The sequence below is a fragment of the Anguilla anguilla genome, chromosome 2 (assembly GCF_013347855.1).
Source record: "Anguilla anguilla isolate fAngAng1 chromosome 2, fAngAng1.pri, whole genome shotgun sequence".
Taxonomy (NCBI): domain Eukaryota; kingdom Metazoa; phylum Chordata; class Actinopteri; order Anguilliformes; family Anguillidae; genus Anguilla; species Anguilla anguilla.
Genome location: NC_049202.1, coordinates 20,439,422 through 20,511,510, shown reverse-complemented (window position 1 = coordinate 20,511,510; position 72,089 = coordinate 20,439,422). Strand labels below are relative to the sequence as shown.

General features: G+C 42.3%; 2 protein-coding genes and 1 long non-coding RNA gene across 19 annotated transcripts; 2 read left to right on the top strand and 1 right to left on the bottom strand.

Moving 5' to 3' along the window:
• Positions 1-6,205: 6,205 nt before the first annotated feature.
• On the top strand, positions 6,206-25,455 carry fshr (follicle stimulating hormone receptor). Of its 2 annotated transcripts, none has more exons than XM_035405941.1 (10): positions 6,206-6,821; positions 12,231-12,302; positions 14,135-14,209; positions 15,161-15,235; positions 16,803-16,877; positions 17,437-17,517; positions 19,500-19,568; positions 20,633-20,707; positions 21,662-21,847; positions 22,639-25,455. In XM_035405941.1, exons 1-10 carry the CDS (start codon positions 6,664-6,666, stop codon positions 23,753-23,755), a joined length of 1,983 nt encoding a protein of 660 aa, XP_035261832.1. In that variant the 5' UTR covers positions 6,206-6,663; the 3' UTR covers positions 23,756-25,455. The 2 variants fall into 2 exon arrangements, with proteins under 2 accessions (XP_035261832.1, XP_035261833.1); XM_035405942.1 differs by lacking the exon at positions 6,206-6,821 and adding an exon at positions 10,772-10,886.
• Positions 25,456-41,395: 15,940 nt separating this feature from the next.
• foxn2b (forkhead box N2b) lies at positions 41,396-71,336 on the bottom strand. Of its 16 annotated transcripts, none has more exons than XM_035405922.1 (9): positions 71,130-71,334; positions 69,676-69,895; positions 68,146-68,363; positions 56,712-56,762; positions 54,496-55,136; positions 50,499-50,623; positions 49,653-49,708; positions 48,327-48,395; positions 41,396-45,210 (listed from the first exon to the last, which is right to left on the bottom strand). In XM_035405922.1, the coding sequence occupies exons 1-9, from the start codon at positions 71,236-71,238 to the stop codon at positions 44,702-44,704; spliced, it is 1,998 nt and encodes a 665-aa protein (XP_035261813.1). In that variant the 5' UTR covers positions 71,239-71,334; the 3' UTR covers positions 41,396-44,701. The 16 variants fall into 16 exon arrangements, with proteins under 16 accessions (XP_035261813.1, XP_035261816.1, XP_035261831.1 ...); XM_035405925.1 differs by having other exon boundaries at positions 69,676-69,825; positions 71,126-71,333; XM_035405940.1 differs by having other exon boundaries at positions 69,676-69,825; positions 71,130-71,245.
• Positions 70,705-71,434, top strand: LOC118221163. Its single transcript, XR_004764065.1, has 2 exons — positions 70,705-70,926; positions 71,031-71,434. It is a non-coding gene; the product is annotated as an uncharacterized LOC118221163 (long non-coding RNA).
• The last annotated feature ends 655 nt before the right edge of the window (positions 71,435-72,089 follow it).

The following is a 72,089-nucleotide window of genomic DNA, read 5'->3' as shown; positions in this document are numbered from 1 at the left end:
TTGAGCTTTTTTAAATAAAAAAAAATCCCATTTCATTGGACAGATACAACTTGAATGTAATGTATAACATGAAATCCCAACTGCACATTCTGAATAACAGAAACAGCATGGAGTTTTTGATTACGTGAAAAGAACACTTAACACATTTAATCATGCCCCTCATTCACAGACACTGCCCCAGAAGACCTCCTTCTGCATATACAACTAGTTTCAAAGAGTTTTTTTCTGGATGAATCTGTGTGGAATGTAGCATAGGATATCATAAACTTCTCATTATTTTGTGGTTGTATTTACAGCTAATTTAGCTTGGCCCAGCCAGCTGGTTTTTAGCATCACTAGCTGGAGGCATGTGGAAAAAAAGTAAAAGAATAAGCAAAAGTGAAAAGAGGTTCCCAACACAAGGAGGCTTTAAGCAATGCTCTCCGCACTACCTGTTCAGCAGTGTTAGCACGGCTGATGGCGGAACTGCCAACAGGAAGTGGTTTGCAGGAAGTGCAAGTACCCTGACCTTTTTGATCAGTGTATGGCAGTGTTGAGGAGGCAGGGGGATTGGACTCCATGCAGGGATCAGAGGTCAACTGCACTGCCAAACAGCTCTGTCCGAGGGGAGCCCGGCACTGATCTGGGAACAGCCTCAGGCTTCGGCTTCTCCCCTGAATGCTGAATTCTGGTCAGCCTGATGTAGTGATCGCAGACGGGCTCTGAGAAGAGAATTCTGGGAGAGAAGAGAGGTGGTCTGTTGCCGAGAGACACTTCCTCCTCGGAGCTGTGAGAGACCTATGCTGAGTGCAGCGTAGCTCTCTGTGGACATGTGTATACAGTATTCAGTGTGTGGGTGTGTGAATGTGCGTAAGTGCATCATGTGTATATGTGCATCTGTGTACATGAGAGTTTGCTTATTTGTATGTGTAGGTGTGTGTGTATTGTATGTGTATATGCATGTATATATCAGTGAATGCACCTGTGTGTCCGATACGTGAAGACAGTACCTTTCTCAGCAGCTTTGGCAGCGCATTACTGACACCTAGTGGTCAGAACAGATGCATGGGGTGTCCAGTCGACTGTCCGCAAAAACAAATTCACTCATTTCTCCTGAGTGGTTCAGTCACTGGGCTATCCAGGCAAGGATCTCAGGCATGGACTCTTGTTTTTTCTGGGTCTCCACATAGATCTTCAAGTTTGCTTCAAATGTTTTAAATAAAAATAACAATCACAGGGTTCTGCCTGTCTCTCACATACAGTATGATGTGTTTGAGGTCCCTCTACTCAGGATGGAAGTATAATTTTTTTTCTTTGGTCTGAGTTTACAATAAGTGGCCCTGATAGTTATGATGTAACTAGTAGATACAATGTAACTGATGTGCAAACCATTGATACTTGACTATTACTTACTTACTGCTAAATCTGTCTGTGGCTTGTATAATGTATAGAACTGTTTTTTTTGTGTGCTTCTAGGGCACCAAAGCAAAATTATGCTGGGGGGGATATGTATTGTCAGATGTACAGTCTGATGTGATAGCATGTGCGTAGAGGGGTGATTTGAGTTATGGTTTGTGGGAGTTTCGGCACACACAGTTTCTTTATAATATGGATCAGGGGGAATTTTAAAAAATGGATTCACCTAACAGTTAGGCATCCCCCTCAGCTAATATATGTCCAAGCATATGCACACATTTTGCAGTCATTCTGTTCTCTAAGTCTACATGTAAAATAAATCTTTTACTTGTGCACAATGGGAGAATAGGACAAATGCAATGGACTGAGTCTCTAAATTACTATATGCATTATGAAGGACAAAGATTCAATTAGCACTCTCTGACCCTGTCCAAAAGCTAAAAATTGCTCGTAAAGTACCCCAAAATTAAAGCCAGATCTGTGGTGTAGCCATATTTCTGCAGGTAACTATGATTGGTAGATGCCAATTAATGCGGAAGAAAATAGAAAAATACATGCACATCCAAAACGTTAATGTACATGCAAGCCCAAGATTATGACGCATTATGACGAAAACCCATTGTGTGCTGAATTTTTTGGGAGCAGTAATCACAGAGTGCGAACCATTTTTCACACAAAGAAATCACTGAGAACACAGTGCGTGTATTATAAATCACAAAACAGTGTATATGCATAATATTTACAGAATATAAGAATTGCAATATCATCATTTTTTTAAAAGCCAAGGACAAGAGGAGAAAAGGTTTACAAAAAAAAAAAAAAAACAACGACACAGAACCAGCCCTTCAATTAGGTTTTTGTGAAACACTCACTTTTTGGGTGCTGAATACAGCTTGTAACCCCATATAACATTCTAACAAGAACAACCCAGATGCTTATCTTTTAGTGAGGGGTATTTTCTGATGTTTTTTTTGTTCCTGTAATACATGTGCTTAATTGCCATTTGGTTTTACCTACACATAACCTGGAATATGGACACTAAGATCTTAATGACTCTCTGTGTGGACAGTGACAGAAGAGTAACTGTCTATTCCTTTAAAATGGCTGACACTCTATTTAGTCCACTTAATAGGGAACTGATGGACCATCTGAGACACTTTTGTTGCTTTTGGCATGACCCTTCATCATATGAAGTCTCATTAGTCTCATTGGTGTTTGTCTTTGTTTGATGAGATTGAGCTGTGGTGAGAAAGAGAAAAAAAAAGTGCGAAAGGTTATTTTTGAGGAATGTCATTCATTTCTGTTGTGACATCTCTCCCATGGCAGTAAACCCAGGAAAATTCCGACAGTATCTTTTCAGTCTTCTTCCTCCCTGTCAGAAACTGACCACAGCAATATCTCAAGGATGACGCCTTTCATGTATGCATACACGTCCTTCTTTTTTTGCACCTTTATATTTAAGTTATATTCATTCAACTTCATCTATTCAATCAAGGCTTTCATTTTTCTTCAATAGCATTTTTCTTTTTGCTATATCAAACAATTTTTCCTCCTGTATCCAGGTGAAACTGTTAGGTTGTGCCAGATCACATAGTGGAATTGCCTGAAAAGACCTGAAAGCAAGCTTTTGGTTGCAAGTTATTATTCTACACTGAAAAGTGATATCAAATCATTTGCCAAAATACAAATAAACAAATAAGTCAACAAATTAATATAAATGACAGGACACAATCATTTGTTATCCTGTGCAGATGAAACATTTCTTAAAATGCACGATGATACCCTGACACACAAAACAAAATGTTTAGGGTAAAATCCACTCAAATAGAGTATTTTTAACTAGTACAATGCATACTGTCCCTATTGTCCTTGTTAGAGTTTATTTAGAACTGATTTAACACTAGTAACTTTGCTGTGCATAAGAAACGTTCACATTCCTTCATATATGAATCGTGGTGCTAAGGTTTTGGAGAACAAGAACCGGTGTTATGATGTGAGTATCAGAATGCCTGAAGCAAAGCATTGCCTATCTTTCAGATTTTCACACAGTGACTAGGATACATGACCATTCTCAAGAGTGCCTTGACCACTAGGTGGCCCTCCTTGTTTGTTTAATTACAGCATTAAAATTCTTTACTGCAGGGTCAGGAGTGCTAGATGCTCTGTTTAAGTAACAGAGGTACTCTTACAAAGGGTATATTTATAAAGATTTAGAGTTAAAAAATAGTAGGGGGAGGGGGGTGGGGTGTTAGCGGTCATTGAGATTTTATCACTATAATCTTAGAGGTAGATGTTCTATATATCTGTTTTTTTTTTTTTTACCTTTTTTTTTTACTCCAGGTTCACACTGGAAGTGTCATAGCAAATGAGCTCCATGGAGACAGGTGATGGGATGTTAACAAGGCTGGCTATGATGAGCCAGGACCAAAACAACAGCATTGATTATTGCATCAAAGACACAAGAGGTGATTGAAGAATGCGGGTGTAGTAGAGGGAGAAGAGGTACGGTGGTGGTAGGGGGGTGGAGGGGTGCAGGCATGTGCTGTGGACAGGTGCAGGGTAGTAGCGTATGGAGATAAGCTAAATCTGGCACTCTCCTCTCCTGTCAGAGCTCCCTACATCTGCGGAATTTAGGGAGGAAAGTCACAGAGTGTGCAGACCACAGCTGCTCATCTCTCTCCCTCCCTCCCTCCCTCTCTCCCTACCTCTCTCTCTCCCTCTCTCTCTCTCTGCCCATAGTGCTTTGGTAATATGATTTTCATATTTTAAAAATTTTAAAAATATTTTTAAATATGTTTATTTTCATTATTATATTATTTTCTATATGTAGTATGTATTAATAGTCTATCTCTCTCTCTCTCTCTTTCTCTTTTTCTCTCTCTCAGTCTCTCGTTCTTTCTCGCCACCTTAAATAACCCCTGGGGCACAGATGGTCAAAACAAGCATGCATTCATGAGAGGGGGGTTCCCCAACTCCCTCCCTGTCTTTCACCTGATTCACCCCTAGAGAGCCTACTCAATCAGTTATATTTCATATTACACTTCTAAGATGCAGGAATAAGTAGTGAGTCGCATGAAGAATTTGATGAAGTGTGTGACTGTGCCTGTAGAAATCTGTCATTGCAAATATCATACATATTCATATGACTTTCAGCGGTTGAATAATACAGTAGGTCCAGCATGGGGAACTCTGATAATTAATGTCTGTAAAGAACTAGGGTCTGAGGAAATAAATATCCTGCACAGGGTTGGCCAGTAAGTATCATTATTACAAATACTTTGTTAAAGGACCAGTTGGTGGGACTATGAGAATCAATGCGCTAAGCCTCAGAAGGCACATAATTCATAGCCTGAATGTTGTAGCTCGTAGTCTTATTCCAATCACATCACCAGTCACAGATTTAGCCAATAGGTGCAGCGACAATGCACGTGAAATACAAATGAGATAGTTATTTTAAGTGATTTAGTTATGGGCATTTGGTTCCAACAGGCTAAGAATCTCAAAGCATATTGATTTTGGGATGGATGAGGTTCCATTATCAATTCAAGTATTAATTCAAATTTATATAAAATATAAAAATAGAAATCACCAAAATCCTATATAAATAATTAATTATGATAACATAGTATTATTATTATTATTATTATTATTACTATTACTATTATTATTATTATTATTATTATTATTATTCACAATAATAAAAAAAATAATAATAATAATCTGGAAAAAGACTACTTTCTGCAGCCAACACCAAGGATGGTAATTACAACCTTATTAACATCCTATAACAGTGCTAATAAATATTAATAAATGTCATTAGACAGATTATGTTATCACTAGGCTATGTGATCATTGGACTGTGTGTGTGTGTGTGTATGTGTGTGTGTGTGTGTGTAATTTGGAGACACATACTGCAACTGACGAAAGGGCTAGCTTGCTAGTTGTTTCTCCCACATTATGTATATGCTGCAACTGGTTTTATGTCATGTTCAATAACAACTAGCTAAAGCTACCATCTACCATGATAAGTAGCTAGATTAGCAATGCTCATTTAATTTATCTAAATATTATAATTATATTAACTGGCAAGGACTGACACTGCCGGCTAAATTGATAACTGTGTGACAAGCAATTGATGAATGAGTTTACTGGGGTCTGTCAAAAACACCTTTCAGCTTTTGACATAAGATATACAAAAACCCAAAGATGTGGAGAAATGACAGGCCCTCCCCATCATCTGCCACCCTATGAGCCCCATAGAATAGAATTAGCTCATTAGTGTGTGTGTGTGTGTGTGTGTGTGTGCTTATGGTGCTTTTTGTACAGTCACACACTCCTAATTATGTGAAAAACTGCAGAAGCAAAGAGCGTGATAGACATCAACATCAGCCAAACAGGGTCATAGGGGAGTGTAGCAATGAGGGTTGAAGGGTGAGAAAGAACCAGAGACAAAGAGAGGGGAGGGGGAAAGAAGGAGGAGAGAAAAGAAGAAGCGCTAGGCCCAGTTATAACATTGTGTTCCTCTGTTTCACTATCACCAGATGGCAAAGAACCCAATCACAAACGAACTGCCAAAAATGGGGGTTGTAGACGGGGAACCATACAAAGGCACAAATCAACCTCGCTTTTATTTATTTATTTTTTTTCCTTTTTTAGATCTTTCGTTCAGCTCGGTCTGAGTAGGTGCGATATCTTCCATCTTCGAGGATTAAAAGGTGTTGAAACCAGGGATGAGAGAGTCTAGCATGTGGTGGGAATAGGTGGAGAGGGGTCGAGGTGGGGGGTTGGAGGTGGTGGAGCCTGAAAGAGACAAGGGGGGAAAAAAACACAGAACAAAAAAAAAAACGCCTCCTTATCTTTAGCTCCTCTCGTCCAAGGTCTCTGACAGGTTTCGTCGGCCGCCCTCAGTCCCGGCGCCATTCCTTTGGCTCTGAGGCGCGTTTCGCCGCCAGACCCGCACCCCGGAACTTCTGCGCTGACGCCCCGAGAGCTGCCCGCCCAGGCAAGTGCGACGGAGGCGTCTTAAACAAGAGCTCGCTCAGCAGAGCTCGGAGGGATAGAAGAGGAACGGTGAACGGCGGCAGCCAAAAAACAAGTGGGTCCAACAGGAGGGGGGGGAGGGGGACACACCGTTTCTGGGTACAGGTGTGTTTGCGAGGAACGTAGAGGAGGGTGAGGGGGGCACCCAGTAGGACAATACCTGGAGATTACTGTTTCGGTGTGCCCCCCCACCACCCCCACACTTGGATCTATAACAGGACACTAGCCATGACACCTCTGTGGGTCCTCTTCCTTGGCCTGGTCTCCGGGACGTCATGCGTGGCGATGCACGTCTGTTTGGCCAACGGGACCACGCGCTCCTTCTTCTGCGTGGGAAGCAGGGTTAACCAGATGCCCGCCGTCATCCCAAAAAACACCAGCTACATGTGAGTACAAGAGTACTACGCCTAACGTTGCCACGGGAACGGTGGTTTGACCAGACAGCCCATTGCAGCTGCCTATGCCAAAGCAGATGATTGGTGTTTTATTGTGATAAATGTGTTCTTATGTTTGTTTCAAAGAATGACTGAGAGTGCTCTTGTCACTCTATGAAATGTGATGTTACATAGAGGGGTTTCACATGCACACGCACACACACACACACACATGCATGCACACACTGGGATTGTTAAACACAGTAAAAGGATACAACAAAGGATGTTGAACTTACATACACGCTGATAGAGTTGAATTAACACTGGACGTTTTACTGTGCAGGTTTTGGGTCCTCACAGAGAACAGACACACAGGTTTAGTGTCATCACAGACCACATACACACAGGTTTAGTGTCATCACAGAGGACATGCACACAGGTTTAGGGTCATCACAGAGGGCACACAGACACACAGGTTTGACGTAATCTGCAAGGTTGTCAGTGCTGATGATAGGGAGTAGAAGGGCTGGAATTAGCCTTGACCACAATGAAGTGAAACAGTGAAGTATTTCACAGCCTCCGCCTTTCAAATTTATTGCTCACATTACTACCCCACCATGTGTATTGTCCTTGATTATTTATGATTCCACTTAAAACATTTTCCATACATACACTATCATTCTGTTATTTTCATAAGCATATTAATAATATGAACATATGAATAACATATGCATAATAATATCTCTATTCATCTATAGTCCTTTGGACAGAACGTAACAGCTAGCAGCTGTAGTAATACTGTAGCGTTGTTATGTACCGTAGTACTGTAGCTCTTGAGTAATGAATGAAATAAAATAATCTCACCGATTCAATTAATTGAATTAATTGAATGTGATTCAGCTGCATTTGTTGCATCTCCAATGAGAGGACCTTACAGAAAGTTACCCTGTGACATCATACACAGCACAGTAAATACTTACTACTCACTGTGTCCCATCAGGTGTGCTGATTTAACATTCTCTGGTAATGTGATGTATGTTATGGATGGAGAAATGGCACACTATATTAAAGTTTGCGTTGGCTAGCATAAGTGTCTGTGGCAGCTTTTGTAGTGATAATAAATGTTTAACACCACGCTCATGATAGTTGTATGTTGCAACTCGGATACATTACATTACATTACAGGCATTTGGCAAACGCTCTTATCCAGAGCGAAGTACAACAAAGTGTATAAATGTAACCAGTTACAAGTGCGCTGAAAACCCTAGAGCGAAGTACAGTTCCAAGTGCAGGGAGCAACTGCATAGTTTAACTTGGACCCTGTAGGTAATCTTGTTGACACAACAAAAAGTAGTCTATACAAATAAAACAGGCAGTAGTTAAGCGAGTACCGTAACTACAATAAACTAAAAAACAGCTTACCTAGCTACATTCCTAAGCATAGATAGTCAATTGGATGCTACAGGGAGGAAGGGAGGGGTGGGGAGAGGTGCAACCTGAAGAGATGAGTCTTCATGGGATACTACCCATGATAGAAAATGCTGTTGTTAGGAGAACACCTCGCAGGACAATTAATGCTTCAGATGATCAATTTCCCAGTAGGTCCCACATGCCTGCTCTCACTTTCCCTCAAACTGTTAACAGCTATATAGTTCATTAATGAATATATAAACCAATAAATTAATTCATTAATAAATAATTAAATTAACATTTTTGGAGAGCAGGTTTATGCTACATTTTACAGAGTGCAAATCAAGCTGGTGAGCAAGCATCAGAGTCACAGGGTTGTTCCTGCTTAATGTTATTCCCTATCTCAGTCTCCTGATGAACCACAGATTGGAGATGACAAAATAGGAATAGAAATAAGAGCTTATTATGCAAATATCATGACTTGCTACTGTCCACCAGTCGAGCTTCCATCACTGTGTGTGAAATTCCAGACCTCCCAAACGCATCTGTGTTGTTTACCTTGAGCAGTGAGGGATGTGTGTGGGAGAGATTCGGGGGAAGGTGGGTGGGGGGGGGGGGTGTTCAGTTGCAGCTGGCGCTATGATTTTGGCGGAACTCCCTGAAATGGGGTTGGCTCTTCATTTTCTTTTCTTTTTTCTTCTGCGGTGCTGTTGGAACTTCTTTTGCGCCATTTTGTTTGTTTGTGTTCTGTTTCTGTGCCTTGACATGTCTCAGCGGCACAGGCAAACGGGGGTGATTGTGTTCGTGGCAGTGTGTGAAAAGCACAACCGCCCTCAGACACAGGCACACACCCGCACTCACGCACAGACACACACACACACACACACACACTTATCCAAACACATAGCAGCAGCACCTCTCTGGTGGCATTGTCTCAGACTGGTGAGTCACTAACCTGTGTCTCATCCAGGCAGCGCAGGTCCTGGGGGAACACTTGGCTACTTTCTGCTATTTAATGGAACACAGGGACTCTCAAACCTCCCACACATCTGTCGCACTCCAAATCACGCATCACAGGAACAAACAGTTCTGAGTCGGACAGAAAGTGACAGGGCTAGAAATTTTTTCTAATTTTATATGAAAGAGTTCTCTTATGAAAGGCATCCTCGAGGAGCCTACTGTAATGAGCGAAAGGAGGTGGAAAAGAGAGAGACAGAGAGAGTGAGAGTCTCTTCACTTCAGTGCCAGCAGACGAGACAGACAGACAGAGAGAGAGAGAGAGAGCGAGAGAGGGGTAAAATTAAATTGTGTCTAAAACACTGTAAAGGTTCTTGTAAATGTTATTTAACTTGGGAATTAAATGTGTGGGGAAAGACACGATAAAATAGAAATAGAGCCAGTGTTTATGCCGATTTGTGCATTCTGTCACACCTTGCACTTTTTCACAAGAGACAGCTAGCAACTTTCCACTAATTAGGTATGAACACTGGCTCCATTTCTATTGCTTGCCTGATTTTTGGTTTATGGCTCTCAGCTGTTGATTCAACAGCCTACATCAACCACATTTTGGTGGTTGTGGCATAAATTCACAGCAGGGGGTCAATTCTGTAAGATTAAAAGGAGGGACAATGGCTGAAACAAAACACGTTCTAGGTTTATTGGCTGTGTGTAATTAATATATGGGAATTATCTGTGATACGCTCTCAAAGACTAGCTGCCTTCATCCCTAGGCTAATTTAACTAAAAAGTTGGGAAGGGGCTAAGAAGTGCGGCTTCAAATGTGATGCCATGGCGGTCATTACTACATTAAATCAGCAGCGCCAGCCAGCAAAACCGCCAGCAGAGGTGGGCCCCAGCACCCGAGAACCCCGGAGACAGAGAAAAGAAGCACTTGCCCCTTGACCGTGAATCAGCCTAGTGACACCAAGGTTTTTTCTCAGGGCTCGGTCCGCTTGCTGTCTCGTTTAGCTTTTTGTCGTATAAATTGATTTTATTCCAATAACATGCAAAACAAACACTAAAAAGAAAGAAAAATGGGAAGGACAAACACCACAACAAACAGAGGGGATAAATGGAGAGAGTGAGATTCCAAAAAATAGACTGTGAGACCTGACTGCCAGCAGTGTCAGAAACACAAAACAGCATATCGCTGTAAACAACCTGCCCATAACGAGAGCTGCAAAAACCAAAAATTCTCCACAAAATAACACCCTGACTAATTTGTTTCCGGTGTATTCTGCTCCTGGACCTCTGCTCTGTTGTGGTTACTGGACTCTTCATTTTCGTAACCCACTACAAGGCGAATAATGCAAATGAATCAGTCAACTCTTTCTATCCCCTTGTCATGACAGCTTCGGAACAATTTTTTTCTTCTGGTTGTTTTCACCGGTACACAGCATTATTTATAGGTGAGAATGGGCTATTCAGCTATTATAGTCTGCCCATTATTACCAGTTTTTGAATCGTCAAACTTGGCTACTTTAGTTACAGTCCATCAGGGGAAAATATTCAATGTGCTATTGATTTCAGCAAGCCCATCTGTGAGAAAAGAAAGGAGGAAAGGAAGACAATGAGAAGGAAGAGCCAGAGAGAGAGACAGAGTGAGAGAGAGAGCCAGAGAGAGCTGATGTACCTATCAACTGCAGCTTCTCAAGACGTCCTCAGAAGGTAGTATTAAGAGTCATGGAAGGTCATTTTCACAGGACTGCTGTGAAAAACATTTCGAACAACAGTGGTTGTGTCAAATTGCTGCGATTTTACCAACTTTCCCTTGGCAATTTTGTTTCTTTCAGCTCATGTTAATCTCACAAAACTGCAAGCTGCATTTTAGTGCTGCTCTCTCTCCCAGCTGGCTGCCTGCAAGATGAACTAGTCTCATAAAAAAAGAATAATGTGTTCCCTGGGTGTTTTCAAAATCATTAAATGCACGCTTGTCTTGTCACATTGTACATGCCATTTTCAATAGAATATTTGGAGGAAAAATTATTTTAACAAAGATATTCTAACTTCATCCCTGCTTCTGTTGCAAAACCGAGGCCTTGCTTGTTCGGAGGTCTTAGCTAATCTAAATTTATGGGATGTGCTCATATAATAAGAAGAGCCACTGTATTTAGCGAGCCCAGCAGTGGGACCATGCCAATTCATTGAAGGAGCATATGTCCCTCAATTTCATGGAAAGATAGTCCATTAACTATGAAACGTGAGTATTTTAACTAAATATGAGTCAGTTTGGAGGAGTGAGTCTGGTGACACTCAGTGGGAGGCGTTTGGAAAACTCATTAGACAAGGCTAGGTAATGATACAGGGAAATACTAGAATTGAATGGTAATTGACTGTAAGTAATTCCTAGATTCCTATTCCAATATATCATCCATATGACATGTGCGGTGCGATACAGAGAGGAACTTCAGTTTTACGTAGCTAGCTGCTGTGAGCTCACTAACATTACTCTTCAGGGTTCTGTCAAGTCGGAACAAGTTGGAAGGTGAGCAGAAGGTTTGTTGTTTCTGGGGGAGGGCACTGATGGTGTGCACAAGAGCAAGGTGCTAAACCTCTTTGAGATATTAATTTGTGTCGATGTAGATATTCATTTATGCAAATTGAAATAATGCATAACAGAATGTTATGAGAGTCACCCCTTAGGGCTTCTGCTAACAGATAAAGTAATGAAGTGAAACTGATTAAAATAATTTAAGGTGACTAATCCTACCCACTCTAACATTAAAATGTAATTATCAGGCCTACATCTCCCTATAAAACCCTTGAAACATTATTACATTATAACATCTCTATATTGCTGCACACATACACACAAAGAAATGGAATAGATAATATAACACACTGTAATGAATGATCCCCTCGTGTTTGGTTGATTGATTGATTGATTGATTGATTGATCTGTCGATTCATTGGAGGGCTGGTTGATTGAGTGGTTGCGTGCTTTTTGTTTGTATAGGTGATTGTTTTCATTCCAGGTATCTCTCCTCTCTCTCCCCCTCTTTGTCTCTGCAGTGAGTTTAAGCTGACACAGCTGAGGTTAATTCCACGTGCTGCCTTCTCAGAACTGCATGAGCTTTCCCGAATGTATGTATGCCCAGGAACTGCATGACCTGCACACTTCACAGCACAGCACTGTACACTGCCTTCGAGAATCATACCCTGGCCTGTGTGCATGTCATGTTGGCACTCCTGTAAACTAGCATGGAAGGTGGATCATGCCAAGGTGTGTCTGATGACATTTCAAGAAAGAGCCCTGCCCTAAATTTGTCATTAAGAAGAAGTTTCTTTCAAAGATTAGAGATGTTGGTGTCCTGGTAAAATTCCATAAAACTAGCTCTATACTTCTAGCCATCTATGCATGCTGCCCCACACCAAATTAGCTATGCAATCCGTTGCATTCACTGCATAATTTGATTCCCCAGGTTGACATTGCAAATGGGAATTTAATTTTGCAATTCAAGTTTGTAATGATCCTCAGTTGACCTCCCTGGTTCAGTAAATGTAAAATAAATTGAGTGCATATCATGTGCGGCACAAACCAGGATCTCAAGGAGGGCACATGAGAAATGACCATACTTATGCATAATGGTACTGATAAAAATATTATTATGAATAATAATAAAGCTATCCCATTAACCGGGGCAAAGAACAGCAAGTTTCACAGCCAATACAATACCATAACAACTCTCATAGGGTCCTTCCTCTTCTCTGGGGAAATAGTACTTTGTATAAATAAGTGCTATTTAGTCTTGATTGTATGTGTTTAGTCTCTGATATGGAACATGGTGTGTTGTTCAGGTCCATAACATATAATACGTGGATCACAGAAATAGAGCAGATTGAGGTGTGGGCTATGAGAGGCTGTATCTCAATGGAGGATTGGGTGATAGGAACACACCAAGTCCTTCTTTGTGTATACTGAGCTCATTTTCATCGTGCACATTCACGAATTTGCTCATTGAAATGGCAACTGCTTTCCAGAACAAACCGTGCTTTGAGTTTTACCACACAAACACACACACGTACGCACATACGTACGCCCACACAAGCACAAACACATACACACACACAAGAACGTTATGTTGTCAGGTCCGAGAGGAAACTGTGATCCCCTTTGGCCCCTTGAGTGGTGGTATGTCTGGTTTTGGAGGTCTAGTCTGAAATCCAGCTGGTTCTTTGAGCCGCTAACATAAGGAACTGTGGAGAGTATCTTTCACTCAAACAACATGAACAAATACAGCCCTGGAAATGTCAAATTTTCAATTTCACAGTCCATGTGTATGTGTCTGTGTAAAATCTTTTGCTATTTTTTCATGAACTGCTGACACATTTGATTTCTATTCCAAACAAACAAATTGTCATTCAAAACATTTATTTGCCGAAAATAACAACTTGTCCAAATACAAAAAATACACAGTGTTGTTTTACATCAAATAATGCAAAATACGTTTATACCCAGGGGTGTAGCACAAAATTCTGGAGCCTATACATAAGCAGTCTCTGTGGGCCCCCTTCCTTTCTTGATCCATGTCTCTCACGTATCATTCCAGACTTTTTGAGGGCCCTCCCCCCATTCGGGCCCTGGGTAGTCAGTCCCACTTTTCCCCCCACTACGACGCCCTTGTTTATACCCATAAATAAATAATAAAAATAACACTGTCTTTGATTAGGAATGGTTCAACAGTCAATATTTGGTGGAGTAACCCTGATTCTTCTTCAGAAAATACAGGGTGTTCTTTTAATTATTTCCAGAGTTGTACATTACAGCCATCCAGGGTCAGGGTTGAATTACCTTGCAGGCACAGTGAGCCCAACGTTACTCAAATTTAGCTAGCCGTGGCGGCGAGTAGCATTAAGGAGATACTCACCCTGCTCTGACTCGTCTCTCCGATCCCCTCTCATCCCCCTGCTCTCAGCATGGTGTCGGAGAACGGAGCCTTGGAGGGGATTGCGGCGCACGCCTTTTCGAACCTATCAAACCTGGTCGAGATGTAAGTCTGACACACGCACTCCCCTGTCTACCTGCGATTCTGCCCAGAAACACAACAGCATATCACCCTTAATGAAAATGGATCGCCTTCATTTTGTGCTTTTCATTTAACGATCTCAAAGCACTTCACAGCGAAATCTCCTCGTTACTCCGGTCTAGCACCCAGGACGTTCACCACACAATAGTTTAAGTGGAAACTGGGTGGTGATCAGCTTGCCTGGCTGGGAAAGCCAGTTTGGGAATTTTGCCAGAACCCTGGGGGATGACCCACTTGTTGCAAAGTGCTGTGGGATCATTAATGACCACAGGACGTTGGCTTAAAGCAGGGCTGCCCTACCCTGTTCCTGGAGGTCTACAGTCCTGTGGGTTTTCACTCCAATCCTAACAAAGCACACCTCATTCAACAGCTATATCTTGTTAAGCCACTAATTACTAGAATCAGGTGTGCTAAATTAGGGTTGAAATGAAAGTGTACAGGGTGGTAGATCTCTAGGAACAGGGTTGGGCAGCCCTGATTTAAAGTATCAAATGATGGAGTCTCCAACAGCTTAGTCTCCCCATTAATGTACTGGGCCATTGAGGCTTGTTTGGTTCAGAGGAAAGACTGCCCCCTACTGGCCCTCTTTTTGCAGTAGGTCTGCCATTCCATCCCTGCTTAGCTTAAACCATTCAGCAGGAGCGTTGGGTGGGGTTTCTGTCAGCTGTCTGCTAGCAACCTTCTGGCCAATGAGTGTGCCTGAGGTTAGAAACACAATACCAGGTATAGAACAGCTGCACCACAGGCCAGCTACAGAAGAGTACATCTTCAGGGAAGGCGATTTATGTCAAAACCAGTTTCACAACAGATTGGTATTATTTTTTTAAAGAAACGAAATGCCTCTTTTTCTAGACTGTCGAGTGGGAGTAATGAATTTGAAACTGCACTTTTCTGAAATGTGTTTTCCACTTACAGAACAATCACCAAATCAAAAAACCTAGTCTTCATTGAAAAGGGCGCTTTCTGGAATCTGTCAAGATTGAAATATCTGTAAGTTTATTTTATTTTTTTATTTATATTTATTAGAATATGTATTCTGAATTCTGTGAGTGCAGTCTGTTCCAGCTCACGTGTAATGTTGCAATAATCTTTAGGGTATATTTCAGGCTCTATTTTGACTACACAAACATAATGAGTAAATGCAAGGGCAATCACTGGTGCAGGTCAAAACAAGGCTTGTCCAAACCAGTTTTGGTATTTTAAGGATGCTGATACAAGCGAAGCACGCCACACCAAGGTGCTGCTTTGTTTTGAATGCGTTGAAGGTATAGCTAAGAGGTGTCTGTGCACTGGCCAATCAAAATGCTTTGTTAATTTGCTTTAAATAAATAGTTGCCTCAAATATCCTTGTTCTCCATCCTTTGGATATGTCCTGCCTGTCTGTTCCTACTCTCCGTAGATAATCTCATTTTTGACATTTAGCCTTTTCTTTGTGAAAACAATTGTTGAATAATTTCAAAATGATAATTTATTTTGCTATTGTGGATTTAATATAGTACCATAATATTTTACCATAGTACCATCAGCATGTAGATGCCAGCACAATATATTCATCTTTTTTTTCATAATTGCCCCTGTCAAGGACTCATTATTGCCTCAGCGATAACTCCAGCTTTCTGGTGGCGGGATCTTCAGATACCGCAAAAACTGTTAAAATATCACTGCGCCAGTCTGGAGCACTTTAAAACATCTCACCCTCACCTTTTCCAGACGCTTAAGACAAGCTCTAAAAAACAGGGATGAAATACCAAACTCCGGCACAGCCTCGCCTTGGGCCCATTTACGCTGCTCCCTGATATCAGTTTGGCCTGGCAAGAACTGTGGCAGAATTAGTGAGGGGCTTTTTGCATCTTCAAAACGGAGCCCTAAGTCTAAAGATGAGTATAAGAACAGTACATGATGATGAAAAAGGCCAAACAGCCTCTCACCATTTAAGAACAAACTAGAGTATCCAGCAATACTGGACTTGAATACTCCTAGCCTCTGCCTCTACTAGATGGCCAGGCAAGCTGTTCCACAAACTGACAACTGTCAGTGTTAAGAAATACTTCTTCATATGAATATGAATATTATGTAAAGGGAGTCTTAGTTGCTCGTGTACTAAACCAATTCTCTCCTGTCATATATTGCAAAATAGAGCAACATATCTTTCCTATTGGCAGTCATAACTGTTGACAGATCTTTATGCAGTGACAGACAGCCGAGCTTCTCTCACAGTGAGAGGGATGTCTTCTCAAACTGCACATGCTGTATTCCCACTACAACAGATGCCAGAAGTCATGCTATATCACTCCATAATACAACCGGGAGAGCGAGAGACCGGGGCTGTCTTGGTGTCACTCAGAAATGTAGATCTCTGGAACTTTCTCAGTGGAAACTAAGCCTTCAGTAAATCAAAAATACAAAATCATACGCGTAGAAACTGGACATTATGGCTGGTGTTATTGAGTGTGTGTATACATACATAATACGTACACACACGTGCCTATTTGATAATGTGTTTTTGTGTTTATGTGTGTGCATGTATGTGCTGGTTTTTAATTTTGTTTGCTTTCAGGACCATTTCAAACACTGGACTGAAGTCACTGCCTGATTTCTCCAAGATTAACTCGGCAGCAAAGGACTTTCTGTTGTATGTCACACTTACCTTACTTCCCATTTAAAGTGAATAAGTGCATGACGTGCATGAACATTTGCTGATGAGGAAATGGAGTGGTTGTCTGTGTGCACTTAGGTGCACATTCATGTGCATGTGGATTTCACCTGCATGTGCATTTGTGTTTATCTCGGCACACAGGCACAGATTCCTTCATGACTCTGTGTCTCTATTTTCATGACAGTGAGCAAAGCTGTATGCTGGGAGGTATTTTATTCAAACATATTTATGTCTGGGAACTGTAACATTGGGTTCTTCTCAAGAGTTTTCCCTTAACCAAAGACTGGGGCTTGGAGCCAGGCCAGACAAGCTGCTATAACTCATAGGGGTTTGCCATGGCCCCAGTGAGATCACAGCTACACAGAATTATGGGATATCTCTAATGAAACACACAGAGAACTAGCTTCCCCTCATCTGATAACCACTGCATATGGAAGCAATGAATTCACAAATCACAAACACGTGTAAAGAAAAGAGAAAAAAAGAGTGTTTTTCAAACATTTTCTCTCCTCTACTTTCTTTTTTTTCTCTGCAGTGACCTTCAGGATAACGTGAACATGAAAGTGATTCATCCAAACGCTTTCCTGGGTCTCAGTAGTGAAACCATAAGGGAACTGTGAGTCTGGCATCGCTACCTCTGGAAGTCCCACTAGTTCCACAGCGAGAGTCTGACTTTTCCTTTAATGAAAATCTTAATATCTGCTGTATCCAATGGATATTTACAATGCTGATGAATTTGGCATTTTATTTCTCAGCAGGAGGAAACAGAAATGTTTTTTTTATTATTGTTGAAGTGTTTCATGCCAAGCCATGGCAGATAAGCACACAGAATCTGCCCAAATAAACAGAAATGACATAACTCAGCTCCATCACTATACTGCTGCTCTCTGTACTTCCCCCATATACATGTCAGGGAGAGATAGAGAGAATATTCCCTGGGGCCTCTGAAGATGGCAGCGTATTCCTCACATCAGAATGTTGCTTGTTTCCTTCATGACAATGCTGAGAAAACACCCTGACACCACCACAGCTGCTGCTGCATCTAGCAACAGCTCAGATCATTGGTGTCGCCTTGTCGTTAAGTTAAATTTTTTTCACTGAAATCAGGCTTAGATCTTAGAACAAGCCAAAGCTAGCTTCCTTATTTCTTCAGTGGCCACCATTGCCTTTCTGGGAGTTAGCCAGCTAAAATACTGTTTATTTTAGGTGACTTTCCATCAAATTTTGCAATTGGTAGGGTTGTATTTTCTCAGTTAAATGTTATTTAAAAATGAAAACATAGTGATTAATAAAACATTTACGGTTTTATATAAAAAAAATTCCACTCTTTGAAATGGTTTGGTAAACAGCCATTTTTATCATAAAAACTCCACTGACACAGAAGCTGAAAACTAGACTGATAAATGAATAAAACCCCACAGTCGAGCATGTTAAACTGTGTAAATCCAGCTGAGATTTAGGCAATGTTGATGGAAATGCTTGTGTTGCATTTTTAACGCATTGGAACTTATTTGAAAATGTCAAATAAGCTTGCAATTGAGTCTTATGCATGTTCATGGTTTCACCTTGACCTTATGCTCATGTTTTTTGTTTTCTTATATTAAAAGTGTTCATTAAGCCACATGATAAAAATGTGTACTTTTTCCAAATGTATAAACAAGAGAATCATAACATTTTCTTCTGTTGTAAACAATGACATTTATAAACAGAATAGCTGTAGGCCTGACACTGGGTGTCCATTCTGTAGTGGATTTTCTGTTCAATTTAAGAATCTCACCCCATTATATGGGCATAGTTATTGCAGATTAATTTAAAATATTAATTGCCATGCTGTTTACATACTGTACATAGCAAGGTCTCCAAAATACCTCATTCTCCTGTAGTGGGTTATGTAAGAACTTTGTTGCTTTCTTTTCTAAAAAGACTGTCTAAAACTGTCAGATGAATACTGTGAACGACAGGGAAATCTACAGATTCCTGACAACATGTTTCCAGGTTTTTCTAATTAGGCTATTTAGCTGTTTATGCTGTTGAGGAGTTGACATGTTCCAGTCAACAGAAGATTGGGTGCTTGAGTGTTTGACTGAACAAAGAGCAGACCATTTCAAAGCAACATGATTGAGTCCATTACCATATAGTCTTTGATCAATCTCTTAGGCTCCCAGAAGTTAGACTGCCATTGCAATAACAGACTGTTATTGCAGCATCAGCGCTGGATATTTCTTCACTAACAAGATACATTTGCATTTACATTTACATTTAGGCAGCTTTAGACACAGCTGCTTCCTGCCTCAGATGAGTGACTGGGCACGAAGGCCGTCCCGCTGTCTCTCTTTGCATTAATATTCATGATCAATCAGGCCTAAAACATATTATGGATCGGAACAATCGTCAGTTTCAAAGATTTTAAACAGCATCCACAGTGAGTCGGAACCTAAAAACGGTGTCACTCAAAACGAATGACTATTTTTTTAGAAAATACAAAATAGCATGCCTCTGTCTTTATTTTAGCAAGAAAAGCTTGAGTACCATATTTGTTTACTTTGCGCTCATGGCAAGTCACTCCATCTTTTTCTTTTTTTCCCTTCACACTTCCAGGAGACTCACCAAAAATGGAATAACTGAGGTGCTGAATCACGCTTTCAATGGCACCAAACTGGACAGACTGTGAGTATTGCCTTTAAATTGATCAAGTCAAATGTATGTGACACTCAGTAGCAGGCGTAAGTAGTACATGGTTTCCCAACATAATTTCCGTGATATATATCTTGATCCTGAGGAGGTTTTTAGGGCATTTTACCCTCCTGCTTTACTTGTATTGCTCAGATACCTGATTACAAGTACTTGGAAGCTACAACTGAGTCATCCCTGGGTGCTGGATTCTCTCTCTCTCTCTCTCTCTCTCTCTCTCTTCTGTCTCTCGATGCCTCATTCTCAATTTAATATAAGATGCTTTATTGCCATGAAATACCGACTGTAAATACTACAAAGCATACAAAGCATACCATCGTATGAACAGCAGGTAGTATTGTATCAACAGTAAACACAATCGTAGTGATAGTTAGGCCCAAATGTTTTGTATTTGAAGCATTTAATATACTTCACCTCATAAACTCAGTTTTCCAGATAACAACAATGATTGATTGCAATCTGTTATTAATTTAAATTAGTCTGATTGTTTTCTGGTAAGAAGTGTTGTCATGAAACAATTGTGTAATTTATGTTAGTGGTGTTAATGGCCATTTATTTAGTACCAGGAGGCTCTTTTATGATTGAGCTCTAGGTCTTAAAGTGGCATAATAACCGGCGAATACAAAATTGCAGGGATTTAAAAAATGTTTTGCTACTATATCATCAATGGATAATGGCCTAATTCTGTCCTGCATGCATTTTTGATGTTTTCCTCTGTACTTGAAAATCAACAAAATTGTACATGCAGGCTCCATAATGGATGCCTCTCATAATGTGATAGTTAGACCAAGGTAAGTGTAATTTAGGGCGTGGCCTAGCTTGGTGTTGCCTAGAAGAAAATTGAAACCTTTTTTTTTGTTGAAATTGGTTTCTGGCTGCAGTGCTCCAACAGAAAAAGCTTTTGTGGCAAATCTCTCTGTCTTGATTTGTCATTCTTCTATGTCTTTTGTTTCTTTCTGTCTCTTTGCTCTTGCCCTGCCTGACCTCTATCTGTCCCGCCACCCTTCTTGTCTCTCCCCTGCTTCCCCCGACAACTCCAGGTTGCTTATGGGGAACCAGCAGCTGAGGCAGATCCACAGTCAGGCGTTCTCAGGAGCGGAAGGCCCCGTTGTTCTGTAAGCACTAGCTACACTAAAGCTGCATTCAGTCCAACACAACAAATGTTAGAACATGTCTTACTGTAGATAATTCACTAGATGCTAAGACATTGCTCTGTGCCACCATTACATTACATTACATTACAGGCATTTAGCAGACACTCTTATCCAGAGCGACTTACATAACTTTTTACATAGCACTTTACATTGTATCCATTTATACAGCAGGATATATACTGAAGCAATGCAGGTTAAGTACCTTGCTCGAGGGTACAACGGCAGTGTCCTTACCCGGGAATCGAACCAGCGACCTTTCGGTTACAAGCGCAGTTCCTTACCCACTGTGCCACACTCCGTCCACCATTGCTGTTCATTGTTGATGACATTTGTGGGGCAGTTGCAGCAAACTTAGCTTACAGCACAACATACATGGTACCAAACAATGACTAGTTAAAGCTGCAACAACCGTGAGCTGCTTGCACTGTCATCCTGATCTGTTTGACCAACGTCAATCAATAGATGCCTATTTCCATTCCTGAAACATTTTCTTTCCAGTGTTGTTGTTTGTTGTTTATGTTGCATTTACAGTGCCAAAATAGTTTGCTATGCTGTGTTTTTTGCCATTGATGTTGACTTTATGTTTCTGAGGCATTTCTGTCACAATGTGGATGCATTTCTGATATGTGTTTTCCTTGCTGTTGCTTTTGGCTGATTTTTATATTAGCCTTGCAGAGATGTAGCTCGTTCTTTATGTTTTCATTGCTGTTGCTTGTCACCGATGCTGCGCTTGCATTAGTGAGACGACGCTGAAGCGTTGCATTTTCATCGCTGTCGTTCGTTTCTGATGTTGCTCTTGCATTACTGAGATGACGCCGGGAAACTGCGTTTTCATTGGTGACAATTCTCGCCGATATTGCGCTCGCTTTGCTGAGAAGGCGCTGAGAGATGTGCGTGGTGCTTACCGCCGCACAGGGACGTCTCGCGCACGTCCATCAGCGTCCTGCCGGAGAACATTCTGTGGAGGCTGAAGCGGCTAACAGCAGAGTCCGTGTACACCCTGAAGAAGCTGCCCAACCTGGACCTGTTCACCCAGCTGATCGAGGCCAACCTCACCTATCGGAGCCACTGCTGTGCATTCGCCAACTCCAAGAAGAACATGTGGGTGCCGTCAAAATAATGAGCCAGTGTTGATTGAACTCGGGCTTGTGTGCGTGCGTGTGTACGTGCATGCGTATTTGCATGCGTGCATGTGTGGGTGTGCTTGCCTTTGTGTATATATTTTTGTTTAGGCATGTATGGAGACATACTACATATGCACTGTATTCTTGTATACGAGTTTTATCACATCTGTTTGTGCGTGCTTATATTGAAATGGACCTAATACCTGTATAATTACACTGTAAGTTCAGTAGTAGGTAAGGTGTAACTGCTGTTTATTTTATACATTGTTGCATTACATTTACTGAGAAAAAAACCTGTTTGTGGATGTATTTGAACTGTTATTTTGCACTGCAGTCAAAAGAAGGTCCCGATATCTATGACCATAAGTACTTACTTGCTAACCAAATCAGATTTTTCTCCACCATCATAATATGAAAAAACAGGTCAAGTTCAATGTCCAAATGTTAAAATACATATTTTGCCATTTTAAGTACAAGCTAACAGTGTGTATATATACTACAGTTGCACTGTATCTTCCTCTATAGGTATGCAGGATTTGTTGCTGTGTGTGTGTTTGTGTGTATTATTGATTTGCATGTGTGTGTGTGTATTCATGCATTCATAAATCCTGCATCTGTGTGCGTGTTTGTGTCTATATGTTCATTTGTGTGCATGCACTTGCGTGTATGTGCGTGTATGTGTGCGAGTGTGTGTGTGTGTGTGTGTGTGTGTGTGCATGTGTGTGCGTATGTGTGTGTGTGTGTGTGCGTGTGTGTGTGTGTTCACAGGTCAGTGGTGCATGAGCTATGCGACAAGCCCAATATCAAGCAGGAAGAGCCCCAGTGGCACTTGGAGCACTGCACCATAGAGGTTTCCTGCCACCCCAAACCCGATGCCTTCAACCCCTGCGAGGACATCATGGGCTTCACCTACCTGCGCGTGCTCATCTGGATCATCAGCGTGCTGGCCATCGTGGGGAACTCCGTGGTCCTGCTGGTTCTGATCACCAGCCACTACAAGCTGACCGTGCCCCGCTTCCTCATGTGCCACCTGGCCTTCGCGGACCTCTGCATGGGCGTCTACCTGTTTGTCATCGCCTGCGTGGACATCCACACCAAGTCGCGCTACTACAACTACGGCATCGACTGGCAGACGGGGCCCGGGTGTGGGGCGGCGGGCTTCTTCACCGTCTTCGCCAGCGAACTGTCGGTCTACACGCTCACCATGATCACCCTGGAGCGCTGGCACACCATCACCTTCGCCATGCAGCTGGACCGGAAGTTCCGCCTCCGGCACGCATGCGCCGTCATGGCGGGCGGCTGGCTCTTTGCCTCGATGGCCGCCCTGCTGCCCACGGCCGGCGTCAGCAGCTACATGAAGGTGAGCATCTGCCTGCCCATGGACGTGGAGACGCCGGTCTCCCAGGCCTACATCATCATCCTGCTGCTCTTCAACGTGCTGGCCTTCCTGGTCATCTGCGTGTGCTACCTGAGCATCTACCTGACGGTGCGCAACCCCAGCTTCGTGTCGGCCAATGCCGACATGCGCATCGCCAAGCGCATGGCCGTGCTCATCTTCACCGACTTCCTGTGCATGGCGCCCATCTCCTTCTTCGCCATCTCAGCGGCCCTCAAGCTGCCGCTGATCACCGTGTCACACTCCAAGGTGCTCCTGGTGCTCTTCTACCCCATAAACTCCTGCTCCAACCCCTTCCTCTATGCCTTCTTCACCAAGAACTTCAAGAGGGACTTCTTCATCCTCGCCAGCCACTTCGGCTGCTTCAAGACGCAGGCGCAGATCTACCGCACCGAGATCTCCTCCGTCCAGAACGGGGCCTGGGTGCCCACCCCAAAAACCAGCGACGGCACCCTATACTCTCTGGTGCCCATCAACAACCCCCACTGACCTCTGACAGCCTTCAGTAAAACCATGGTCTTTCATTTGAACTTGTACACACTCAAGGCCCTCCCCCACCCAAAAGAAGGCCGTACAATACAGGCCTGATAACTTTGTTGGGTTCTCAATGCCTCCAACATGGATATTGTTTTCATATTATTTTTTTGGATGTGGTTTTTATACATGCTTTTTCTCCCATATTTTCACTCTAGAATATGGCATATGTACACAGCATGTCAGTGGAGATTGCTGGAACTAAAGAGACTTGCCTCAGGGAAGCATGAGCGTGAACTCTGACCCCTGACATCTGACCTCGGGAATTCTCACCTGTTTCTTAATTGAAGATTTAGCAATTCTCTGCTTTTGGAGGGGGTTGGTGGTGTGGTGAAAAAACAAGACACAAGTGCAGCAGATGGTATCATAACAAGCCAGGTTTTCTGTCTCCATGGTAACTCTTGTGAAGCAGTTTTCCAGCCATGTCTGAAGGAAAAGGAGAAATGCTGCTGTGCTATTTTACCTACTGCTGCCTCACTCCCCATGTCTAGCCCATGTGACCCCCCCACTCCCCCCACCAACCCCCCAGTTTATCTGATGCTGTTCATCTTTACGTGAAATGACAATATTTTCGCAGCACTCTTGAGTTTAAAGGCAGAACAAGTGACACAGCCTTCACCTGTCCAGATAATGAACTTTTTCTACATACCGTAAGTCTACATCAGGGATCCTTAAAATGCTTATACTATGTTGGGGCACATTATTCTTTATCTGTTGTGTGGATGTTTTATTGCGTAGATTTTGTGTAGATTTAAGAACTTTATAGTTAATTCAGTCGTTAAATATGTTTTGTTGAAATTTGGTAATTTCTTCTTCGACACCTTGACCCTTCCCCCTCACAGGTTCCAGGCAAAAACAATAAACTAAAACAACAAGCTAAAACAAGGACAAAAGAAAGTAAGATGGTGTGACCACTTTCCCGGAGAAGAAAAAGGCATTAGGCTTGGATGTGCAGTGCCAAATAAACATATTGTGGCAAGGTTATTCCCCCTGAGAAATTGCAAAGAAGCTTAAGATTTCCAGGTGCAATGGTCAGTATACTCTCAGAAGGGTCCAACTGATGGGCAGTGATGTTAACAGGAGAAGACCAGGAAGATTAAGAGGCAGTAGACACATATCTTGTGATGTCTAGCAAAAGAAACCGTTGTAAAATTTTACCACAATTCCAGGAAAAATTCAATGCAGCTAGAGAGAAACCAGTTCCCCTGACTATAGTGAAACGGCAACTATGATTTGCAGGTCTGAAAGGATGTCTATCTGCCTTTTGCAAATCTTTTTGATCCAGTGTTTATGGTGCCTGGCCCACTGAAGTCTTTTCTTCTTGTTAACAATACATAGCAAGGGTTTTTTTTTCCGCAGATACACATTATTTTAGACCAGCAGATTGTAGTTGCCATTTCACTGTAGAGAGAAGTGGTTTCTACCTAGTTGCCTCCCCTTCACAAGCATCAAAGCAAATGTGATTGGGGCAATTTTAAATTCCACTGATACCCTAATCTAGGCTGACAATCTATGGGTTTCACCTCCTCCGAAAAGACAAACCATATGACACAGGACACCATATCGGGGGTTGGAGACCCTACATGCCTAACATTTCCCATTACTTTTAGTTTGAATGCAATATTTAGGTAGGCCAGTCCTTGTCATAAATTAGTCTGACCCCCCTTCCCTTCTCTCCTAAACCTTAACCCGGCATCACCCAATCAGGGCAAACATCAAGCCATGCTGGGTAGAGTATTTAAGATTGCCACAGGAAAAAATTTGTGTGTTGCGTTTGGTTTCGGAGCCTGGAAGAAGAAGAGTTTTCCTCTTTTTATTTTGGTGGTGGTTCCTAGGTCGTGTGTTTTTAGCTGGTTTCCTTGTGGCGCTTATACTGGAAGTGAGTGATACTTTGGCAAGGTCTGGCCGATCCGTTTCTCTCTCTCTTATCCGTCTCTCTCTCTCTATTTTCTGGTATTTCTAGATTAGTTGTTTAATATTTTGCTGTATGTCTTCTGTTGTGTAATTTAGAAGTAGTGTGCCTGCATTCAATAAAGAATGTATGTTTTCAATTCATTAATATAATTGACTGCTTCTTATTGAATTCAATTATTTAATCTGAAAACCTGATGTAAAGCTTGTTTTGACTTGATGGTTGATTCCACCAGTTTTCTGCAGACTGACCTATCAAAGAATTTGGCAATTTAATTGATAATTCTAATTTTAACATAATTGTTAAATTAAATCTAATAAAATATATTTTACATGTAGGTTAAGTGAGGGGTTCTAGCATGCAATATTGCTTGGTTCAGTATTCAGAGTGCTGAGCAGTTTAACAAGGGCATTAACTGTTGGAACCGCTGGATTCAGAAAATAAACATATCCTTAATTAATTGCTTGTCCGACAGTTCACTAGACCTCACAAAGATATTTGTTTTCTGCCTCTTGATCTTTCCGGGCTGCTCCCATTAACATTACTGCCAATCAGCTGGACCCTTCTGATAGATAATTTCACTCAATGTAATAACCCCTCCATCTCCCTCCCACCACCCACTTTGCAAAATGAAATGGATAGACTTCCAATAATGAATGTGTTTGTAATTAAAGCCAAAAGAGGCTATTTTGAGGAAAGGCGTGTCTAAGATTTTTTTAAGTCATCTTTTTGTGTTATTGTAGGTAGAAACTGGAAAAATAAGTTCTTTGGTTTGTTATTAGATACATCTGCATATTTTAACTGAATTCTTCGCTACCTGAAGTTTTTTTTTCTCCTTTTAACTACAGGTGGCCTAATACTTTTGGCCTATATATTTTCTGAAAAAGTGTTAGTATGTATCCTTATTGTTCGTCTTACGTGGGTGTTGTTTTTTTCCTTCTTTTTTTCTTTATTACATGTGTTAATATTTGTACACTTGATTCAGTAATGGGACAGTGATAGAAGTTGTAAGTTTATGCTTAATCCCAAGCTGTCTGTGTTTCTCTTTGATGCTATTATAATTAAAATTATTATTGTTGTTGTGGTTGTTGTTGTTGTTGTTGTTGTTGTTACCTATTCTCCCCATCAGCATAATTCAGTGGGAGTTCATGTATGTGTTCAAGTCAATGCTCTTAAAGGATTTCTCCAAGCAAGGTGCATTCTTGGAAAGGTTTTATGACATCTCACAGGCAACTGTCGGACGAGTTCCAGAAAAGCACCATCCTAGGCAACCCCCACCCAGGCAACCCACCATCCTCCACTGGTCTCCACCATAGAACAGCAGTGTAAACAGATGCAAGCAACCTGTTTTTATTATACTCTAGAGTGAAAAATGACAATGTTATTAGAGAGAGCAGCATTCATTATTACAGCATGTTGAATGACTGTGCATGAGCAAGCTGTGTCCATCATATCACTGTGTAAAATTACTGTACTAAAGAACAGAGGTCTCCATTTCAAAGCCAAAGTATAGAATAGTTACGTCATATGAGTGAGATGCATCCATTATAGCACAGAAACATTTCTCCACCTCTTATCGCTGATATTCTCTCGTTTAGCACGTCCAGTACTTTCAAGGTCAAAATGACCCCACAAAGGAATCTGGACACAATGCCTTTTTTGGAGGTTATGGTTAGGGTGGGGAGGGGGGTGTGTGTGTAATAGGGAACTTGCCAGGAGGGCTGCATCAGAGCGAAACAATAACTGTACAACTACTACATGTGGCTGTCACCAAAAGCCATTATGTGTCTGACTGTTCCTTTTTGATTGAATGTCAATCAAACATTTTGTGACTTGGGGTAGATTGCGATTGGTTAGAGGGAGGTGAGGTCATTATTGAGGTCACCAACACAGAGGCACGATACTACACCAATGCAGTGGTGTGATAATGGGTGGAGGCTGTTACTGCCACTCATGGCTGGGCAGAAAAAGACAATACATTTTCAACATAGGGCCACCCAAAATATAACCCAATGTCCAAATTTGCCTGGCCATACCCAATCGGTGTGTCTAATCAATAATCCAGGGCCAAATGTTACACACATGAGTCCTAAAAGCTGAGGGATGAATTGTTCTCACAATTTCTCTAATAACAGCAATTTGAAATAAAATACATTTTTTCTACCCTTGTAATATCTTTCTGGATCCCATGTTATTTAAGTTATCGTACAATGTTTAAAAGGTGAAAACGCCTGACGTACATTGACACAAGGTTGGCTTTGAGGTTTTTCTGAGCTCGGCCATGGTTACTTCCTGATTTTGCCATTCCTGCCAGCCGTGACATAACAGGATGAGACTCTGTACTGCAGGGGAATGACAGAGTATTGTCTTTGAAACAGTTATTCATTTCCATGGCCAAGACACCGTGTTCTCACGTGATGTACCAAGGGCACTACAGGATGTCGTGTGGCAACAGTCAGAAATTCGGTGAGAATGTTTTGCTTCTGTGGAAATGGTTCTTCGTGTGACTTCAAAGAGGTATGATGTTCACAATGAAATGTGTTGTCCTTTTGTGCCCACACATAAAGACTTCCTAAAATTCACTGAGTGTGGCACTCACCTGGTCACATGCTGTGAGTTCTGGAGGACAGACGATAACTGCCTTGGTTAGTCATTACGGTCAGCTGTGCTTTAATTGGGTGAGGCAAAAGAGTTCATTGCCTGTCTATCTTGATGACATCCATGTTTGGCTATAGTCATTGATGCCCTGGGATAAAGTACAAGGTCCTGTTTGACAATGTTGAAATCTGACTGGTTTTGAACCGACAGTGCTAAGAACCCCAAAGAGCATTAGCAGGTCAGGGCATCACAGCTAGGGGAGCCATTGGTGTTTTGATGCAAGGGCTGAGGAGGAAGGCTGTGCCTAGAGTGCATGTAGCTAGAAGAAAAAACATTTCTCATCTTGTGGCTTTGATGCTCTCTAGCTGTGACACTCCCCATGAGTTCACCTTGCCCTTAGCTGTCAAGAAAATGGCAATAATGTCCCTTAGTAGAAGAAATCAGCCCTGCAAACTACCATCGTAACTTTCCAATTGATGCATTTACACACATTAGCGTGCACGAAAAGTATTGAAGTAGAAGCTTGATGTCATAAAATCACCTTGCATTTATGTTGTTCAGCTGAAGGCTAGGCTAGACAAGATAACTTTCTGTGTTATGCCAAGATGGCTATTTGGAGGGAGCAAAATTATATTGTTACATATTAGGGGCATTCAATGCATTTGATTCACATTGTTGCTAATATTATGAAGAAAAATATTTATTTTTTCATGCTTACTATGTAGCCATATATGTAGTTCCTGTCTTTGGAAACTAATTCTTGTGCAACTCTTTTGTTGTTCTTTAATAAGAGCAGTCTGAATTTCAGTCTGTATGCAATAACAACAAGAACAACAACTACTACTATAATAATAATAATAATAATTATTATTATTATTATTATTATTATTATTATTATTATTATTGTTATTATTATTATTATTATTATTATAAATAATATATCAAAAAGGCATCAAATATGTTGCAGCACATGTATTTTTTATTGTATTTTTTTTTTTTGCAAATGCCCACAAAATGCGCAACATTCACAGATTTACAGCTTCAGTAAAAATATTAAAATATAACTGAAAAAAGGAGAAATTGCAGTTCAGTGCAAAACAGAGGAGCAAAGTCTTCTTAACGAGGATGCAGTGAGGCTAATATTGGCAAAGCTGTTGTGGTGACATTATAATGCTAATTTCAAATGATCCATTACGAAATCAGAGCTACATGATGCCGAAGTGCTTTTAGAACAGTTCTTAAATGAACTCATAGCACTACCATAGATAGATGTATGTTTTGTACCATAGATAGATAGATAGATAGATGCTTTAGACAGTTGCTACCATGTCAAATTTGTGATTATAATGACACAGATGTACAAATAAGATATTTGCCAACAATATTGTCAATAACATTATTAAACAACAACATTGTTGAGATGATGAGCTATAAATAACATCTCCTGTCCCACTTTTTTCCCATTCTTGTTCAGTTCGGGTTAGAATAAATAACTCAACAAAGACCAGGTGTCTGTGCAATGGAGTAGTTCTATCCCAAGAGATGCTCAAGAATTACCAGGTTATGTTTGCCATCTGCTGGTGGAAGGCTTGTACCGCCACTGTAAACCAAAACTCATTTACTGTTTTTCTCAATCATTCATACACGTTTCTTGAAATATCTAACGTTCTCAGAAATTCTGAAAACAAAAGACACCCAATTACCTCTTACACAGTGAAAGATTCATCCAGTACCATGTTAGCATTTCTCAAAACCAAATATTTGCATCAAAATAATACCCATGGTACTACTGTATATGAATAGTTCTTACTGTTCCCCTCGTGTGATTAAAAAAAACACATGAAAATGCTCAGTTGTTCTCAACTTTATAATGCGGCTTTATTAAAAAATGTTATACATTCAGTACAAAAATAATAAGCATGGATGAAATATATCAAGTAACTATTGTGTCCAAATTTATTTTGCTCAGACATAGCAAACAAAATGCCAATGTATGTGACCTTTGAAAAAAGACAATAAATTGTACGTTATTTACTGTACTCAGTTTATACCAAACTATCCATGTGCCTGGCCTCTTATTCCTGTAAGGCCGGTGTTGCATTAGTTTTGTAAAAGAGGCCCTCCGTGGCTAAGGGAGACAGGGACACCTGGCACAAAGGGCAAAGGCCTGGTGTGCGTCTGCACCCCCTCCATTGTCTGAAGGAGAGTCATAAAACACAAATCATCAGCTAACTGAGGATCAGCGCAGCGTGATGGAAGCCCAGATTACAATGTAGACGGTCAGGCTCCCCTGCACACTTTCTTATGCTTCCTCTGTGCTGGCCAGGGACACAGGCTCAAATTAGGATGCACCCACTGCATAGCCTCACCCATGCTCAACCCATGGTCGATAAGCAATTTTCTGCTAAATTTCATCCAAAATGTCCATCTCGCTCTGGCTCATGATCTTGCTTTTTCTTTTCTCTTTCATCTCATTCTCTATTCCACTCTGTTATATTTTTGTCCAGCAAAACCCATCAGTTGTTATCGTAGGCACCAACTTTTAAAAATGATTGGTGCTCGTTTTAAAGAAAATGTAGCCTGCCTGCCTTTATTTTATCAATCACAACAAATCACAAATTAGTATTATTATTTTTTTGTTGCAATTATTGCACAAAATGTCCTTTAAAATGTAATTTAAATAAAAATTGTATGTTCCGTATTCCGATGTAAAAACACACACCACAATTGACCCTGCACAGTGTCCCTGTAGTAGTCAGACACAAAAAAAACATAAGCTAACATTGCGACCGACCTTAGTATTAGGCACAATAAAAGGGGATTGCTTGCCGAGTTACTTTGACATCTCAAACGTGTTTCTCCGCACAGTACTCCTCAAAATGAATTTGTTTACAGATCCTAATGTTAGCAAGTCAATCTTCCGTGCGGTGTTCATCGTCGGTAGTTAGGTTAGCAGGAGGTTGAACAGGTGGTGGTTTTGGTATTCTGAAAACAAATTTATCCATTTTTGTTGTTCCTTTTTAGAATGACTTATCCACAATAAGTCCCATGATGCCTTGCATGGAATATGTGCAGAACTTCCCATTTAGCGTAAACAAACGTTCTATTAAATGCTATGGTAATGTCTTAAAATGGCAAAAATTTAGGAACATACAAAGACAACACTGAAACTCCGTACTCTCCGTATGTTTTCTTGTATGGGGATGGGACGACATAAAAAAAAATATCAACCGTCCACCACGTTTTGGAAATGTTCCAGCTCTCACGTCATCACTGTTGCATGCTTCATGAAAACTATTACACTACTAACTAACGCTTACATTACAGTGTGAAATATCCACATTATATAATACCACTAACCTATTTAAAGACACTCAATTTCAAAAATAACGTACATAACCGAAGTATTTTGAGCAGTAATAGTCTACTTACATAGCAATGATGAAATCTTATCTATGTTCAGTAGATGGAGACAGAGACAGTAAATCAATGATACTGTATTGATACTGTATCAATGATACAAGTATTCTCTTCTGTTTTGCTCCAGAAAACGATGTAAGCTAGGTCTATCAACAAACATATGGCTTAGCTATGCCCAGAAGTCCTCAATAATAATAGTATTTTCCACGAAATTACAAAAAAATGTTGACCACGTTTCGTTAGGTGCAGCATCTTTTACTGCTACCACAGAGTGAAGGTGTAAGTGAATGCGATGATAAGAAGAATTTCGGTTACGCTAACCTAAAAGAAATGCTATTTCAAAAGCAAAATTAGACATGTTACACATCGTTAGAAAGCTTATACTCTCACCTACTGAATAAATGAATTGTCAATCAAGCCAGACTGTACTAAAAAGGGTGACAACGCCGTAAACAACACGTGTGGTATTACGCACAGCTATTTTGGAAGGTACCCAGGCATCACAGATGCGTATATCATAAACTGATTGTCCAAGACAATATATGACCACTCATTCTCAAAAGCGACATCTCTACGGTAAGGTTAATGGTAGCTCACTTTTAAATGTTGAACTCTGAAATATTGGAGGTGCTCTAGCTCTAGAGCACCCACAGAGCTGGCGCTTACGGTTGTTATTCATGTTAACACTCTGACAGAGTTTAGCTTGCACCACTGCAGTAATTGAGTGCAGGTGATATTTGTGAAGTGTTGCAAAATAGCACTAATATTGCATTTGGCTTTATAAAATCAAAATGTGCTTGAGACTTTGCAGAAATTTTGAAATTGCTAGGGCATGAGCCTTCAACTTTTGATCGCTGTCCAGACCACCAGTTTTGGTATTTAAACACTTGAGAACAACTGTTTGGTTGACCGCTCCAAAATGACGAACAGATGCTGTCTGACTGAATGTGGGCAGTCTGGATTTGTGTAAGTGCAAGCAAGAAATTGCAGCTGCTGCCCACGCCGCATGTATCAATTTGGATTGGGTGAGTTCTTGAAAGTCATTCTGCTGAATTGCTTTGCGACCATATGCTTCAATCGTCTTAGCCATAACCATAGCCTCCCTAATTTAAGCAGCATTAAATGATGCCTCATGTCACATCCCACAGCTAATGGGGACTTTTGAGTGTCACTGAGATATGATTTTTCCTTTTTTATTTTTAGCCCCTCCATTGGTATGCAGGGGTCAGCTGGTCGTGGGCTGACACCGTGCAGAAGTAGTGCATTGTGGGAAGTCCAAGGACGTGTGCATTCCTGAACGATGGACTGATAGTTACTGACATCGCTCCAAACTCTTGGCCTCTCTGTATCTTTCTCTCGAGTCCATGCTGGGTTCAGGGTCACTGCCGGACTGTCAGAAATGTTTAAAAACAGGAACAAACAAAAGTCCAGAACCATCACTCACACTGACAGCCTGTTTGTGAAGGATCTCTGGTTCAGATGTACTGCATTGTGAGATGCAGCAGGTTTGAGGGGTTGGGGGGGGGGGATCATTTGATCTATAAAACAAAGCCAGATATCAAGCAATGATTGTATACAAAAGAAAAAATGTGTGTGTGTGTGCATGTGTGCGTGTGCATGCTCGCATGCCTGTATGTGTGTGTGTATGAGAAAGAGAGAGAGAGAAACAGTGTTTGTGAGACAATACACGCGTGAGAGAGAGACAAAGAGGAACCACAGCAAAGTCACAATGATCTGTTTGTATAAGAGAGGAAAGAAGAGGTGAGAATAAAGGGGAACCTGTGTAAACAGTAATGTAAACAATCTCATAAACACTGATGTAACACTGCCATAAACACTATTGAAACCCCTACCTTAAGCACTAATGTAACACAATCACAAACACTGTGGTAACACTTCCTTAAGCACTAATGTAACACGATCACAAACACTGTGGTAACACTACCTTAACCACTAATGTAACATGATTACAAACACTGTGGTAACAATACCTAAAACACTAATGTAACACAATCACAAAGACTGTGGTAACACTACCTTAAACACTAATGTAACATGATTACAAACACTGTGGTAACACTACCTAAAACACTAATGTAACACGATCACAAACACTGTGGTAACACTACCTTAAAAACAAATGTAACACAATCACAAACACTGTGGTAACACTACCTTAAACACTAATGTAACACAATCATAAACACAGACGAAAGCCCTTTTATAAACACAAATGTAACATAATCACAAGGGCAAATGAAAGTACTCTCATAAACACCAATGTAACACTATCACAAGCATTAAATAAAACACTCATGAACCCTTGTGAAAGTACTCTCATAATCTCAAATGTATCTACTTCTGTAAACACTCTCATGAACATGAATATAAACATTCTCAAAAATACTCATGTAAACACTGAATACTCACATGAATGCTCTTTTAAACACTTCTGTGAACACTGGTGAAAACCATCTCATCGACACTGTTTTATTTAAATATATGTAGTCGTTGACAGGTGTGACAGAGAGCTTCAATTTCCTTTATAGGTTCAGGCAATTACTCAGACAATTATTTCAAGTGCACAGATAAGAGGAACACACTTCATTTTCTGTTTGTCTCAACAAGCAACATTTCTAACACAACAGAACATGAAAAATATGTTGACCAGATAGAAAGAAAATTAACACAGTGCTCACATTATCATATAATTCATTTGGATATTTATAAATAGTCATGAGACTAGAGTATCCCTGTTTTAATATTATGAAAGACACAACACTAATACTGACCGTGAAACCCAAATATTACTTTATGATCTCCAGTTTAGAATTTCCAGTCAAAGTGTACGGCCCACCCTGTAGCATTAGCCATTCTTAAAGACATCTACCACCAGTGTAGTGGTGTGGCTTAGCTAGTTAGCCAGCAAGTACAGTGTGGTGCAGTAAAGCTAAGGCCTTGTAGCAGGTTACTGTGACAACATGCTCTGGCGACACAAGCCACAAGTTCAGATTAATGACGTTACCGGCAGCTTGGGGCGATTTCGCCTTTAGCTAATGGTAACACGTTCGTCTTTCGAGCCTTTCAGCAAGTGAGTGGCACGGGTTCAAATCTCAGTTCAGGCAAGTGCTTTTCCATCTGAGCTTCACCATCTGATCTGGATGGTCACAGGACCAGTGGACGGCACAACTGGAGCAGCTAGTTTTGACAGATTCCAGGCCCCTGATGAATCAAAGGAGTATCAATTGTGCACTCAGTCAAGGAATAATCTGCTGACCAAAGCCTTATCTTCCTGGACAACTTCTAGACCAGATATACTCGCTTCTCAGAAACCTTACCCACAGACAGTAGCTACTAGCACAACTGGGATTATTTTCCAACCATCGCTGCACTCAGCATAAACCCCCATAGCTGATGCCAAAGGGCTGAAGTTCCATTGCTTAACTGCAAGCAAACCATTGTTATTCGGTTGTTTGAAACATTAACAATTCAGTTTCTCACTGCGAACACCTCAAGCTATTCTGCCATTCTTTTCTACAGAAAACAAATCCAAGACATTACAATATCTCTGCATTATACTTATGCACTTCATTAAATTTGATGTATAATTTCACTAAACATGCCACATGTTCTGACACGCTGGCAGTAAAAGCACCACACACTTAAGTTAAGACAATGCAATTATTATACATTAACTGCACACAAATAAAAACAAGCTTAGGATGTGGTGACATAAATAAACATTTGAGATCGCTGGAGACTCTGAGACAAATTAGCTTGTCACACAGATGTGGTGTCAAGAGCCCACACTCCCAAATGACTCTTCTAATGATGCTGGTGTGAAGCCAATAAAATCCCAGCATGCAATACAAGAAACAGAGCCACGTGAACACTCTCTGGACTAGCTGTTTGGGATCGCTAGAGGCCTGACAGACTCATTTAAAAACATGTATTCCCCTCTTTTCTCAGTTCAAACAAAAGCAAGCGTGAATAATTGTATTGTGGCAAATTCAGGAATTGTTATTGTTATGGTTAACATTGTTTGTACATTAAGCACATCTACCAACGTCTTGCTAATCTAATTCAGTTTTTTGCATGGTTTTAATACAATCTTTTTATATCTTGTGTGTAATCTTTTAGTTCATTTTCTGTACAGAAGTTCATTATTTGTGTATAGGAGAGAAAAAATGCAAAAATACTTTCTAACTGCATTGTTTATGTCATGGTATACTAATGACAAGAACAATGATTAATATTATTATGATTATGATTATTATTATTATTGTTGTTGTTGTATGTGTATGAGTGCCTGTGGGTGTAGGTGTGTGTGCGCGATAGTACAGTATACTCCATTCTGAAGGTGGTATTGTGCTGCTATGGATGGAGAGCTTTGTTCCCAGGAGGAGGTGCTGTCACTAAACGATTGAGAGGAACTAAACCTGAACACGTTCTGCTTCAGTGAGCTCACAGCTCAGATAGCATGCTGAAATTGACCCTGAATATGGTGCTATGCTCAGCCCACCCTGAAAACAATGTAGCGGCAGGCAGGCTGTATAGACCCAATTTCATAAAGTCCCCAGAGAACAACATGTGGTTTAGACCAGAAAAAAACATCCACCTGCAACGCCCACACGTCTGTGCTGCTGTGGTGTGCATGATATGAGTGCGGGTGCTGAAAAGGACTGCCCTGTGTGATGCGAGGGAGAGAGGACTAAGAAAGAGAGGGATGGAGGTGAGGGTGATAAGAGTAAACAGCTGGCCTGGCTCAGCCCACAGCCCCAGCAGGCCTAGCAGGCCACGGCGGATATGGACACCGGTGGGCTCCACCAGTTTGGAGACGGAGATAAGCTCCCCCACATCGAGGCCGGGGGTTCGAGGCCACGTCACATTGCATTAAAGGTTGGGGGTTGGGGGTTGGGGGGGCGGGGTTGGCATGCCAGAGTGTGATAGAGGAAACATCCTCCAGCCCTTATTCTGCATCATTGTTCTCATCATTTATCTCATAAGGCAAGGCCACCACCCTTTCATCACTGCTGTAACCTCTTGCCCATTCACATAGCAGAGCACAGATGGACATTCAAGATGGCTGGCCTCCCCTGAGGCTCATTCGGTGAAGGAGCATGCCACAGGGACAGAATAGGCCCAATAACCTCAGCTATGTCATTGGTCAACAGTGGCCAGCAACCATCACACAATCGAGGTGAGGTAGGTATTAAGAATTCCAGTATAGTATTCCTCAAGTTACTGTGGAAAAAACCTCAGTAATCAGGTGTCCACAGGTTAACAGATACATGTCTCCACCAATCAGCACTCATTCGCTGCTGTAGTACCTTGTGAACTGTGGGCTATAAAGCCGTCACTCGCACTGATGGCAAACCGCATTTGGAAGAGTATTCAGTGCTTCAGCAGCTGTTCTCCTTGGGTGGGTTTTGACATGAAGGTGGTCATTCAAGGGGCATAATTTGTCATTCTAAATGTTGAAAATGTTGAAAAAATGGCGAAATTGTTTCTGGACATTTCCATGCTCTCTATCCATCTATCTATTTATTTATATATTTGACACAAAATGAACATTAAGTTTATGTGTGGATGTTGTTGATAAGAAACTACCCATGCCGGTATGAAACAAAGTCTGACTATTTAAACATATTTTTACTGTTATTTTTTAAGGGAGTAAACTGGGAATAGTAGCAGTGACATGTGAAGGATTTGACTCCTTAATCATTTTGCTGTCATTTCTTCCAGATAAAGGGGCCTTGATTGTTTGGTTATATTGGGAAGGAAAGGCTCACCTGTAAACACCTGCATTGGTTAGCAAACAGAATGCATTCACAATCCTGTCTCATTCACTGCAGCATCAATCACAAGTTTAGTTGTTATAAAAAATTGAAGGTTGAAATATCAAGAGGTTATATTCAAGCTTGTATATGGCGTGTAATCTGTATTTCTTATGTAAAGTTTTGAAAAGTTATGAAACCGTGTTCTGGTTGTTTTGGACCACATATATACCTTTAAAATGTTTTCCTGCAGGAAAAAAAAGTGAGTTGAGTGAACGTATTTACAATGTACAGTAGGGAGCTGGCAAGTTGTAGCATGAAGATGATAAAAAACAATAATATTGTAAAAATGTTCCTACAAAGGTTTTATGAACAATATTTCACAACAATATTGTTGATGAAGATGAAAAGATGAAAAAAAAGCACCATGGCTCAATTGCAGTGTGCTTAGCTGTAGTTTAGACTGCACATTGTAACCCCTAGGCCACAGAACAGCATTACAACTGGACCAGCTAATCCGTATTTCACAGATCTGTGGTTTAGGGGTTAAAACCTGAGGTTTCATCTCCAGCTAAGCATGCTGCAATTGGCCCTCTGTGTTTGTCTCTCTTAAGTAAGGATCATTGCTAAGCTTATATGGGTCCAAATCTTCTTTCTGTAATTATTTCATCAAAAAATCTCTGTGGTGAAACTGTATTATGAGTTACCATAGAGGCCCTCAATAATATTACCCATGGTACTTCACAGTGATGTGTGTAGTAGTTGCCAAGAGAAGCTTCTAAATGTTAGTGTTTAGAGCTCCTGTGGTTAAAATAGATTGGAATCACTGTGGTACCCCTTAATTGAGTTGTCAGTTGACACACTGAGTAATGGACTGTACAGGGGAAATTTCAGCTTTTGCTGAAATGGTCCAACAGTGCGCCCTGCTGGCGAAGCTATAATATAGACAAATAACTCAGATAAATGATTCTTTGAACTCGTCTGGCCTTTCTGCAGTGAAACAAATGGGATCTGTGACATAGAAAGACAGAAAGTGTTCTTTTAAATTATTTTTTAAAATATATTGCAACAAATTTGTCTGAATGTTTTTCATTACTGAACTGTGTGACCCCTTCTTTCTTTCTTTCTTTCTTTTTTGTGTGTGCTTGTTTTTTAATCACTTGTATTGGGGTAGGGTAGAGGGGAGTGTTTTGCAGCTGCTGTCAGATATGAGGGGTGGACTGGATTGATGTGGGGGAACAGATTCTCTCTGGGGTGGGCAGGGGTGAGAGGTGTTGTCCAATGTGTAAAAATGTGAAAATCAATAAAAACCTATTTCACCAAGTAAGGCATATTTGATTTGTAGAGTGTAGCTTTTTGTGGTTGCCTAGCAAAAATGATAGAGATGGACACACAGAGTAGACAGAACACACACGCACACACACACAACCATTATAAATGTTGAAGCAAATGAAAAGTTCTCACTGTTCACACACAGCCAGGCCTGACCTAGGCTCAGCTGTGCAGTTAGGGCAAACTTCATGACCCAGGGTGGGTTGTTATCATACACCTCACTTCCAACATTGGCTCACTCAAGCAATTTCAGTACCAACAGATTGGTTCATAGCTAAACCTTATTCGCAACTACAGTTACAAAACTCTTAATGGTACATTTTTTTATTGCTCAGGCATTTTCTAGGAAGCATATATGTTCTATATGTATGCATATACACTCAGCGGCCACTTCAGTAGGTGACAGGCGTGGCACCCGGTGTGGTCTTCTGCTGCTGTAGCCCATCTGCTTCAAGGTTTGACGTGGTTTGCGTTCAGAGATGCTCTTCTGCATACCTCGGTTGTAAGGAATGGTTATTTGAGTTACTGTTGCCTTTCTATCAGCTCGAGCCAGTCTGGCCATTCTCCAATGACCTCTGGCATCAACAAGGCATTTTCGCCCAGAGAACTGCCGCTCACTGGATATTTTCTCTTTTCCGAACCATTCTCTGTAAACCCTAGACATGGTTGTGCGTGAAAATCCCAGTAGATCAGCAGTTTCTGAAATACTCAAACCAGCCCGTCTGGCACCAACAACCATGCCATGTTCAAAGTCACTCAAATCACCTTTCTTCCCCATTCTGATGCTTGGTTTGAACTTCAGCAGATAGTCTTGACCATGTCCCACTTCGACATGCCCAGGGCGGGGTTTGAACCGGCAACCCTCCGACTGCCAGACAATCGGTCTTACATCCTGAGCTATGTCGCCCCTAAGTGACCGGTGAGTGTATGCGCCAATACACCACTGACTTGTACAGAATCACACCCCCTGGTACAACCTGAACAAGGAGGGAGCAGTCACCTCATAGTCAAACGGAATCCAGAATGCCATGATGAAAAGGCAATAATGCTGGACCAATTTCCTCCACTGGAGGATTCCTCCACCTCTACATCCCATCCAGTGTGCCTTGATTGACCTCATCAGCCATTTACAGACGTATCACACCTTCACTATGTCAATAAGGAAACGTAAAAGAAAACGTCTTGTCATCACCATCATATTGACAGACGAATGTGTTTGCGCATGTGAGTTTGTGTGTGCACACGTCTCTGTGTAAACAAAAGATGGGCTGAGGAACTTTAAAAAGCATTATGAAACGTATAATCGGAGCAAAGGTCATACTTACAGTAACTCCCATTGAACAGATAACTGCAGTAAAAATAACCAGTCCAAATACAGCCTTAGTATATCAGTAGATAGTTCAGTTTAGTGTGTTAGTCCAGACCATTCATTTAAAGGACAGTGGTTTAATGATAAAGTACATGTAATGGAATGTAGTGCACTTTTTAAATATGCATCCATCAAGGGTGTGTAAAGCAGTGAAGAACATGTGCATGCAAAGTGTGTCATAGCAGAATAGATGAAAATGTAGTTGCCACAAGTCTTCACTTGGTCTCAAAATGAATGCCAATGTTTTTGTTTTTTCTTCTAACACAAAAGGCTTAGCTTAATTCTCAACTTTTTTGTAGTTTTTCCAATATGAATTGTAAAACTAAGCTTTTCCTCCAGCCAGATCCCCAGGAAACCCTAATAAGAAACGTTCTATGCAGTTAGAACTAAACTAGTTAACTTCAAAGTTATCAGAAATAGGAGAGGCATCAGGAGTTTAGTTTTGCCTGCACTGGGGACTAGATGAAGTTCAGGGAGAGCAGGCTGAATAGTTTAAAAAAAAACATACTGGAGCCCTTGGAAGGCTAGGGCAGGGGTTAGGGGTTCAGCAAAGTAAAGACTTGCATCATCCACATCAATGGATATTACACCTGGAATTATTTCAGGCTCAAGAATGGTTGGTGATACAACCATTAAATACTGAACCCAGAATGGAACCTTGAGGGACCCCTTTTGTAATTCCATAAAAGGGGTCTACAAGTTAGTGATTTAAAGCCCAGGAAAGTTCCACCCACTGTCAGGGTCTCTCATCAATGCAAGCGTTCCCACCCATCTGTGAAATGCACTGTCTTGAGACAGACAGAAGATGGCACTGTTTCTCACCAATACAGCCTCAGGGCGACTCCAGGTGGACAGACATTTCAGTTTTGGAGAGTGTATAGAAACCTCAAAAGACCACAGTCATGTGACAATTTACTTACAGTAGATAGATGCAGTCTCCTCCTGTGTACACATACATTTATGCAAGCACAATCACACATTGAGGGTATAAGACACAGAAGAAGATAGATGACATGAAATTCCTGCAAGACACACACACACACACACACACACGCATACATGCATATTAACAAAGAAACTTGTACATGCACAAGCAAAATTCATACATACACACAAACTCTGCATCACACACAAAACTATGGCCATCAATATCATCTACAAAAACAAATAAAATTTCCTCACAAGTATCATAAAACAAAGATTTTTTTTATTATTATTCAGTAACACCATATATAATGCAATTGCATATCTTTGGCGAAAATAAACTTTATAAACATTTTATTAACACAGGTTAGCATACAAAAACCAAAGGTTGTGTCTGTCTAACAGACATGGCAGACAACTGATGCGAACACTCACTGGATTGGCAGCTTTACATTAGATAAACAAACAAAAAATTGTCATAATAATATTGTTTTGAAACTCTCATCGATGTTCAGTAACAGGCATGAAATAATAAACCAACCCTTTCACTATATATCACCCAGGCAGCCCACGTATGTCAATATTATCAATGGCCCAGGTTTCCTGGACTGCCCTGATTGGACAAACACTTGGGGGCTCTGGAAATAACTTTCACACACTGTCCTCAGAACCTCCCCCACACGCTTCCCAAAACCTATTGTCCACCCTGAACAGAGTTGGTACATTCCATTGTGAGCAGACAGAGCTTTCTGTGGTACCAACCACAGTGCATGCACATTGTGAATTAGGGTAATGAGTTAATTCAATAGATGCTAGATCACAGGTTTCCGTGGGAGCAACTGCTGCACGGAACTGTGGGATAGCTCTGGGAGTAGACCCACAAAGGGGATGGCAGTACACCGGCTTGGGATCTCGCTCTCCTGCGATAAAGTAAAAAAAAATTACTTATGCTGAAACAGGACCTGTGGATTTCTTCTGACCACCATGCCACCTCAGGAGACTGCTGTACAGGGTTTACTGGTGCTGGCAGCACACAATCCTCAATGGAGCCACCCCTCTACCTCCCTGTCTGTATGGTGATGCCCATTTGGGAATGTTGCCTTTTCTATTTCATTTGCGTTTTTTCAGCTCGTACAAATGAAGAAAACTTGTTTTTGTGACAACAGTGTTTTGTGAGCACAAACACACACACACTTTGCGATGGCAGTGTTTTACACACTCACAAACGTGAATGAAATCCACATAAAATATGTTGACCTCTATTCGGGTTAATTCACAAGACCAATTTCCAGGAATAGATTACTGCCCATAGCCAATGACACAAGAGGCCCTGCGTGAAGGATCAAACCATCATGCACTGGAAGAGGGGTGTCCAGGTTGTCCTGACACCATCAGGACTGGTTCACTTAAATGTGAACTTCAGTCTCAATGCAAACACCCTGTCAAAGAAAAACACAGAAATGTACTCCCTGTCCTCAGCATCAATATCCCTGGGGTCTAAAACCACAATAACAAAATTCAGGCAGTTGCCATAGGAACCCTGACCAGCTCATTGTCACTTCCTGTATTTCTGGCACATGATCCCCACTCACAATGAATACCAATTACATTTTTTTTCCAGCTCTCTGTCAGTGCTGCTTTTTTTCTTTTGCAGTTTTGTTTAGGGTTTCTCATTGTGTCTCACTTCCTCCCAAAAACAGGAAATTCTCAGTTTGATGACAATGCAGGGTGGGTGAGCAGACTCCTAGAGTTGCAAACGCATATCATGAGACTGTCTGAGACTGTCTGAGACTGTCTCCATGGCCCCAACAACCCCATCCCCACCCCCACCCCTCTCAAAGCCCCTGCCATAGCTCCACCCTCCATCACCAGGTGAACATATGAAAAGCATATCACTCACTGGACATGCCCAATACAAAGAAATAACAAGGACTGTAACACTTTTGTTAACATGAGTTTTTCAACAACAAAAAAAAAATCCTAAACAGCCAACAAGATTAAAATGAACCACAAAGGACTGTAAGGTCAAAAGAGGACCAGCAGAGGGGAAAGAAAAAAGTATGTTTACAAGTGGAAAAGTGAATGAGAAGAAACTCTTCAGGTATAACTGACCTGAAGCTAACGTGGGTCAGTGGACACACTTCAGGTACAACTGACCTACAGCTAAGGTAGGTCGGAGGAAACTCTCCAGGTATAACTGCCCTACAGCTAATGGAGTTCAGGGTAAACTGTTGTTTTGTTGTTTGTAAACTATTCCTCTCAGAGTCTCCTGCGGAACCAGTCCTCTTTAACCCACTACACCCTGAAATACACAAACACACACGCGCACACACACATACATGCACACTCAGCATTCCCAGATTCCATGTTTTATACCCTTCCGGCAAAACCGTTCCCCAAAAGTGCCACCTCTGAGCAAAAAAAAAGCAAGATAGCCCACCAATGCTTGCCTAAGCTCATGTGTTAAAGACAGCAGAAACGGTGATGTTTAAATTGGTGCTTCATTGGGCAACCCCCCACCATTCCCGTTCATGTTGGAATGCTCACACCTATTGCTTAATGCCATGCCCCCCCCCCCCCCATTTGAACACATGGAAACAACCAAGGGCAGTAATTTTTTTTTCTTTTTTCCAGAAGATCACACATGGCCTGGAGAAAGTGGAAAAAATACTATAAGGAACCTAATTATTTCATGACAATAACATTGATAGCAAGAAGAGGAACGTGAGGATAAGGAGGAAGAGGGAAGTCTCGGGGTGCTGACTGGATTTTCATCGCGGTGACCAAGCACCAAGATCAGCGGGACCTTGTGTTTTGGCCTTTCTGCGAGCCCAGTTGTGGCCCTACACACAGATCTCCTGCCACAGGGCAGGATTCCGGAACCTCCAGGGCAACTGACACAGAACGGACAGAAGTCTGAACCAATCAGGGGTGCAGAGGTGTGGTCAGACACACCCCCTGGTATCCAAGCATCCTTGCCCAACAGAGAAACCCTCAAAAAGACACAATACGAAAACAGCATTACAAAAATAAAATAACAGGTTTGTTTTTAAACAACAATTATTGCATTTCTCTTTGTATCATATTCAGGGAAACAAAGTCTTAGTCTTTAATCCAAAACAAGCAGTGGCATCTTCATTCTTTTCTTTTTTTGAAGTTTTAAGGAAACCACGCTGTGGCACAGGCTAGCCAGGAATTCATCAGAAATGTCCATGCTCATCTTCTCTTTTGTGAGCTGGAAGCATGCAAGTCTTCGTGTGAACATTTTTTGGTGACCCTTTTTTCTACAATCCCACAAATTGCACCCATTTGTAGATCCAACGGGTGTTGTTGGTAGCTAATTTCTGTGGGGTGTTTTATAAAATGTATGAATTCATTTTATTTTATAAGTCAAAAAAGTCACAATATGGCTTAATTTCTCCTTTGTCAATGATTATATTGCTATTTCTGTTGGATGAAGGGGATTTTCCCCACGTGCAGGGAAAAGGATGTGTGGAAAATGGGATGAGTCACAAAAACAGAGGAGAAGGAAGCCAAGATGCAGGGATCAGAGGTCAAGGGTCATCTCTTCACTTCCTGGAGAGTTTTTTGCTTCTGGCTGTGCGTTTGGAAGCCTCCAGGCAGGTGCGGATCCCGGCCAGGTGCAGGAGGGACCCCGCCGCCTCCTTCAGTTCCTCGTCCACCTCGGCCTTGGCCTCCAGCCACGCCCTCTTCCTCGGGACCTCCACCGAGGCATGGGCGTGGCCGCGACCGGGGGGCGTCGGCTTCGCGCGCCGGCCCGGGCGGCCCCGGGCGCCTCTCTGGCCGGGCCCCGCCTTTGCCGCCTCCCCCCCGGCGCCGGGGCCGAGGTCGGGGCTAGGGTCGGAGTCCTCGTTGCTGTGGAAACCCTCGCTGCCGGCGCGGTGCGTCTTGCGGGGCGCGCGTCCCGAGCCCTCGTCCAGGGAGGACAGGGACGAGGACCTGGAGCGGGGCGGCCGGTGCTGCTGGGGTACGCTGCTGTAGTTATGGTCCTGTTTCGGGTCCCTGCTTACCACCACCAGGTCCCTCTGGGAGAGATCTATAGGGCCATCCCGACCATCTGAGTGAGAGAGAGCATTACTATTTATATTACCACTCGCCATTTACTTTACATTAATTAGAATAGTGTAGCCCACTTGTGATGGAACCATCTGCCAAAGGAACGAACAAATAAGAGAAAAGAAAAGGGTGATAACTGTAAGATATGTTGAATAAGCATGACATCAGTGAAAGAAGCTTGTGTCGTACAGCACTTTCAAAAATAAGTTATATTAGAAGTAGTTTTAGTACCATACAGTCAAATTATCTGACATTAGTTTATCAGTATTGGTAATAGTGCTGCATGCAATGTGACATATGAACACTAAATGCACTGACCAAAGGGTGGCATTGTGCAATCATTCAGTCCATTTTGTTCAGTCTTCAGCTGTTCCATTTTTTTTATTTTGGGAGTTACATGAAGTGTTTTGTTTGTTTCTGTCTTTTTCGTTTCAAACCACAAACCCATAATTCTCCCTATTTCGGCCACCCTAATGGCTGTAGGTTGTCACAAACTTCAGTAAACATTTAAGATACGTAAGCATTCTCCATCTCATACAAAAACCGTCTGGGCCAAATGAAAAGCTGAAATAATAATATACATTTACAATATTATTGTATTGTATATAATAATATTATTGTAAATGTACAGTCAAAATTGCACTGTTGACAACGTTTTTGAACTGAATTATTATGTAATTTGGTGGCAAACACACCACAGGGATATATTCCTTCATGGTTTTTGATGAGCTCAAAGTAGCTTAGTCTCCTTCATTTTTCAATATGTTTCCCCGGTCTTTGAGAGAGAGGCAGGAGGACTGGAAGAGAGGATGAGCAGAGACAGAGTGGAAAATGAGAAAAAAATAGAAGAACATGGACTCAGAGGAAGGTGAGAAACAAAGAGGAAGAAAAGAAGAGCAAAAAGGATCAGTTTAGGAATGCAATATGCTCGTCGTCAATGCAAATTCAAGAACACAGAATATCAACATTAAATCAAACCAGGCCTGGTCAGGACAGTTGTTCAGGCAAATAACCACAATTATGATCTATTACGGTTATGATTAATAATCACAAAATAGCATAGGTGCATTAAGACACAGCTGAGATTTGTGTCCTGTGTAATTAGTATAATTGGAAGGACCATTGACTCAAGCAAGCTGTTCGGAGGGAGAGCATAGGCTTTTCAGTTCTTGTCATAAATATTCCCGGACAAGAGAAATGATGATGCTCATTTTAAGCAGTATGCCATCTTACACTTTCACACACCGTGCGTGACCTGGGGAGTTGAAGAGAGGGATACATATTCTAACCAGAGAAGCTTGTGCCATTAACACTACACCATCTCCCTCATTCGATTCTCCTTTTAGCAAATCTCTAAGGTCCACTGTCAAATCACTGCAGCCCAGTTCAGCTTTGCTCACTTTATCACCTCAGCACATGGTCTGTGGATTGGGTGTGCCCATATCCGGGTGAAGAGGGACACTCTCACAGAGACTGTGGTAAGGAGCCTGGAAAATATGTATATTCGTCAAGCACAGATAATGAACAAATTGTCTTTGTTGGCCAATGATATACAATATAATTTTTGTTTTCTTAAGAAAATTATTTAATTACAAATGAAAACTAGAATCTAAAGGTCCCAAAGGGAAATATTTTGTTTTTTTTTTGCCAAAGGCAGGTTTCATGGCTTTATTAGTATGAGAGCAAACTTTTGACCAGTGTAACAGATGGAAGTCAATAGTAGTTAGACTATATTTTCACGCTGTTCATACTGTTTCGTAAAACAGACGAAAAATCACAGCCTCACAGATAGGAATGCACTGTGAATGAAAGACCCTGTGGTATCACATAAGTATCCATAAAAACAATGAACACTTAAGTATAAATACAGCAATAACAAAAAACTTTTTGATGTAAAGTATCATTTCTGAACAAACTGCGGTGTGATGGCATGTCTGTTCCATAATGGACATTTACGTCAAGCTCACTTCTGATTGGCAGCAACTAAATGGATGATTCTGATTGGCAGCCCACTAAACGATTCTAAAACTAAATGTTCAGTGACAGCCAGGAACAGACTGGTTGACAACTGTGAAAGAATGGTGACAGCTGGAGAGACAGCTGGCAGCTGGGAAAGACGAGCAGTGGGACAGTGAAGGCCTGGCTAGCCAAAGCAGGACAACGCTCCACCGCTATGGAACGATTTATTGAAACATAACCCCAGAGTTATCCAATAGGGGGTGGGAATGAGCAGCTGATCGGATGGCTTTGCCTAAAGAACCAATAAGGAGTGCGGACATGGGCTCCAGAACATGCAGTTGTGGAAAAATACTGAGCGAGCTGAAGATCCTCGACATTGAGATGTTTGAACATGCGACAACCAGCATCACAAGCAAGGAGTGGCCTTGGAGAGACAGAGGAGGACACCACCACGCAGTGAGGACTGAAGTGAATGTGTGTGAGCAGTTACAGGCCCAAATAGTAAGACATGACAAAGATCAGACAGAGGGGAGACAGTTGAATAACAAGGGGACCCAATTCCACGCACACACACACACACACACACACACACACACACCTAAACACACACACATGCTGGAATCCATGCTTAAAATTTCAAAATTCAATTCAAAATTCAATTTAACTTGAGTGAGGGAGAAAAAATTAACTATGTTTGAGAACTAATAAATAGAAAGTTTAAATTCTTCTTGTTTGAATGTTATTTTATTTTCCTATATTATCTTTTACACTTACGGTTTTCCTTACATACTACTGCTGCAATATCATATTGTATTTTCAATTCTATGCAAATGCATTGGCAATATAAATACATGCTTGTTATGTAAATGAAACACACTGAAATCAAAATTGTGTTATGATATGTCAATGAAACACACTGAAATCAAAACTGTGTTATGATTTATCAATGAAACAAAAATCAAAATTTTGATGAACATTGAGAATGAGAGTTAAAAAGGGAGGAGGCCATGAGCAGACAGCAAAGGAAGAAAGGATGGAAAAAGGAAAGATTGAGAAGAGAAAGAAAAGAGAACAGCTGAAGGACAAAGATGTGAAAGCAGGGAACACAGAGGGAGGGAACTAGAGAGGAGGGAGAGAAGGGTGGATGCCGTGTCTTACATGGTTCAGGGTGGTGCTCGGGGGCAGAGTTTAAGAGCATCATGGCAGTGGCAGCATCGATGTCAGACTCTAAAAGAGGGCAGAACATGAATCATATAGCGAGGTATGACCCAGTGCATGTGTGTGTACGTGCGTGCGTGTGTGAGCATGAACAGGTGCGTTTGATGTTGTAGCTTGTCATGCCTCCTAGTCTGACTTGGCATAGTTTAGGTCAGAGTAATGTCTACTGTGATAACTGGACTTAAATGTGTTCATGGCTATGAATAACTGTACAAAATGAGTATTGTACCTTAACGGAACTGTGTTTTGTAGTTGACCTTAGGTATGAACTTGACCTCCAATGACCTTCGGTATGCACTTATTGTACAAAAGCGTGTACGTAAATGTAATGTAATGTGTGCAAATTTGGGCAGGCACCTTTGTGTGTGTGTGTGTGTGTGTGTGTGTGTGTGTGTGTGTGTGTGTTCAAGAGCAAGTGTGAGGATACGTGTGAGCACATGAATGTACGCTCATGTGTTAGTTAAGGTCTGTGTACGTGTGAAACTCAATTATGTACAAGTGCAAGGAACGCAAAAAGGGAGGGAGAAAAGAGTGAACACTCATCACTCCCCTACACAGCACCCAGGCTTCGGTCACCAAGGTAACGAAACAGCCGAGTCAGAGAGGTACTGCACGGGCACCTACACCGCCCCTCAACCATCACGTAAATAAAGGACCCTCATACAGGGGTTTCCACAAACGAGCCTAGGGAAATGAGGTACGGCAGGGGGCCTTGTTTAAAAGATGGAGCCGCTGTGGGTGTCCTCCTGTTAAAATGGCGGTTTTCGTCATTTAGCCGGGCCCAGCAGACTGGAATCGGTTCCTGACTGCGGCGGCGCAGACCGCGGCCAACGGCCCCGTGGGGCAGCGCGTGACTGGCCGTAGCATCCCTCAGGCGAGGAAGGTTTCGCTCGGTTGGACTGTCCCTGCCTCACGCGACAGAACAGAACCCGGTTCAACCGGGTGACCGCAGTCTGTCTCCTTATACTGCGAGCGGAAGGTACGCGTCTGGCGCAGCGACTGCGCGGCTCAGCCGGCAAACCACACAGTGAGAACAAATAGCGGGGGGAGTGTGCGCCTGTCCGTGCTCTCTCGGTGACTGACGGGAGGACATTGCAGTGATGAAACAGATAAGCAAACATGGCTGGGATTTACTAATCGAGAGAAAAGGACAAAATTATATCGGTAATGAAGACAGGAACCCTACAGTGCTGGATGACCTGATGGCACGGAGGCAGCTACAGTCATTTCAAGAGTCTTTTAGCAGGCGAACGGAGGAAAGGTTACCTTTCACAGAGCAGCACTGGTCACGCAGGAGGAGGTGGTGCGGAGGTGAGGAGGCACTGCAAGGGAGAGATGCATAAAGTGCATGTCAGTAAACTACATATTCTTTCTGTTAAAACTTCCACAAATGTTGACCGGCTTCACGTTCTACTTTTTCACCATTCGTATTCTGTGTCACCGCCAAGTCTGACGGTGATGTGATTAAACACATTTTTTTAGGATGCAAAAACATGACAAATATAGCCTCTGAATTTGAATGAGGAAAAAGAGGGAGAGAAAAGAAGAGAGGGCAAGAGATAGATTCAGGGAAAGAGGGAGAAAACTGAGGGAAGGGAAAAATAACAGAGAGAGAGAGACACAAATCATGAATGGAAATTAGCAATAGATTAATTCCACACAGACATTAGGAAGTATTTTTTTTAACACAGAGTAGTCACTGCATGGAATAGCTTGCCAGGTCATGTAGTAGAGGCAGAAACTCTGGGGGATTTCAAGACCAGGCAGGATTGATATGGTGCTAGATACAATCTAGTTTGTGCGTAACCTGAGCACTAGGTACACTTCAGTGGTAAGAAAATGGCAAGCATTGTTGGTCTGAATGGCCTGTTCTTGTCATTATGTTATGCTGTGTTATGTAAAATGGACAGAGAGCGAGAGAGCTCTGTGAAGCATGGGTGAGCGGGGAGAGTAAAAGTGTACCCTAGTGCACTCCAGTGGTTAAGGCAGGACTTGCACAGCAGTGACTGCTGTAGGACAGTCAAACAGCAGCCTTTAGCAGTGTCCCAGCACCTCAGCATCCCTTGGAGTGACAGGGGGAGGGGTGAGGGGGGGGGGGGAGGAGGCACTCACCTGAGCGGGGAGGAAGGGGGCGTGCCGAAGGCCTGGCCAGTGGGCAGGTGCTGCTTCTTCAGGGCCTGCAGCAGGTTGGGCCGGTACTTGGGGTCCACGCACCAGAGAGAGCCCTTGCCACTCACCTGTGAAAGGGGAGGGGACAGGAGGAAAGGGGAGGGGACCACGGCTGTCACTTCAGGTTCCCATTTCCACTCAATATTTTTTTATTTATTTAACCTTTATTTACCCAGGGTAGGTTCGCTGAGCACGGATGCTCTTTTGCAGCAACGCCCTGCTTCACACTCATACACATTCACACCTTGGAGCTGTCCGGTACAACCACAATCCTCTATTGTTGGCCACTGAGAAGCTCCACTGGAGGGAGAGAACATTTTTTAGCCAATTAAATCAGGGGATGATTAGGTGGCAAGTTTTTGCGAGGGCCAGATCTGGGATTTTAGCCAGGACACCGGAGAACCCGCTACTCTTTGCGAATAGTGTCCAACACAGTGAGTCAGGACCTCGGTTTAATGTCATATCCGAAAGACGGCATCTCCTACAGCACAGTGTCCCCGTCACTGCACTGGGACATTGGGGTTTATTTGACCAGAGGGAAGATTGCCCCCTGCTGGCCCACCAACACCACTTCCAGCAGCAACTCAGTATTCCCTGGTGGTCTCCCATCCAAGTACTAACAAAGCCCACACTTGCTTAGCTTCAGCCAGTCGGCAGGAGCAGAGTGCATGGTGGTATGGCTGCTGGCAATACCGTTGGTCCACGCGGTCAAACGCACAGCACAATGGGACGCACCAATGCAAAGTCATCATTGAAATATCATAGTGCACAGTGGATGTGATGAAGAGGATGTGTATAGTATGTTTTATGGCAAAATTTGTGAAGTGTGTTAATCTGGTGATGCTTCCCGTGTCTCCATCCACAGACTGCACTCCAATGACATGTTTCCACTCAATCATCTGAAAGCCTTCTCTGCCACACTTTTCTGTACAATAATATATTGTATTGTAATGGACATAAAACAATCACCACCTGGCTTAATTTTAAGGAGATGGCGAGGGACAGACTGTTTAGTGAATGTACGTGGCAAGCAGGTGGCTTTATATAATTTAACAAAACACTAATTGCCACAATGTTAAAAACAAAGAACAGATGCGATGCATTATGCGTTTGTAGCTGGAGGCCAATTTCCTATACCTGTCCCCAGGTAGGCACCTGTGGACAGGTGTAGCGTCACACAGTCTCCCTCCATACTCGTCACGTCAGCAGCAGATGAGCCTTCATGCTATGCCCTCTCTAAAACTTAACTCACTGAAGTCTTTCCGTTTTACGTATTGTATGCACAAAGCTTCTTTTCTGTGCAGCGTGGTGATGCGGTACTCTGCGTGAGTTATCCATGTGTGTGCATGTGTACGTGCATGGATGCAAATGGGCACATGGATGTGTAAGCATATAAGTATGTGCGTATGTGTGTGTGAAGTGCATGTGTATGTGTACATATATACGTGTGTGTGTGCGCGCGCGTGTGTGTGTGTGAGTGGGTGTGTGTGTTAGTGTGTGCGTGGTTGTTCACATATTATGTGCATGTATGTGCGTGCATGCCTGTGTGTGAGTGTGCCTGCGTGTGAGCATGCATATGTGTGTATGTACACATGCATGTTGATGTGTTTTGACTGTGTGAGAGGAGCCGTTTCCAGCCCTTTGTCTCCAGCTCAGTCCTGGAGGGGGGAGGAGAGGGGGGGGGAGGGGGGGTAATATAACCTTGACTCAGATTACCAGCCAGCTCACAAACAGGAAGGAGGAAACGTCACCATGGAAACAGAAACCAGACTGTGCCTTCTGAAACCAGAGCTGGGCTCAAAGCAGATAGAAAATCTCACTGAGCAATGGCTGGGCCCTACACTTACCCTACACCCTACTCCCTAAACTATACTTTTACCCCGCACACTACACCCTAGCATGCACACTGCACCCTAAACCCTAAAATACAGAACTTAACTGGACCTTACACGTTACTGTACACAGCATGAACCCCAGCCTTGCATATTTATAATGCAGCTTGCATCCTGCACCCCAAAATACAGATTACTTAAACACAATCAAAACAAATTATTTTAAGACACACCGCCAGTGATATCGACAGCTATTGTTTCAAAAGTAACAAACATTTTAGAAGTTGTTTCAATGGTTTCTGGGATATCCAATTTGGGACTTGCATTGAAAGGAAATATGGACAAATGCTGCCTTTACAGCTGCCTTGTGATAGCAAGTCACAGCTCTGTCTTCTTATACCATACATACACTGAACCAAACACTACACACAGTCACACATGGTACTGACACTTTCCCCAGTGCATTTGTGTGTGTGTGTCTGTGTCAGTGTCAGTGTGTCTGCCTGAGTACAACTTCCTGAGTATGCATACATGCCTTTTGGTGACCTTGAACTAATTCCTCTCTCATCACAAGATGGTCGTATGCACACACACACACACACACACACACACGCACACACAGGCACGCACAAACATACACAAACACACACATGCATACACACATGCACACGAAAGACACACAGTGAGCGACATATACATACACATCTATGACACACACCTGAGACACAATCCCGAGAGACATAGCCAAGACACACGCGTACACACACACACATATTCTTGACACCCGCGATGCATATGCAAGCAGGCTTCGGCGTGTGAATACCCTTACGTGTATGCATGACTCATACACACATGTATGGCTGTGCATGAGTTTGCCTTAGCCGGTTCTTCTGTCAGGTAAAAATGATCTAAGTTCATGAAATTTAAATCCTTTCACATCTCGACGATCTGGTTGGAATAAATAAATAAATAAATAAACAAATAAATATAGTGTAGGGCCTAAATAATGGCTGTGGTTACACAAAAGGGTTACTCAAGTTAATGTGAATCTCAAGAATGCGGCTAAACTCACAAAACATTCAATTTCAAGTCAGCAGCAGCCCACTTCCGTGTCATGAAGTATGACTGAGAATGAAAGGGAGGTGTCAGATAAGGTGGTGCGTGGCTATCACAGTCCTAATGTTATTTTCTGAATGCCGTAAAGGGGCTGTTCCTACACTGTCAAAATTTGACACGCTTGAATAGGCCTAAAGCTTGATATGATCAGAAAACTGTTGTTTTATTGTCTTGTTGTTAAAAGCATTACAATGCACTGCAGGTTAAATTTATGCATTGGCAATGGTCCATGTAGGCTTATTTGATGTACTGGAAATTGTAATTTGTAGCCTATTTTCCAAGAAAAGATGATTCATTTTTATTCAAAGTATAAAATGTATCAATGAGCAACTAATGAACTAATTATTTTTCTCTTCTTTTTTTACCTAATTCACCCTGTTGTGGTGAATTAGGCAAGTTACACATATGTAATTATCTGGTGCAGCAGTGGTTTGATTCCCGGGTGGGATGTTGTACTCTTCAGCAAGGTACTGAACCTGCATTGCTTCAGTTTATATCCAGCCGTATAAATGGATACAATGTAAATGCTACGTAAATTAACCTGAGTAAGTCGCTCTGGATAAGTCTGATAAATACCTGAAATGTAATCTGTACAATACTTTATGTATTAAAAAATTCAAGATTATATACATGTATGTTGCTATGTATCGTTGAACCATTGAGCACAATTTAATAATAGGTATGGCTAGAATTTTAATAATTTGTCCAACAAACTTAAATTCTTCCAAATAACATCTGCTGGCAAAAAAACAGAAAAACATCCTAGCATGAACTCTGGTGTGGTGAATTTTGGAGTAGGGTGAGTTTAGGTTTAGTTTATGAGTTTGAGAGTGCCTGGCTGCAGGGAAGTATGCTTCAGAGTCTTGTGTGTGTGTGTGTGTGTGTGTCAGATGGGCATGTACAGTGTATTTCTTGTGCGTGCCTGCCTCAGTAATGTGTCTTTCAAGTGTGTATTTCAAGTGTGTCCCCTTCAACCACAAACAGGCCATCACCTTGCCTAGGCTCTTGTCCACCTTGCGGAAGCACTTGTTGAGGGACAGGTTGTGGCGCACTGAATTCTTCCAGCCAGTGGGGGCACTAGCGAAGTAGGGGAAGTGCTCCAAGATCCAGCCGTAGATGTCCTTGACAGGCAGGGACTTGCGAGGTGACTGCTCAATGGCCATGTAGATAAGCAGGGAGAAGGAGAAGGGCGGTTTGGACTTGAGAGGGTCCTTCTCCCGGCTCCGCCCACGGGGGAGCGAGGCGGACGAGAGGGATGAGGAGGAGGGGGAGTCCGAGGAGGAGAGGGAGGAGCAGAGGGCGTGGGGCAAGCCTCCCTCTCCCTCGATGTCGAAGAGGGGGCTGCCGCTGGGTGGAGCCTCGGGACCCCCCAGCGTGAAGTTCTGCAGCAGGTTCTCGTGGAGCCAGTTCAGGTTGGTGAGCTCCTCATCCTCAGCCCCGCCTTCGGGTCCGCCCACCATCCCGCCCACCCCGTCCAGGCTGGTGGCCCTGGGGCTGGCGGCGCTCTCTGCTTCGGGCAGGGTCCCCGCCCCCAACAGGGCCCTCAGCCCCGTCCGCTCCGCCCGGGGCCCAGGGGTTTCTGCTTTCTTGTCTGGAGACATCCCAATTATAGGACCCATCGCACCTGGGGGGTCTGCAGGGGAGGACCAACAGAAAAAGTTCAAATAATAACATCTTTGTCAGAGTAATCTTTCATTTCCCCCACACTGGACTACTGGATATAACAGTCTGTTTTTTTTAGATATCTCCATCACATTCTCTCTCTCCCGCTTTCTGTTTATATCCTCTTCCCATCTCCTTCACTCCCTAGCTTTCTCACTTCTCTTCAGTATGAGTGTGTGTGCAGGTTCCCCGAGTGTTAGTTAAGGGTTGTGTGCATATCTGCTTGTCCTTAAATGGTGGAAAATCAATTCTCCCTTGGAGAGCACCAGTCCCATTAATTAATTAATTAATTTGCTTTTCAATTGTACTGAGATACACTCAAGGGTTGGCAAGAGGACCTCCAAGGAGGATGTCTAATTATCACATAGCCGCTAGAGTTCAGAAATGGGGAATTCTCACATGGCAGGCCAACACAACAAAAAACATGCAGGGACAACAGATTTGAGACAATGGAGAGTGAAGATGACTGCAGCCTTCATTTTTTTAATTGTATGCTAAATGTTAATTATGCAAATAGTTCAACTATAATTACCGAAGCAGTCATACCGCCATATTCTTTTACCAGTTTATCCAGTGTGCGAGCTAGACAACATGGAGACGAGAGGAGAAATCTGTGGCAGATAAATACAAAATAAAAAAGAAACACGTTTGATGCGTTTTTTTAGTCGCACCCAATGGAATGGACACTGCATCACATTGCAATGCATTCAGAGGATGTAATGGATAAAGCTAGTGTATTTGTTCCAGTGGTTGTAAAGGATAAAGCCAGTGCATTCAGTAAAGTGGATATAATGGATAAACCCAGTGCATTCAGTAAAGTGGATATAATGGATAAACCCAGTGCATTCAGTACAGTGGATATAATGGATAAAGCCAGTGCATTCCGTACAGTGGATGTAATGGATAAAGCCAGTGCATTCAGTACAGTGGATGTAGTGGATAAAGTTGGTGCAGTAGGTGCAGTTGATTCACTCGGTGCAGAGCACACATTCACTGCAGTAGTCATAGTACATGCAGTGGATGCGGTGGATGCAGCTGGTGCAGCAGATGCAGGTCAACATGTGCAATTAATCTGGGTCAAACTGGGGTCACATCCCAGGACAGATGGGCTCTGTTACACAACACAGTGAGGCAGAGGGGTCAGACATTTTCAATCCCTCAAACGCAGAATGCAGATTTTACTTCCTGCAATGAATGTCTGCAAAACAAACTCACTGAAGCCTATGGAAGTTCGGAAAGTTCTGGGGAAACTACACTTCAGGAAGGAGAAGAAGGGGGAGACTGCCAGGTAGGTAGATCTGAATGAATGTTGAACCTTTAGCACAGCATGACCTGGCAGACAGGGGTAAGCCATCCTCAAAAATCACACAAAAGAACCAGAAGGGAAAAGTGAGGATCTTCTGCCTTAACACTGCGCACATCCATAAAACCGCACAAAGACGGACTCCTGAATGGCTGTACGTGTGCGGTTGTGAGTGTGTGTGTGTGCAGGTGTGTATGTGTTTGTATGTGTGTGTGTGTGTGTGTTTGTGAGAGAGAGACCAACCTGTGCAATATGCAGTGCCTCTGTCACCCTCCCACTGTCTCTCTCTCCATTCTGAAAAGAAACCCACTCTTAAAGCCATCTTCACCCGAGAAGGCTACCAAAAGCAAGCAGTCAAATCACCCCATAACCGCAGAGAAAACGCTGAAAGTTTGGACGCGGCGTAGTACTGAAAAGCAATTCTAAACTGGAAATAAGAGCCGGCAGGGGGTCTGTGCGTGTGTGTGCACGCGCTCCTTGACGTTGTTCGGGAGAGCCGCGATTGGCCTATGCGGCGCGCAGTCGCCAGGAGTCAGCACACAAAGCTCTCCTCTCCGATTCCCTGTCTCTCTAGCTGAGTTTTCTATTGTGAGGGAAATCTGCCGCAAAAAATTGTGTGCGTGGGGGGGGGGGAGAAAGGGGGGAGTGGTAAAAATCCCGGGAACAAAACGTCAGAGGATGCCGTCAGCCCTCGCCCGCCTCGCGGACAGACTACCCACTTCACGGGACGGAGTGCCCTGCCTCCCATTCAACCCGAGTGCCGCTGCTTTGGCTCAAAAGTGGGCGGGCCCGAAAAGAGAAGAGGCGCTCATTATCTCCAGTTAGCAGCATGAGGCTAATGAGCTCTGGGCAGAGAGCCCATTTCCTCTCATATCCTCAGCGCGGAGAGTCTTAAGTACCGCACTCAGTTCCACTCAAGCACCCAGGTTACCCATTATATAACACCCATCCTGTACTTAACTGTACTTAACCAGCCTCCATCACTGCAAGCCATCGGAGCGCTCCATTTTCCTCGACGAGAACTTTATCATTTGCGATTTAAGCAAATTATAACACTAACAATAAATCACAGTTCATTCGTAGGTAATCATAGCAATTGGGATTATATGACAAGTGAGAAATGCCAGGAATAAAACTGAACGTCAAAAAGAGAAAGAAGTCAAAGCAAATGAAGAAAGGAGAAATCGCTCATTATAAAATCTCAATGAAACTACTCTGTGGATGGCAGTGGCTTGGAAGATGACACCTGTAGACCTGCTGACTGGAAACCAATACTCTGGACATGACATGGAATGATACAGGACATGTAAGGTTCCTTCTGTCAACTCTGTCAAACATATTACTGCTTCTAAGACCAATTATGCTTATTATGCATTGACAGAGGAAAGGAGACAGTGACTGGCAGGCAGAGAACGAGAGGGAGGAGCTAAAATGCAAAGAGAAATTAACCCTTTCTCCACCAAACTGCCTTACTATGTCCACCACACTGCCACTCTCACCACTCAGTTAGCGCTGCTTCGTTTAGCACCAAAGGATGATGAGATCAATCCATCCGACTGCTCGGAGCGTTAATATCGTTAAGCAGCGGACCGCCCCCGGCATCCGCCGAACCCCGCGGGCGTGGCTTTGGCGGGCGAGCTCGGGAGGCACGACGGGTCGACCCGCGTCCCTCCCGCCGTAATTAACACCGACAGCTCCCCGGCGCCCTCGGCGGCCTCCCGCCTCGCGTCACACGGACTGGCGGACCGGCTAATGGCCCCCGACGCTTAACGGATTGCTGGGGGAATCAGCAGAGACCACTCAACAGGGAGGTCACCTACCATCACTGCAAACAAAATGTTAAAACTAATAATGATAATCACACAGTTCTAAAAAAAAAATAATAATAATGATAAAACTTTCCCCCAATCAGTATTGCCCACAGCAGCCTCCCTGTGCCGGAAAGTTCCAGAAGCCTTTTTGACAGTGACAAATGGGGCCGACCGGGGCTTGTAAATGTGAATAGGATCCTTAGTATCACTGCAGGCAATGTGTGAAAGTCACGTGCCACAACTGCACTCCAAGTTACAAAGACTTTTGTTGTTTTCTATTTTTTTTTTTTCCCCCACCATGGGTCACATTAGACATCCCAAGCTTCTTAAATGCTCTCATAAGACAGAATTTAGCTGCTGCCATTATCCAGGAGGTGGTCATTAATATATCAAAGAACTTTGCCAATAGTACACTGCATTACTTAGAACCAGTTCTGAATCTGGCCTCTAATGAGACTTCCCGGTCATTCTCTTCCTTTTCACTCGGGGGTTTTGGGGTGAGGTGGTAAATCTAAAGATAAATCCCCAATACTAAACAACCACACCTGCACAATTGAAATGTCTTGAGCAGCCGAAGCACAAGGACCCGACCAACTACCCCCCACCCCCCCGCCCAAAAGATATTTGCGTGCAGATTAAATGTGGAACACCTGGCACTGCAAACTCGCTAACAAGTCGGTTTAACCAAATCTCCCGTTTCCAAGCGCGACTCTGAACTGCACGTGTGCAGAAGGGCCCGGGGGGCGTGGCGGTCATGCAGAGCAGTGCACAGTCTTCTGTGACCTCCAGCCCATGCTAAGCCCCACGCTTAAAGCTTTGAGGATAAAAACATGCACTGTACCCATACAGGAATGATGGATGCATGTATTAAAATTATCTTTAAATATTTAACAGGTAAATTAACAGATAAATACAAATACAGTTTTTGGTAAATACAAATTATTGGCCATGGTCATTTTCTAAGTCTCACTTAATGCGTCTTCTTTCCTGCCATTTGGGAAAAACTAAGCAGAATGCGGTACGAATGCAAATTCAGAAGCATAGGGTGTTTGTTTCGTGATTAATCTGCCCCATGATGAGTGGCAGGAAAAACAGAAAAGAACACCCCAAAATAAAACGAGAAAGCAACCCACAGCCCAGAAATCGCCATGATCCCGAAGGCTTTGTGGGGGTGTGTGGTGATGATGTCATAGAGACGGATGACAAGAGCACAGCAAGAGCGGTGCTCCATGTACATACACATACACACACACACACACACGTACACACGCACGCGCGCACACACACGCACACAAACATGCATAGATCCTTTCTACCACTGGCAAGTTGCCGTGACAACGAGAACCCCACGCTGACAGTGACTGAAAGCGCAAAACAGCAAGTGAAAAAGGAAGTGTCGGCAACAACCACCACAGATTCTGTAATAGGGAGCCAGAGGAAACCAGCCCACCCCCCCACAGGCACATAAAACCTGTTAATACACGCATCACAGCAACATATTAACAGCACCCATTTAACACACAGTCGCAGTAGTCTTAAGGGATACTCAATTATTAAATGAGAGAGAAAAAAGAACGCGGGAGACAGAAACCAGGTCCTGAGACACAAAATAAATTCCAACACCTTTGTCCACCTTCAACCCACCTGACAGACAGGTGAGTTCTCAGAAAAGGTGGGATCACGATTGAAAATCCCTCAAATGAAAATTCTGTCACACTGTATTAGTGAAAGTATAAGAACTTAAGATGTTTTCTGCTACTGTCAAAACTTAGGTGACATTTTGAACATAAAAACTGGAGCAACCATTGGAGCTCCCTCAAGTTAGTTGCTCATATTCCTTCATTCTTTTAAAGATACAATTACGGCAGAATTTTTGAACATGAAAATGAAGATGAGCATATCCCTAGGAGGGCTTTTAGGGACAGAAAAAATACAAAATATTTCTAAAAAACTTTTTCCTCCCCTGTCTAAATAGGGCTTTTAGAATGATCCATGTGTTATGTTTTCTCCCCCTGAGTAAATTAACTGTTTTTGCAGAGTAGTGAACAATTTGGTTAGCAAGCAAACTAAAATTGATCCGTTGTTATGGTAACCAGGTGCAAATCGTCCTCGTGACTCAATTTTGCCAACAGTGTAGCCATGAAATAAAATTTTTATGAAAAGCATTTTTATGCAACATGCTTCAGTATACTCCTTGGCTTCGGGCATGGACACTCAAATTTGGGCCTCGAATCCAAAACTGGCTCTGGCTTTATTTTCCTCCAGGTAATTAACAATTAGTGCTACTGATTGGCCAGACTGCATTCACACCTCACTCCCAGGTAAAAGGAGGGTGGAAAACAGCAGTTCTTGGACCGTGTGCGTGTCAGTGAGCTTTCCATTGAATGACAATTCACATACAGTACCTGTCAGTAATTACGTCTTTCACAAACAGACATTGTCCCAAAATTGGCAATTGGCCAATTTTATTGGTCATTACTTTAACTGTCTAATTAGAATCAATATTCTAACCATCTACTGAGAAAAGTATTTTTTTAAATCATTTTTGATATACACAATTTGTGGGTCAAGAAACTGCAACATGACTTAAAACCAGGTTTTGGTTGGTCATAACGCAGTCGCTTTCAGCTATGTCAAAATCGCAATACGCCGATAATTACCATGAACACACATCATTTTAAGACCAACACACCAAAATGGGTTGCAAGGTCATTTGCTATTTTAACAGTGTAGGCGCTTGATGGGAAAATGACAACTGCGTCGATCTGAAACTAGCAAAGACCCTGGCATTTGGCTTATCACCACATTGCGCAAGGCCAAAATGCAGCCCAAGACGCTTTGTGCAAGTGGGCACAGGTTTTGTCATACCACCTGCCGGTGTCAACCACAACTTTTTACTTGCACCAGACCTCTGCAAGACATGAACTACCTCCATTGAAGCAGGCAGACCATTTGTTGATGTCAAGCTGGAAAAAGTCAACATACCCTAAAACACCTATAATGTGCTACAGCATTTCACCTTAACTATGTGTTGGCCCAGTCATGCAGTGTGTCATGCAGGCCAACCTTTCCATATTTCTTTATGTTTACAAACTGGCTCACCTGTCAAACATGCACAAAGTCATGTGTACAGACACGCCCACACACAAACACAAGCCAATAACTTGGCAGAAAATGTATTTATTCATCCATTTCACTGGAGGGAATTCTGATTATTTTTGCATGCACATCAGAGGTAATTAACTAGCTGCGTTAAGAAACATCTGTCACATCTTCCAGTCTTTCAAATGAGCCATTAAACCCAGGTCCTGACTCAGTTGGGGTCATTAAGGATTCCATCACCATGGGCAAGATTGCGGTGCAGTTTGTGGGACAGACGACTGTCCAGTGACGACACTTTCTGTACTGAGATCACATCTCTATATGAAAGTCGCTCTGCAATTCCCCTTGGGTGAATAAAGATGAACAGCTCACCAAAAAATATTTCATCATAGGTATTGCAAAGAGCGGGGCAGAGCGGGGCACTGGTATAACCTGTCCATTACTTGGGGGCTGGTTCCCCCAAGCAGTGGCCACATCCTCATCAGCATTACGTACAATGGGGGCAGCAGCACCTCCCACTGGTCAGTTCAAAATATGCGGCCTTCAATCATTCAGAGGGAGAGGAGGGGCAGAGGCGAAAGAGATGGAAAGATTATGGGGGCAGTGAAGCCTATGGGTTGAGATGCTGTTCTTGGGAGTCACAGTTTTTTTTAGGTGGAGGGTCGGTGTTGTTAATGTTAAGGACATGAGGGTAGGGGTTCTCTCATTATTTAGGGGAAAGGGTCATGGGTGCTCTTGTTAGCACAGGGGGGTCCCACCACAGCCACAAAATTAAATTCATTAACAGGCCACACATGCTCATTGCAATCTCGGAGCGGCCGCCTATATTCGATTACTCCAGTGTCGGGTAACCAAGACAACTAAGGCACTATGTTCTCTCGGGGACTCATCCTGCCTCCAGGTCTAAGCAAGAGAGAAAGAAGGATGGTTAAGGAGAGCAGGACAGGAAAGGAAAAGGCGGCAGGGGCCATAACAGGAGTGAAGGGTGGGATTGGGCAGAATCCAGATTTTCACTATCATACAATCCTCAAAAAACATGAGGTATATTATGAGCCATATTTACCATATTAATGAATGAATGAATACATTATTGGCTGGTCTGTGTGAATACTTGCTATAAAATACCTCATCTTACCACAGGGCGGCATGACACTTATCCTATGATGCTTAAGCCCAAGCTTGTTTGAGAGTTAGGGCTGAAAGAATACATCAACTATGCTCCTTCGTAATAGCCACACGTTTATTCTACAGTTTGTAATTATTCATGCATGTGTACTGACGGGTATTTTACCACAGCGACTCAAGTGCAGGATGGCAATGTTTCACCTGGCAATCGAAAAGGCACCCCTAAGGGTCACGCAGTACCCTAACTACTACATCACATGTCCAGTCATTGTGCCTGGGGATTTGAAACTCAGGACCACAGCCAAGCGGGCTCAAACAACTTATCCCCGAGTAAAAATCCCGCCACCTTCACACCCTTTTCACATTCATTTTTTTAGAGCGAGGGTATAATTTTCACAGCTCATACAGACACAAAACAAAAAAACACAGCACACGAAACAGAAAACAAACCGAAAGCTGGCAGTGCATCACACGGGGCTATTGAGCAGACCTCACGGGAAGTGAATCAACCGAAATCAACCAAACCAGCCCGGAAACTGCGGCACACCCCGGCACAGCCAGGGGTTAACCCATACCAGCTCCCTAACAGCGCTGCCCATAGCAACCATTCCAAGAAGCATCTTTCACAGAGCTTATTCTCTCGATGAATGAATGACCCCCTCTCTCTCTCTCTCTCACACACACATACTCTTTCTCCCTCTATGTGTCATTAATAGACTCTCTGTGCATCTCACACTGGAATCATGCAGCTGCCTTGACTTTATCATTTTATTATTTTAATGATCTGTTGCACAACTACATGAAAAATGCCAGGGTAACAAAATCTCTCAGTAACAAATAAAAAAATAATAATTTTAAAACGTGACATGATGACTCGCATGAGCCAAATATCTTTTCACATGAAAGGAGCTACACAGTTTAGACACCGTGTTTTGCTGGTAGAGCTGGAACCAGTTGAACATAACTGAACACGAGCAAACACAGCTCAACAAAACTGGACACCTGAGCACAGCTGAACACAGTGCAACAGAATTAGATACAACTGAACACAGCTGAATACAACTAAACATGGGTGACTCAAACCTTTCCATGCCCATGGTCAAAATAAATAAATAAATAAATAACATTTCCCAAAGTCAAAAGGCAGGGCTTTTTGTAGGAGCAAGTCATAACCCATGTGCACATGGTACACATGCCTTTCTTTAAGGTCAGCAATTTACACATTTAACCTTTTGCAAACAAGCAGAGAGTAAACACTCTCATATAGGCCTACATAGTTACACACAAACATTGGCATGTACGCGCGCGCGCGCACACACACACACACACACACACACACGCAGAGGCTATATATAGGACCAGCATATCTCTCTCGCACTATGGCATACGCCTTGCCAGCATGAGCAGGAGAGACAAACTCACCAGATGGTTCCAGTGACAGCCCGCCCTGTCCTCCACACACCAGTGAAACAGACAGGTTCCATTGCTTTTTTTTTAATGAACTATCTCTATCATCAGCTCTATTTCCATAGTTTGAGAGTATATGTTATTACATACCCTACTAAATAAAAATTCACTCAAACTGAACAATTATATTTAATTTCAGGTAGTTAGATGGAAGGGGGGGGGGGGGGATGTTATTTCTGCCACAAGTATGTTTTCCTATTTCCTACCATTGTTGCAAAAATGAAAACAAATGACACTGTTGCTAATGTAATGAACCTAATTAATTTCTCATGTCACCTTTGCCAATGGGCCTAATCACCCTGCTATGCAAGGTTATGGGCGGGGGGGTCTGGGAGTGCTTGGATTTGGGCTGCAATATGAATAAGGGGGATATTTTAAGTAATAAATTAGGCTACACAATGTACACTCACTTATAGCATAACTTCCCCAAGCAGATAGCTAATATCAGCTGTGTGTATTTCATGTGGGTCACAAAACTAGTGCAAGTCAAAAAAGTGTACAGAGGGAAAGGTTGCACACAATCCCGTTTTCTTTAAAATGAAACCAAAAAACAAAGCAACCATTGAGCTCACTGGTTGTAATAGACACAGAGCTCTACAGTGTCCCATTTTAAGCATTTGCTCCTGAAAACTGATTTGTGCTAACTGTAAAAACAATTTAGGAGCACACCTACTGATTGGGATACTCCTACATTTTTCAACTTAGAAGCACATGTGCTCCTTGGAAAAAATGGTAACTGAGACATTAGGTGACTCCCAACAAAATAAATAAATATAGATAATTTATATACACAGGCAGACACAGTAAAATATTTGACAGTGCATAATGGTCCAGGCCAGGGTGTCAAACAGCAGTCCTGGAGGGCCACAGTCTTTGCTGTTTTTTGAGATTTCCTTTCCATCAGCAGCCAATGTAGGCCTTGGAGTGCAGACTCATTACCTAATCAATTACTTAAGCACTTACATGCAGGAACCCATCAGAAACCAGGAGACACAGCAGACCTCCAGGATTTGAATTTAGTATCCCTGGTGTATATCCTCCAGTTCACAGTATGCTTGCAGAATGCAGACAGACACAAAAATGCTGCGATCTGGCATGCTAGTGTGGAACCTGTCATTTACTGGAAGGATTCATTTTTTTCCTGACGTCTGATCTGCTTCAGAAGACCAGCATAGCAATATGCAGAAATGAAAATAAGCACCTATTAAACGTTGCCAAATAAGCAGTGCGACTTCGGCCAGGTAGGGCTTATAATCAAAACACTGCACACAACACCGTTCCCTTGCCTTCTCTATAAGGGACACGTGGGTGGAAGGCTCAACTGGCTGGTTTATCTGTATTATTTCACACACGGTCAAAGGGCGGCTTGCACGCGTGCGTGCCTTCAGTCAGTGGTGTTGGAACGAAAACACACTCCCCAGCACCAGAAATAAAGCATGTGCCCGTCGGAGCGGAACGACGGCTAGCCCTTTCGCTTGCTCAGCTATGCGCTGACCTGACCACGTGTCAATGTCACTCAACGATCTAATCCACGAGATTCACCGGAAATAATGCGCAAACGTAGACTCTTAATCAGACATTATACACACAATGTTAATATTTACACAGATTATAAAACACAGCGCTGTATTAAAAAGTAAGAAGTGCTCAATTTCCGTGAAGACAACAAGCGGATAAAAAATAAGATCCCACCCCTTCTCACTCATGTTACATAGTTGCCCTACATTCTCGCCACAAAATAGCCCTTTTTCCAACATTAATTTGTAACCGCTGCAACACTGTCATCTCTTGTGTTAGTCATTGATGACGGTCAGCGCAGTTATAGGCTACTCTAAGGTGACACACCAGCAATTACGAACAAATAAGTTCTCCCTCAAAGAAAAATAGTTTCCAAAATGCAATGTCTTGAGCATACAAAATTAATTCCTATTTATCAAAAACCGTATGCTTGTAGCCTACTTTATCACCGTCTGATGTGGCTAAGAAGTCTGTCCAACCGAACGGAAAATAAAATCGTGAATCCATATTACCGTTCGAGAACCGCATACCGATGTAGGCTACAGCACAGCGAACTGCTAGCCAGTCAGTAAATCACACCACATACCACTGCGAAAGAAAATGTGTCAAAACACTTCCTGAAATGTTAGCTATCAAGAACCTCGTCAAACACACAAGTGTATAATTTCTGTTAATAATACTAGGTGCGCCTGTCAATATGTTTACATTGATGGGTCATATATTTTGCAAATCAGAAAAAATAAACGCACATAACACAAACGGACACATGGAAGTTAAACCACATGGACGAAAAGAATAATATATTTTAAAACGAAGTATCTTAGCTAGTCCAAAAAGTAGTAACGGTCATTGTGCACTACCATTCCAGTGCATGCGTTCTAAAAATAATAAAAGGGAAGTGATCGTTGGCTCGTCACGTTTCCCCTTAAATGCATCACTTTATTACAGAATACTTAAAGCAGAAACCATTCCAAAACATTGTTATTTGAGTACAAACTGCTAAGGATACTTTTTATGTACTTACATTCATGCATGCTGTGCCAGTTTAGCAAAACAGTTGAGACTGTGTACAGTGTGTTCGTATAGATGCCTGTCTCTCGCGCACTGTCAGAGATTAGCGGCTGCCTCCTCCATCCACGCAGCGCAGAGATCACACGGCACGGCAACGCTACCAAACCCCCTGCCGTCGCCAAGCAACAAGGCCACTTTAACCAATCCCACCCCTCCACCCCTCCCCTCCCCTCCCTTCTACTCTCGACATATCATGACAACTGCCGCAGCGCAAGTTGCACTTTGAGCTACGTAACTGCGCCTCCCGTGAACGCCATTTTGGCTCCAATGAAACGAGTTCACTTTTTAGCACAACAGCGCTTCAGATTTTGATACGCGAACGTATCCATTTAACACTGTAAACATATTTTCAAACCATGACAGTTGGGAACACTGACCAGAATTGATTTCTTACGTTCTGTCACATTCTTCATGTAGTTGAGCTGTTCACAAATAAATATGATCGAAGGCAAATACCTAGTACTCAAAGCACTGCGAGTCTCTAGTTGCACTCCGGATTTCGCCCTTCATTACAGACGGAGGGAGGCAGTTCAGAACTTCCACTTGCGTGGCAGAATGTTGGCCAATCAAAACGGGAAGGATTATTAGTATGTGCGTCATTTTCACGGGGGACTCCTGCAGGCAGCTCCACTGTCAGACCTTGACTTGTCATAGACAGAGTTGGTTATCCCAACTATGCAGACAGTTTCTGCCCAAATTAACCAATTTACTACTGGACCCAACAGTGTAAACTGCTAGGCACTTAAAGCTTAACATTTTTGCACAGGCATGGTCAATTATGTTATAAATAACCCAGAGCAGTATGTCTGTACACTCTCAAAAATGATGTGTTAAAATCCAACACACTTTTTGTGTTACTACTTTTGTGTTACTTTCAACACATTTTCTGCCAAAGTTACTACTTTTGTGTTACAAATATACAATTTATGTGCTGCAGAGGGAGACTTTTTAACACTGTGTCGAAAGTAACAGAAAATGTGTTGTCATAAACAAGACATAGAGGGGTGTTCAAAATTAAATGTTATGTACAGTGTAGTTTTGTGTAAATGCTGTTCCATGTTGTCAAGTATGCAATTTATGTTTATCGATTGAGAACTTCAAATGTCTGGTTTGTAGCACAGATTTTCAAGTCAATGCTGCACCCAGAGATATTTTCTTGCTTCATTCACTCTCCACCCTGGAGACCTGTGATTGTGATAAATCCATCAAGGGCAAAGCATTCGCCTCCTTCATTTCTGTGTGTTCACACCAAACTGCTACTCTCCACAGTGTGGGGACACCAAGTTGTGTAAAGAATACAAGCTCCTAGCTGTGACGCCCAATTTCATAGCTATGCTTGGCCTTTCTCTTCAAACTTAAGATGAAACACTGAAACACAAAGCGATGTGTTTATAGACCTATGTTTTTGTTTGTTTTTTGGATGTGGTTTTGCCCATTTAAATGACAGCTGCTGTTCAACCACAATGGCATTTCCCACAGATTACACATACCAGGAGAATCCCGGACGGAAAAAGCCAAAAGTCCAGAGGAAAGTGGAAACCCCAGTCAGCCCCCTGCAGTGCCAGGAGAACGCTATTCATTACCTTGCAGTTGCACAATTGCCAGCTTGCTTTTGGCATTCTCCATGGAATCAGACCTCCTTTTGAAGCCATCGATATCCACTGTGAAAATTGTGGCTTTGAGTCTCTGTGGGAAAGTCTGTGTTGCTTTGCTGCAGGTTTGTGTCCTTCCAGAGTTGACAGCATCCTCTGTTCTTTCTATGGCTACAGTCTCATTGCGACTACATTTCTCAAATTCCCTCCTGTGCAGAATAATTAGGAAAAAAATTATTTAAACAATAAGCTGCTCGCAGAAGTTAAATATACAGTGCCCTCCAAAATTATCCACATACATAATTAAGGCAATTAAAAATTAATAAGTTTAAAACCATGTGAATAGTGATAAACCTGCCTGGAAGAGGGCAACATTTGTATCTTGCCCCCGTGCACAGTGAGGCAAATTGTTTTGGAGGCAAAGGAAAATTGAAGGGTCACAGTTAAAGATATAAAAAACTTGGCTGCATCTTGGGAAAGCAAAGTCGCCAAATGTACCATCAGAGACCAATCTCCATTCCAATTGTCTTTTTCAATGGCTTGCCAGAATTTTTTTTAAACCTCTATTGAGGACAATCAACAAAAATAAGTGTCTGGAGTTTACTAAATGGCAGTTGTAGCTTTGATTGGAATTGGCTGTTATGGTCAGATAAGAGCAAAGGTGAGTTTTAGCAGTAGGTTTTGGCATTCGAAGAAGGATGCTTATTTTAACATTTTTTTTACAGTGAACTATGGTGGTGGATTCTTGATGTTATGGGGTTATTTTGCATCTACTGGTCCAGGAGGGCTTGTTAAGTCATTAACATCAGCAATTACCAAGACAATTTGGCAAAAAATTTGGTTCACTCTTCCAGTAAGCGCAATCCTGGCCCCACATGAATATTTCGGCAGACAACGATCACAAGAATATACTGAAATCAAACAAAAGATGGTTAACAGACAACAAAACAAATTATTTTGCAATGACCGTCTCAGGCTCTAGGTTTTAACTCAGTTAAAATCTTGTGGTTTGAAATGAAGAGGGCAGTCTACAAGCAAAGACTGGATGATCTTGAAAGATTCTGTACAGAGAAATGGTCAGAAATCCACCCCAACATGTTTATCATCCACTCATAAAACATTATGATAGACCACTCAGTAGTGTTACCTTGTGGATTGAGGGTGTGCAGTCTTGAAATCAGGGACGTGAACATTTGTAACACTTTTTTCTTTTTTGGGGGAGGGGGGGGCAGAGGGGGTGCCGGGGATAAATGTATAATTCAAAAAAATATTTAAATATTATGATTATTATTTATAATAATTATGAAATAGAACACTTTCCACATTTCATAATTAAAATACAGGTCAGTACTAATTATTGTGTTCAGTATTTGTTGTTCATCTCAATCAAGACTGAAATATATTGGAGAGTACTACATATATATATTCATTCGTCATTTTATCGTGATTACATTTATAAGCATGGCATTAAATATTACAAGCTTTGCAGTGCACTTGTACCAAAACAAGAGAAAATCTCACCCTTTCGGTTCTCCCAGGGGTGTCAAGACACTGGAAGCCTTGTACTTGCATGCATTTCTTTTGAAAATATGGGGATTGTTTTTCCTCTCTCCATTCACAAAATGGCAGCTGCAAACTCTTGATCCAGGATTGGGATCTTTGTCCTCGCGTCTAAGACACAGTTGATGTAGAACAAAGTTGGCGACATTTCTTGACCAAACGGGTACCGGTATATTCACATCTGTAATACAGTTAGCCGGGTGCACACTATGACTCTACAGCAGGTTGAAATTTTGTTTAAAATTTTGAATAAAATATATAACTGCAGTGGGTATTAACAGTTACTGTAGGCATAACCATACAGCTAGGATGACATGTGGTGAATGAAGAAGTCACATACTACAAAAGCAAACAAAGGTGGGTGGAAAGAAAAGTGTAGGCTACGCAAGTAAGATATCTTGCTATTTAATGGAACTATAACACGCTATAGCTTTCTAATACAGCAAAATGTGTTCTTTGCTAGACAACAGGCTGTAACAAAAGCATGACCTTATGGTTCAGTGAAATGCATATATGACAGTTTGACACAAACAAAGAAAGGAGCTTGCCAAGTTGGGAGAACAAAGCAGTATGCATCAAAAGAGCTATCACTGACTGCAATAACAAAAGAGCTATCATTAACAACAGGACCAATGTTGGCTCTTATTGAATACCTAAATTGGTAGGCCTACTTATAGATAATTAACTCTTAAGAATACTTAGAGACATCATTGCATGTATACACATGCATGCCGTGTCAGTTTTTTCAAAATATCTGAGTATGTGCATGGCGCGTAACAGCCTATACGCCTTTTTCAAACTATGAGAGATCTGCGGCTGCTTTCTCCATCCAGGCTGCGCGGAGACCACATCGCATGACAACGCCTACCGTCGCCAAGGTAACAGAGCCACTTTAGCCAATCACAACCCCCGCCTTCCATTCTTGTACCTAATCTGACAAATTGTTGTGGCGCAGATGCGCTTTAAAACTAGGTAACTCAGTCCCTCGTGAATACGATTTTGGTTCGAGTGATTCTAGTTCACTTTGAGAATGAGCGCAGCTTGAGCAAGTTGAAGACACATTCCACTGACTTCTTTATTGGCGATGTGATTTTAAATTAGACTGTCTCCGTATAGTTATTAATAGCATTCATTTTTATGAGGTAGCACTAGCCAACACGTAGCCTACTTAATGCACTCCAGACTGTGTAAATTCAGTCACCACAAAAAGAGGTAAGCATAGCAAGAAAAAGGTAGCATGCATGTAAAGAACTATCAATGTGGACCTGCTTTTGCAATCCCTTTTTCTCTTTTATTCGTTTTCGTGTTGTTTTCAGCGACAAGTTGGTAATTAACAGCATCCATCCGTAAAGGATGCTGACGGAATCTACAGTCTGCTGGTGCACCGTACAAAATATACAGGAGCACATACCTACACAGTTTGGCCCAAATGCTGAAAAGCTCCACATCTTTCGGGAAACGGAAGAACTTGCAGGTATCCCTTTCGGATTGGTGGTTGCAGTCGGGAACGAAACACTGACCCATGGTGCTGTGCGTTTCGAGATTTGAAATGCAGTTGCAACTACAGTGTGTAACCAGCGAAAGCAGCAAACGTTTTGTGTAGATCCGTGGTGTTCGTTACCTGGCGACGTGACGTCACTCTGTATCATTGAGATTTTTGGGGATTCTGTTCGCGCTTCTCTGAATAAACTGCCGTCTCGCACACTATCTTGGTATTGAACTAGTTTTGGTCACGCGCTGTCCTTTTCGTCTCTGTATCGGTATTCTCCTGTATCTGAACATTGAGCAGCAGCCAACATCATTCTTAACTCCCTTCTCCTAGCAAGAGATGTCAGCACACGAAACACTTGTATATTCCTGTGTATGCATATGCACACACGTATGTATGTACATACATGCAAGCACGAGCAAGTATGCAAATATAAACACGATGATTGGGTTTTCCCATGGGCGTGTCAGGCGTACTAAAGCTTCAGAATTAGATCGAGGCTACATTCCTAAAAACATATGTTATTAACAACGCATAACTTGTCTTTTTTTCATGTCTCGTTAAGGACAACACATCATGTGTTATTTTCAATTCAGTCTGTAAAAAGTCTTACTTAGTTACACATAAATTGTATATTTGTAGCACAAAAATAGTAACTTTGACACAAAATGTGTTGAAAGTAACACAAAAATAGTATGACACAAAATGCATTTTGGATGTTAACACTTCTTTTCTAGGAGTGTACAGAATGTCTTACCTCCCAAGGAAATAGGTGAACTAATATTCATTTTTCATGTGTGTGCTAAGAGAATGGTGGTGCATAATTCCCCCTGACATTGATGGTGGGGTAGTGGAGCCAGCAAATCACAAAAAAAGGAAAATGAGG

Bases quoted from the DNA above. Each gene is read 5' to 3' on its own strand.
- foxn2b (XM_035405922.1), bottom strand. From the start codon at position 71,238: ATGGGTCAGTGTTTCGTTCCCGACTGCAACCACCAATCCGAAAGGGAT. The intron at 56,763-68,145 runs GTAATGAATAGC...GTTTCTTTTCAG, and splicing joins GGCAATTGTGCAACTGCAAG to AATGGAGAGAGAGACAGTGG. The intron at 45,211-48,326 runs GTAAGACACGGC...TCTCTCACTCAG, and splicing joins CGAGCACCACCCTGAACCAT to ATGGTCGGGATGGCCCTATA.
- fshr (XM_035405941.1), top strand. From the start codon at position 6,664: ATGACACCTCTGTGGGTCCTCTTCCTTGGCCTGGTCTCCGGGACGTCA. The intron at 6,822-12,230 runs GTGAGTACAAGA...TTGTCTCTGCAG, and splicing joins CCAAAAAACACCAGCTACAT to TGAGTTTAAGCTGACACAGC. The intron at 19,569-20,632 runs GTGAGTATTGCC...CGACAACTCCAG, and splicing joins GGCACCAAACTGGACAGACT to GTTGCTTATGGGGAACCAGC.